Source organism: Lytechinus pictus, chromosome 7, assembly GCF_037042905.1.
Source record: "Lytechinus pictus isolate F3 Inbred chromosome 7, Lp3.0, whole genome shotgun sequence".
Lineage (NCBI taxonomy): Eukaryota > Metazoa > Echinodermata > Echinoidea > Temnopleuroida > Toxopneustidae > Lytechinus > Lytechinus pictus.
Genome location: NC_087251.1, coordinates 16,856,219 through 16,928,307, shown reverse-complemented (window position 1 = coordinate 16,928,307; position 72,089 = coordinate 16,856,219). Strand labels below are relative to the sequence as shown.

Sequence of the window (72,089 nt, the reverse complement as noted above, 5' to 3'; positions counted from 1 at the left end):
CTTTGAAAGCTCTCAATGTCATTTCATCTTTCACACAACTCAATTATTCATAAAGGGGACGACTACTTGCCCCATAAAAAAAGTTCCAAGACCAAGAAAAGGGAAGGGGAAAGTCGAAAGGAAACGAAAAGAGAAGGGTTGACATCATTGTAAAGGTCAACGTTTTCGCTTAATCGCAACTTTTATCCTCGAAATTTTGCCCAATACACCATGTTCTTCTACCCCTCAAATGTTTTTGCTCAATACTCCACTGCTACAACTGGAATAACTCGAATATCGTTTCGAATGTTGACCACACAGGTATTTCATTCTACCTGGGTCAAGTATACTCCAAAGAAAAGGGTCTTTTTTGTTTCCAAAACCGGAACTATGCAGTGCCCAATGTCCCTTGCTGTTTGCGTGGTATATGGACCATAATTTCCTGACCATAAAACACTATGCCCAGCACGATAAGTCCTTGTAGAAAGTGTATCCAGATAAATTTCACTGAATCAAAGCCACATATCGGTGATGCATCAAGTTCATACTGTGAGCCCATCTGTCTTTCTTCTGTTGGTTGTCCTCTGGACGATATGATTACTGTCTTAACTCATAATAGTTCAGCTCATTGACAGGTATCGAATACATTTTATATCTATGTCGTCAGGATGACACGTAGATACGATGTTTAATTTTCCTATTTCGTTTTTATTAGTCTTTTGTTTCACATTCATTCATCTATTTATATTTTCGTTTTTTGTTTTATCTTATTTCTTCATTTATTCATTTGTATTTGTATTTTTTTTTGGGGGGGGGTTCGATTAAATACACACATCGATTTTCTGAATGCTTAATATTACGTCATCCATTTTCTACTGAATATTTCACATTCCAAATACAACTTTTACTGATCAATCTAAATAACAAGATAAATTTTAGTTCCTCCCATCACTAACTGCAGCTGTTTTGTGTATTGCTGGTCACAGAAAATTGAATCTTTCAGTTTTTAGTTATCATGATTCATTAAAAATGCAAGTACATTACTCCGTGTATTATCTTTAGTGATAAATGCGCTGTGCACTGTGTGTTATCATCACGGTTATCCGGGAAGGTTATATCATAGCCATACACGCACTAAAATATGGGTAAGTTTGGAAAATTCGAAAGCGTTTCGAGTGTATAAAAGTCGTATAAAAAATGAGGTAAAACTAGTAATGCCATCATCATTTTTACGTCATGACGTGACATTTTCGATATGGTCGCTTTTTAGGAAGATTAAAGTTACCATATAATGCGACCTTAAACTTTACACCTATAATGTGATCTCTCATGGTGACCATCAACTCCAAGAAAGTACTGTGTTTGATTTAAAAACATTTAAAAAAAAATTGATGAATGTCGTATTGGATTATATCCAGAACGCTCACCACACTTTTCCTTGGAATAGTTTTGAGAGAAATAAAGCGGTGTGGGATGGGTAGATAAACCACTCTGCTTCCTGGGTAGCATAGTGGGTGAGCTTCGAGTATTGTCACCCCGTTTGGTCTTCAAAACTCCTCACTTTTCAACCAATTGCATGTGACATTGAATTCCCATCGCATTGTAGTCTAGCTCTGGGCGTAAGTGATTATTTTTTAACCTGAGTGTTACGTCCTGAGTAAACAACAACAACAACCTGAGTAAAGCCGTCCACTGGATTCAATCTTTCCAACATGATCGGTGGGCTTCGCACCGATCTACACCATATACATTGGAAGTGCTAACACACGATAAAAAATAATCTAACGCGTTCAGAACTAGACTAATCATGCTGCCGATAATATTGTCCAAAACGAAATAAAAAGGAGGGGGATGTAAAATAGGAAAATGTAACTGTCATTTACAATTACATCTATTTACATGTATAACACATCTTTTGGTAGTGATGTTTGTGTATGAGCGTCTATCTATATTATTTTCGCCGAGAAAAGCTCACTAGATTAAGTATGAAAATTCCAATAACTCGAGTCTGCATGGCCGATATGTTTCTTGCTTCCTTCTTTGCAACTGTAGGGCAGAATAAAGAAAAAACAACAACTAGTATAGACCTAGTCCACCAAGCATCATTCATAACTTTGAAATGACAATCATACTGTCTATATCATAATCATGATAATCCTGAGATCAAAATGAAAAGACGTAAACCGCGGGCAGCGCATGTACTCTTAAAAATATTATTGAATGTTGCGTTATAAGGGAACATAATGATGTTGTGCAAACTTGCAGAAATGTAGGATATACATAATGGAACATCACAATAAGGTGGCCCCCCCCCCCCCACCCCCACATCTTCCGGCGAGGACAACTTTTGCCCTTTTTGATCATCTTGATAGAGCGCTGCGCGCGGCGTAGAAAAAGCAACCTATACTGAGTTCTTGTTTGAATCTCCTTGGACGTTGCCAAAGGATTTTTCACAAGATGTAAAATGGTATGTCTAGGCTTTTATCTCCATCGGTCACCTTTAGAAGATCATTCCACACCTGCTCACCGTCTCTCCAGACCAATTGATAGGACTTTAATTGACATCGCGTGATGAAGACTTGTGTCATTATCAACCGGTCGCCTTACAAATGGACTAACCGTGTTTGGGACATTCCCTAGCCGGTCACTATGGATTTAAACCCTAAATATTGGCATAACGAAGTGACTAGACACATTTTGAAGAGTTGAACAGAACTCATCATCACACTTCAATTCAAGTGGAAGCTGGAAACATTTCGGTACTATTCGGTCAATGTTCCGAAAGGAACTCATCACCTCTGAAAGTTCAATTGTTTGTATGAAAGGGGCTAGATTTGGGGATCTTACTTTTGTATGCGAGGGAGCGTGGCAACAGAGTTGGAGAAACTAATAATTTTCAATAGTAAAACCAGGGAATCTCAAACCGGTAAAACTGAGCATCACGACGGACTTTAAAGCCAAACTTACATTGAAATTCATGTTTTCAATCTTTTCTAATATTCGCAGTCTTGAAGGGTTAATATTTATGATTGACAAACTCGTCCCCATGCATTTTATAGATTTCCAACTTTAGAGAAATCTCCAAATTTAGATAGACTATCATACGCTGCTATTTATTACTATACACATTTTATTCCCATCCGGGGACGTGCCCCTACCCCTCGCTTCCTCCTCGGGCTCACAACCCCTGTACATGGGCTCTCGATTTGCATACAACCAATAAAGCAAAGAATGTGAAACCGTTCTTCTTTAAAATTAAAGTCCAGTGATTGAGGTCATACGTTACGCCTAGATAGTTTATTTCCTTCCTTAAGTATAGATCATCATCTGGTTGGGTATATTTGGGGTGTCCTTTCACCTATCCCAGCAATAATTAAATAATGAAGTGACACTTTCAGCTTCGTTCTTAGAGGACCATCTTCCTTATCTCAAGAGACATGACGAATAAAGCCGTTTTTTCCCTGGCCTGGCATCTTTTTTTTTGAAAATGGGGTCGATGGGACGCAGAGCATCAGGTCAATGTTATATTGAATCCACATGATCTTTATCCTCCTCAACCTTGTCCACATAATAATGACGATGTCGACTGGAGGGGGGGGGGTGGGGCATGCTCTGGGAAGTGCAAAAGTGGGAATAAATCAGAGTTGTGGTACATAACATTTCCGATGTCTTGGCAAATTTCTTTATAACAATGGATACGGTGCTCTAGTTTATACAAATCGAAATTATTATCGTAATCAAAACAAAGCCTATACGAGCTGCAATATGTATTTTAGAATCAATATGTCATTGAATGGCTAGTAATCAAGACCCTAGCCAAAGCAAAAGAGACAGCTGCAGACGGGAGAACGAGACCCGGATGATTCCGCGTGGGGCGAAGAGAGATCGTGGTGATCACTGCACTGTGATGAACATGATGAAGCCGTGTATAAGATCAAGGTCAAGACCAGATTGTCTTTGAGGTCTATGTCACGCACCATGAATTGATGTGAGAACTAAAGCAAGGTAGTCTGCTGGTGAAGTGTATGTGTATCAGGTTCTATAAACGAAACAATCTAGGACACAAAAGATTGGAAGAAATTTCGAAGAAAACGGTTGGCGTTTTGTTGCTTCAATCCAGTTCTTCAGATGTTCTGTATATAGAATTCTTTAGAAAGATCCCCAGGATAGAAAAATGCACAAAAAAAGTTATGAACCATTTTTTTCCATTACGCTATTTAGCATAATAGAAAAATTATCTCGAGTGTTATAAGGCCGATGTTGTATCGAGATTGTTTTGATCGGGATCATGAAGGCAAAACTTCCATGCCGGGATATGATCAGAAGGGAATACTTAATTTCCCCTGCTTGGATCAACAATTTTCTGTGATTCTTTTGGTTTAGACAAGCAGTCAGCTCCTGCATGCATCATTCAAGCAAACTCCCAGATAATTGTGATTACAATGGGGTGTGCTGATTCTTGGTACATGTTTTAATTTCTCCTTTTAATTTCTATCTTTTAGTCCCTTAAAAAAAATTCTTCAAAATTTTAGCTGTTTATCATTTTTACATCCATTGAATATGATGATGCAAGTTATTTTGATGATAATGGGAATGTCGCTTATATCCTGATCTATTTAGAGATTGTTTGTCCGCTAGCACAAAATATTAAGTTGAAGGTCGAGCTACTTGGTACTTAGACAGTTGCAATAGGTCAACATACCAACCCCTTTTCTCCTTCCTCTCGCTGGCTTCCCTTCTTTCTCTCTTTCAATTTCTTCCTCTTTATTTCTTCTCATTTAGATTTTGAATACCAAAATACCGATGAGAAATTAATTTTGTACACGAAATAAAACTTGCAGTGCCCAATCAATCATCTCATTTGATTAGGGGCGCCATTAATGTCACAAATTTGTCTGAGCGATTCAGCAGGTGTCTGCTATTATTTGACCCTCAACCTGATCATGACCTGGAGGTCAAGTCAAATCTTAAGGAGCTGTTGAAGTCAATTATAGATTCTACCACTAACGATCAAAGGCGGAAGTTAAAGTGCGATGACCAGAGGAATTCGAGACACTGTTTTGGTCATAAAATGCTAAATGTTTCACTATTTGCTGCAGTGACTGAAATGGGTGAGCAAGGAAATGGGAGTAAGGAGAGAGAGAGAGGGGGGGGGGTGGGCTAGAAAAAAGTGAAGAGAGGGGAGAACGAGGGAAAGAGCGAGAGAGCGAGGGGGATGAGGAGAGGGCAAAGAGACAGAAAGTGTGAGTGGCAGTTGGAGAAAGAATCAGAGGAAGAGAGAGGGGTGAAGAAAATGCAAAATATACACAAAGGGGGGTGTGGAATTTGGAGCTAAAAGAAAAGATAATTACGGTGGAATCGGGTAAAAAAAGTAGAGAGGAAATATTTATTGGAAATGATAAAAGAGAGAGAGGGGGAGAGTAAGAATGGAAGGGGTGTGTGTGGGCGTGTTTGAGAGAGAGTGGAGAGAGGAGAGGAGGAATGGTATCACCATGGAGCTATTAACTCTATGGTATCACTGAAAAGGGGGATTCAAAGAAAATGTGGCATAGAGGGGTAAATATTCAGCCCCTTATCCGACTATAGTGTATATTTTTCGAGATCCCAATCGATGTAAAAGTAAATTAATAAACATAAATATTTAGAATGTTTTTTTTTAACCGAAGCAGTGATTCTGAAGTAATTGATTTCCCTGTTTTAGAAATAAAATTAAAATAATTCGTTATAACACCTCCCTGTTGTAATGATTTTCTTATACCGTTTTAACCTACGTGGTTTACAGGCATTATTTTGAATGAATTTACTAACTTGCTGTTCAACCTGAACTGCATAAGGTTATGCCGAATACCTTTTCCCCCTCTCTCTCTATCCCGTTTTAAAGACAATTGAAATTGATATCAATCAGTTATAAATCAAGACCATCTTAAAAAATATTGACCGGCATTTGGATCAATAACGTCAACGGAATCCTATGTATATGATTTTAGTAGTCCTTATATAACTATCATGATTTTACATTTTGTAGCTCAGAATTCAAACATTTATTTTTCAATGGAAAGCGGGTTGATACAAACAAATCTTTGGATAATGAAAACTTTCTGACAGAAGTTTGGGCAGAAAATCGCTTAGATTGAAATTATCTTTTTCTTGAATGAGAATGATCATATAGAATTGAGGATGTTTATCCAATAAGTAGTCTTGGTGAATATCAATACAAGATGAATGTAATAATCAGTCACGCACAAGGAATTAATTTCCGCGGATTATCGCCTGCGCACTATTACTCCAATTAAAGGACTCGTGTCGAAAGAAGCAAGAACAAGCCCGTTTATATTCACAAAGCATCGCTAATCATGATGGTCGTTAACTATAGGGACACTTTATAGTCATAATGTGTAAAATATGATTATAAATATTTTTACCTGAAGGTCCTCTATGCAGAAATGAGTAGACCCGTCGAAGGGTGGGGTTGCTATTATTATGGTATAAATAAAACAACACTGCTTAGTTTAAATCACTTTTGATAAACATTACTTAATATGAAACTCTGTATAGCATTACCTTTAAATGATTAGATTTTAATCATGAAAATGCAAATTGGTAATCTTAAACAGGCTTTAAATTATTTTTATTGTTGAAATTGCCCGGAAACTCACAGGCAAGTGTCATGTGATGTTATTATTACAGTGGTGGCTGTAAAAGATTATTGACAAGAATGCTGGCGTACAGGAGCCGAAAGCGTCGGCTATTGGTCAATGCATGGTTCAAGTTTTGGTTGATAAAAAACACACAAACCTAGTTGATTGGCTTAGAAACACCCTAGTCCACTTTCGTGACACCCTCATGATTGATTAATGAATAAAGGCCATATGAGCCCCCTGGGAAGATTCCGCCATGTTATCACCCATCTTCATCCGCCTAACTCATCCTCTTCATGTACGGGGAAACACTGGGCAAGGGAAACACGCTAATCAGCTGTGTCAGGCAGTACTGGGCCGTTAAACATGCAATCAATTCAACAATTAACGAGCTCGGAGGAAACTCAATTTAAATGTTTTCTTCTGCTAAATTCGACACAAATCAAGCGGTCAAATTGTTTGCTTGATAGATTGGTTCCTGTTGAGGTAGAATATCAGTGCGAGTCGCAGTAATCATCACCATAACAACAAGCCTTGAACTACATCTTGATAAGATACATTATTTTGCATCAGAGTGACTTGGCAAGAAGGATTTGAGAAGCTTCTTTATTTCTTGAAAAATATTGCACAACAATTTGGTAACTGACACTCGACAATACTGAAAGAATAAAAAATCTTGAATTTGTTTTCAATCACATTATAGCTTTACACAAGCACGCCGAATGATACGAGATTTTCATATAAATCAATTATTATAAATGCATTTATTTAAATGAATCAACGGCGGTCTAATTGCCATTTTAACCAATTATAACTTTGTCCAATTTGCAGCAAGGCAATTTCGTCTAGCATCGCTGAACAGTTATAAACCAAAATTTCTTTTCACAAAGTGCAAAATAACAAGTGGAAATAGGATCATCTGGGCATAAGACCAAATAGCAATCAAACCAAGAGATGGTTGGACCACATGGCAATTAGACCATCTGCGAGAAGACCAAGTGGATACAAACTTTCGACAACGCCCGAGTTCTTGGACATGGGGTAAGGAGTCACAAGGGGGCGCAAGTGCATTTCAGAACGAAGCTTTATAGCGGCCAACGGGCCAAGGTTATGGGGGGTATTACTATTTCTGTTTTCATATCTACAAAGGTTACATGTGGTGATCTATATCTTTTTTAGATACTTGTTCTGCATGTATCCACGTTAAATCTCCAGTACGAACTGTAACCACTTCTAAATAACCTATTTGGAACTACTGTTTTACCAAATTAAAACGATTTGGTTATTTTTTCTAAATAATAAGGTCTATTCTAGTTCGATATCTAGATCTATTCCTTTTTACCATACAATTATGTCATAATTATCTTCGCCTTATAGTCAAAGACATGATTTATTAACAAAAAAAATATTCTATATCATTAAATAGGTTCTAAACACAAATATGTTGATAGTTGAAATTAATGAGATTCTGGTTTAAAAAATGCAGATTCTTCAAAAAGTATGGGTAATGACGTGTCACGTGATCACCTAGGTACAGCTAGCACTGGGTTCTGGTTCTGGTATGTACCTATGAAATTCGCTAGTTTTCACCCCTCTGCAATTTTGTTTCCAGTAAATAATTTACCCGTACCGGGGAAAATTTCATATTCCTATCTGTATCCTCTTGGATAAAAACACAGCAGTTTTTTTTAATGATCATATAAGTTGAGATCTATCACTTCAACTTGTCCAACATCATCGTAATGGGCACATTACGAGATAAGTTGGAGAAATTCAATTCATTGATATTATATCTTTACTTAGGGTGTAGCCGGTCAGGTGAATGGTTTGGGAGAAGGGCAAATCGATGACGGGTGTATTAGTCCGACCACCACTTCATTTATCGAGGGAGATAACTACCGCAACCACAGTGAATCGTCAGTGCAATATATAAACTAGTGGATATCAACACCCCACATCATTAATGAATGATAATTTTCTCTCATTATTTTGCATTACATTCTCGCCGCATCCATTATTCGCCACACCTTGATAATCATAAAGTAAATATATATCTTGCTAACTAAAAGATTTGACGTTTCTAAGCAGCAAAGGAAAAACAATTTCACAATATCTCACCAGTCAGTATTTGACATGGTTAGCTTGGTGTAGTGCAGACTGACGTGTCTGTAATATTCAATCTTTATATTAATTATTTTATTAATCAGCCTTCATAGATCATTATTTTCCTCCCTGATTTTCACACTGCATGCAGGTGATCAGATGAGTTTTCTGTATCCTTTTAATCTTGGCAAAGGTTCAGAGCAGAACTACTGCGGAAGCTTAGAACACTCCACCCACTTTACTCGGATTTCATCCTACATAATATTACACGACACAGAAAAATAAAATATTTGTGTATCATGTATATGTATATCTTAAGTAACTATTTAAATATTATCCGAGGGCCCTTGTTACTTTACCTATACGTTCTTCCCAAAGAAATAAAGATATTTCTGAATGATATTAAACTTACCATATCCGGAGCTCAAGTTAAGGTGAGGAAACCAATGCCTATACATGTATATCTAACTATTATGACGAGATTACATGTTGATAACCGATTTTTTCATAATTATTTACTTCAAATATCTCCAGTCAATATCTTTATATATAGAGCAATATTACATGTTGTTTGCAGCATGATACACGGGCATATAGTTAAACAACAAAGTTGAATTGTAAGACTTTTCTGTATAAAAAGATTTAGCAAATTCAAACAGGTTGAAAAACATTTTCAAAAAAAAAATGTATCGACCAAGATGTAAACTGTATATATTGTTTGAACGAATCGTGTGCGTGGTGTGGGGAACGAGAGAGGAAGGGGGGTGAGGGGTAAATGCAAAATGTATTGACATGTATGGGACAAACATTGCCCCTCCCCTTTCATGAAAGCGATTATTTGGCACCTATTTGATATATTGGCAGATGCTTTTAAAACAGTGTTTTTTTAATCCTAGTTTTAAAAAATAGATCCAAGTACACGAGGGAGAGCAACGACCGGGTGAAGAAAATAAATATTTTTTCAAACGGTTGAAAGTTTGCATTTAGGGCACTGCATGTCTGCTGTACATGTTTGTATTGCTACGTAACTTTTTTTTTGCATTTTGAAATGGGGCAACTGTCCCTGTCCTACAACTTCCCCGCTTTCAACGCCCCTTAAGGTCAAACTCTTCAGTTGAAGATAATCATCTTCCTGAGAATTATGATAGGAAAGTATCTTTCAAACCATTTCACTTTAATTCAAAATGATAAATTGTGAATAATTATATTAATTAGGAATGAATATAGCTGGAAATACGACTTGACACTTGTGGCTTGACCTCTTCTTGTAAAGGGGTCATAATATCGGCTGAGAATCGGATCAAGCAATCTAACCTGCCATTGAAAGCGTGTAGGTGGGAAACGCATATCCATTCAATTTATGTGTCTAATTATTCATTTGATTTAATTAAATTTCAGGTTAATTTGGGCGCTATACCTTGTATATCTGCCAGTATTAATGTGAAAACCGTTTGGCCTTTTTAGCTTCGACTTGTACGTCCTAAGGGCGTGGCTGAATAAAAATATTATGTGACATGCAATTTATTTGGCATGATGGGGGCATGATATTATAAAATACATGAAAATGCTAACCTTATTTAAATGTAACGAGGTTTCACAAATCAATTTGGAGTTACAATCTGCCGTTAGAAATTGGGCATAAGAGTTCAATTTTAGAAAAAAAAGTGATGTAATACAGAGTGTAATCATACCAGGTACAAGAATAAAGTGGCTTGCTCTGTTCTATATCCCTGCAAAATAATTTGACAGTCGCTTTGTGAAGAGATTCTGTGAGCATACAGGTTTATCTAGATAAGATCACGGGGAAGCGATAATAATCTGCATAACTAAACAGTGCCTGCAGGAACCACTTAGGTGAGTAATAATTATAGTTATTCTGAAAGACTGTTTATAAATAGATCAGGATCTGGATTATTTTTACTTCGAATATTTGCCTGAATGGTTGAATCATTGATTATTCTTATCATTTTTTTTTTTGGGGGGGGGTGGCTTTCCTATTTCCCAATGAATTTACCCCCCTACCCAATGCTTCTATTCACTCGGTGAAAGAGAACTGACTGCAGGTATTCACGATCTCCTGAGCTCTGAATGGTGGCATACTTTGCAATGACGTCCTAAATATTTTTTGGTTAAACTCTAAAAAAAAACATTCTGTGTCAAATTGACCCGGGAACTGGGTATGTTGGCGCTCTACTCCATTTTAGATGGTCCGAAATAATATCCGATAAGACAAAGAAAAAAGTATCAGATTTGACCCGAAAATCGGGTGTGGCAACAACGGATAATATTTTTATATTTCTTCAAACTGATATTATTGTTTGTACGAATGAAAAGCCTGGTGATGGAAATGTTTCTCCTCGTCCAATGCTTTTGATAATTTCATTGCCGTTTCAGTAAAATCTTAATGTAAATACACTTAATGTAATACGCCCGTAATTATATATGTTTAAATTGAATGGTGTAAAATAATCTGAATTCTCAATATATCTGGGCGGTAGATTTTTTTTAAACAGGTTTTTTTATTTTTTATTCCTTGTGCCTCCTTCAATCATGAGTAGTCCACTTCATTAATTTGTATAGCCTCCATTTGACTTTCTCATCTGCTATATCGACTGCTTTACCATGTTGAATGTGTTCACTTTTGTGTATTGTTCTGAGTGCACTTTTGTATATATGAATGAAGTGAAATGAATTTTCAATAAATTGAAATTCAAATGTTGTTATTATTCAAGGCTACCGTAGTTTGAACCATTCACTATTCGTTTTGTATAGCTTGTGTTAAAAGAAAAATATTGTCTCTTTATCAAAGTGTATAATCATATTAGTTTGCGCATAAGCACTCAACCGGGTTAGCTCAATAGTTAAAATCCAAACCACTCATTTTTTCCTGACACCTTGCAGACATCTTTAATTGGATCAGGATTTGAATTATTAATGTTAATCATCTTTCTGAGAAAGAACAATATGTGGTAGATGATAATTACCAGGAGTCAAACCATAGATTGCCTTACACACACACTGTGACCACCTTGCATCGATGAGATATAGCTTAAAGGGTTGCATGGCAAGAAGGAGGTAAGACCGTTGGACCGATCAAAACTGAGTAAATGTCACGCGGTTTAAAAGACGGAAGATGGTTTCCTCTCACCCCTCCTGGACCAACCCCCCTCCTGGGATGTACCCCTTTCCTCCCCCGTCACAATCTCCCGCTCAATAACCAAGAGAAGAACATGTGGGTATTATTGCACCCACTAGACTCCCATTATACTTTAATAGATCGCACTCTGCCATTTTTAGCTTCTCCAGTGATCCCCTTTATCACACTGCTTCCTATAACACATTCTTCAATCATTTCTTTTCTTTTCTTGCACTCAGGGCAACCTGGACACAAGCAGACTTTACAACTATAATAACTATATCATATCACACCTGCACGAGATCATTATAGTCATTAAAATATCTGGTCTAAAGATTTGTAACAGTGTGGGGCAGGGCACACCCAAGGGGTCGTCAACAACTTTCTGATTTTTTTTTCTCCAATGCTAATCAAAACTACAAGGTGTAGTTAAACGAGAAAATCGGGCAAAGGATAAAAAAGAAGGAACAAGAAACCGTATGGAAAGGCTTGAAACTACATTGTACAATATATACTACCCCGGGTCTTTTTCTTGAGAAAACAAATCTGAATGGAGGCCTACATTTAGGTCACCTCGCCCCCCTCCCTTCAAAATACCCTGGCGCCCCTAGTGTAAACACATACTATAAACGTCCCAGGCAGGGGCGAATCCAGGATTTTCCAAAAGGGGAGGCACATTTTCCCTAGAAAATGGCTGTATTCCATCTTGCATGATATCAATTTGATTTGATTTTGAAATTAGACCGTCATGAAAAATGACCAATCTCAGAACAAAAGAAGTGAATTAATAAAATACATGAACAGTAACTGAATTAATGGAAAAACAATAGATAAATGAATGAATGAATAAATAGATAGATAGATATTATAAATTGATTAATAGATGAATAAATAAATAAATATATAAATAAATAAAATGAATAAATGAATAAATAAATAATATCGAATAACTAAATTCTAGCATTTGTGAAGCTTGACTTGTTTCGTTTTGTGTCATAGTGACCGGTATCAGTAATCAGTAATTATGTCAGAAGGTCACCCATTCTTTTGAATTTCGTTATATGAAATGATAATTAAAAATGAAAATGAAAAATATTTGCTCGCTTGCGTTGCTGTTTAGCAAATAAAAAAATGCATCGTATTCCAAACGAAGCCCCCAATGTTAGTGCTTTATTACCTCACTGAGCTTTTAACATGTTTAAGGGCTGGTCTTAAAGGACAAGTCCACCCCAACAAAAAGTTGATTTGAAGTAAAAGATAAAAATCCAACAAACTTAACATTGAAAATTTCATCAAAATCGGATGTAAAATAAGAAAGTTATGACATTTCAAAGTTTTGCTTTATTTTATAAAACAGTCATATGCACATCCTGATCGGTATGCAAATGAGGAGACTGATGACGTCATCCACTCACTATTTCTTTTGTATTTTAATGTATGAAATATGAAATATTCAAATTTTCTCCTGATTGTCATGTGAAACAATGATTTATTCCCCCCTGAACATGTGGAATAAGCACTGTTCAATACTATATGGTTCAGTCAAGTCAGTCCTTATTGTCAAATCTGTAAAAAATGAGATATCATATTATTCAAACAAGAAAAAACAAAAGAAATGGTGAGTGAGGGACATCATCGACTGTCTCATTTGCATGTCACCGAGTTGTGCATATCAATGTTTTGTGAAAAATAAACTAAACTTTAAAATGTCATAATTTTCTTATTTTACATCCGATTTTGATGAAATTTTCAGTGTTATGCTAGTTTGATTTTTCTTTAATTATTCAAATCAACATTTTTCTGGGGAGGACTTGACCTTTAGATAAAATAATGTTTCCCTGCACGCAATGTACCGCCCGATGACATTTTCAAAGTAGCATTCCTCGGTTATAAGGCTCCCACACTCTAAAAAATATTGGATAAAAATGCCCCATAGGGGCCGCGGAAGCGGGGGGGGGGGGGGGGGGCTGGAAGGGGGCTTCAGCCCCCCCCCCCCACACACTTTTTTTTCCAAAACCGTATGCAAAAACGTAAAAATTACCATAATTTTGATTGTGATTTTTTGCATGGTCAGCCCCCCCCCCCCCCCCACTTTGAAAACCGTTCCGCGGCCCCTACTCCATGAGGGAAATTATGTGTCCAACCAACATGGGGCATTTCTTTTGCAAAGGGCATTTTTATTAATCCACTGTGATGAAAATGTTGCCCATTCTAAAGTAATTGTTGTCTATTTTTTAACTTTACTGGACAATATGCTTCCCGCATTGGATAAAATACTGCCCCAAGTTTGTTGGACACATAATTACCCTCGTGCTGGTTAAAATGTTACCCAATATTATTTACAGTGCATAGCGATACCCGTAACAGAAAGGGAAATATTATAAATCCATAAAGGTTTTATCAGTACTCCCTCCAGACATGGACTTAGTTCGGCCTTCCGCCATCGTTCCTTTCGATCAGGACGGGTTTTCTCTCTTTAATCTATCGCCCTCTTTTATGTGAGCGATTGATGGCATACAGATTTCAATAATATAATATTGGAGAAGAAAAGCGACTTGATTATTACCTGTGGCGAGGCATTCTTGATTGTTTAGTTTATATTATTGATTATATCTATCATTGAGCGAATTTTTAATCCCCAAATCCAAAGCATTGGTCGCTTATTGCCAAATAAGTATATTGTATTAAAAGGAATGTGTTTAACTTATCAGTCATATATATTGCCTTTCTTTATAATGTATATATTTTTCAAGTCTCGTCTTTAAAGTGGATTTTGGTCTGTTTTCAATTCTCCATGAACAATCAATGCTATTTCCCAACCATAAAGTTATAGCATTGTTGAAAGTAGATAAGTTTTGCTCAATTTTTTGGTTTGAGCAAATTGATCATACCGTGTCATAAACCTTATACATTTCCTGTGATATGAGTATATTAGCAATCTACACGATCTACGTGATCCACAGTATAATATTGTCTATTTTGTTTTAAAAAAATAAAGAAGTGCGAGGCCTCAACATCATAAAATAAATTATATTATAAAAGGATTTTAGATTATCGATCATTTTTGTGTCGTATTATCCACATTGCTATAAATATCTGTGATTTCTTTCAAAGATAAACTTGATCAAAGTCATTCCGAGGAAGCAGCATCTTGGAAGTGTCAAAACATTGGTTACCAATTTGACATGATTCAACGAAATAGCGGTTAGAGCGCTTGTTAAATCTGGAAATTGTTGAATTTATGCTTGATCACAAAATTATATCATTTAAAGATCTCAATTTAGAATCCCGGGGGAAAGTATCAGTAAGAAATGAGGCGACAGAAGGAAGATTATGTTTCCTATTTGGGGAATGAGGGAACGTTTTTTTTTTTAATAAAGATGTTAGCATCCTTCATACGGTTTATACAACATCATTAAGAAATGAAGACAACATTATATCTAAAACTTATCTCTACATTTATAATTGTAAAATTAGATTAAAGTTAGGGGACTTTTTTTAGGCATTATTGTAACAGACGACATACAGACAGTTACGAATAAACTTCCTCTTGGAATGTCCTGTGTAGTGTGCATGTACATAATAATCTCACATGATGTTATTGGCATCGTAATCAGGTAAAGTGCTCATATAATTTATGTCTACTGTACTGTGATTATGGCAATGACACTATGTAGCATATATCTCATAACATTACTATAGAAGCATTATTCCCCCCTTGCTCGGGTAGTAATAATCGAAATGAAATTTCGTTCTCATTCATCACTTCTCATTTCTGAAGTCTCATTAGTTGTGCCTTTCTTTCATCTTTTCTGTTCTTACATCTTAATCTATATACCATGGTTCTTCAGGTTGAGATGATCACTAAAGGCTTATATTTTGTTCGAAATTGAATGAACGCTTTGGATTGGTTTAACATCATGTTGCGTAGGCCCATGTAATTTTGACATTGAAAGTTGCGCTTGAATGCAACTCTTTTTACAACGGGCCCCATGTCATAATACAGGCGCGGATCCAAGGGGGGGGGGGCCGAGCCGGCCCCAGCCCCCCTATTTTTTGGCAACAAAAAAAAGTCTTTTTACCTCGAGAGAAACGCTGAAAAACAGAAAGAAAAGTACGAAGGAGGTATTATACCCATGTCTGTTAGTTCACATGTAGGTAAACCACTCTACTGCAACTGCGCGCATCAAGACATTCTCCTGCACATCTCCTGCACCGGCCCATTAACGGCCGATTAGCTCTGCATAGGAGGATTACCATATGGGCACAAGTTGGCCGTAAAACAATATTTCAAAAATGCTTAAAATGTCCGGTTTTCAGGCCTTAATATCAACAGATTTCGTGTTCTCATCAATATTAGATTGATAAATAAGGTGACATTCTCATGAATTCCTAATAATAAAATTGTCCTTTTTTTCAGAATGGAATATCGATATCGAAAAGTTTCATCTTGCGCTTAGGAAGAGGAATAGGAAAATTGTTACGTTTATGTGATGACAAAATGTCCTTACAATTTCCCCGGGTGCTTGGTCTAAATAATAATTTTTAAAAATCGGCTCGCGCTTCGCGCTCGCATAATTTGTGAAGTACGATCCATATCCACTTCACAATTTTCCTACGATGCTTGAAATAGTGCTTAAATTGACCTCTTCAGATCGCCATCAATTTTTTCAGCTCGCGCTTGCGCGTTATTGAATGTCATAATAAAAGAAATGTATCTAGAATGCCCAGATTCTAGGTCTAAATCTCAAAACCACGCAGTTTGTTCTTTATTCAAAACGTGCTTGAATTATTCAGTTTTATATCAGAATATATTAAAAATTTCTGCTCGCAGTAATTATTTAGTGACATACACATCTTGTTCACGATCACAATCATTGCTCAGAATGTTCAATTTTCAGGAAATTTTCTTTTAAAAACTAGCTCGCGCTCGTACTATTCAATTAGGGCTTATATGATATTAGGGTTTATATGACATCAATTAGGGCTTATATGATATTATTCATGAGAATAAAGCTAAGAACTAAGAAGTGACTGTAAGGACTACCCCTTCAAAGAAACAAATGAAAGATCAACTTTGAGCGGCCGATCGGGGAAAATATGGGTAATTTTTTTTCGGCCCCCCCCCTATTGGCGAAAGCTGGATCCGCCCCTGTAATTGTCGCACAATATTAGGGAGCATAACCTTGATTATATGAACTAGCGGGGTACCTCAAGGCGGTGTCGTCGGACCGATTCTTTTCTCGGTCTTCTTCAACGACGTTCCTCTTGACAAGAAAGAGTGAGGAAGCATAATTTTTTTTATTGGCAAAATCTTTATTATTTAGTAAGCACATCGGCCCACACCAAAGATTTTCAGGTTTATTTAAACAAGATGGTCTGATCGATGCCATCAAGACAAGTAATGACAAAATGTAAAGCGCTCTACATCGGCAAGGAAAATCCTATAGGAAAGCGTCACACTCATACCAACTACTTGTGGTCAGAATAACGAAAAGTGCTTCCTTAAAACTGTATAAGACAATGCTACTGATCAACTTTAAGACCATCTTCATATCACATCCATTGTTCTCCTGTGAAACAGTTATAAAAAGATGCAAAGGAAATTGACAGAAAGCAAAGAGTTGCTCGTGCAGAGATCGACAGTGATCAAGGACCATCAAAGAGAGAGAGAAAAAAAGGAGACAAAGAAAGGAGGGGACTAGTCCACTACTTCATGCATGGACGAGTTAACATCCCACAGGACAATTTCAACCTGCAAATAGTTCTACAAGCGGGCGCTATTATAGATTAAAAAAGAATTCTGCTGATTAGATTTAGAAGCAGATTCAATATTGCAATAGCTTTCAAAGAAAGTGGGAGAAAGTGTAATAATCCTGATTCCTGACAACACAATGTAGAATGAGAATCAGATTAATAACGTTCTATGTAATATTCAGAAGCTTGAATTGGAAAAGATTTGAGTAGAAACATGACAAAACCTATTTCGTTTTATTTTAGTGATCTCTTCTCACCTGCAGGATCATGTAGGGAATTGAGGGCGTCCTTGAAAAAGCTCAGTTCCTCCACAAGTCGCTATAACCACTCCTCATTCGAAAAGATCGGCGATACTGTGCAGCAGGGACTATATCATGAACTTCATGAATGGGGTGCAGTGTCATTATCATGACTCAGTCCTACAATTTGAAGCGTTTTTTAGCGAGTTTTCGCAGTTGGAATAACAAGAAGGCCATCAGCCATGTTTAGTAAATACCTATTGAACGAATCCACAACACTCGGAGAACTTGACGTAGAGCTGGAATGAGCATGTGTATACGCAGAGAAGATGGCACTGCATGTCCGATTTGTCTCTCTTGCCATCACGAATCATTCTGGTTTTCCTCTGTCTTTTTTTTAAATCATTATTATTATATTGAATGATACCCAGCAGTATCTGGTATTCTGCTGAAGTATATGATACATAGATGATTTCAAGAGCTAGTATGATTGGTAGAGTGACGACTTATGCTGGAATGTGCTTGATTCCATGTTAATCAGAAAACAAAGGCGATTGGTATAGGCCTATGTTGTGGAAATCCGGATAAGGGTTGATACTACGTTATATCAACCTCGATCTGAAAGAAATATAGCACTGTGGTTCTATCTGGCTAAGGAGATCTTTCACTTCAGAATATATACTTCATGGTGAAATGCCTGAAAACAAAAGGACGAGCTTTCGCTTTGCCCATTGTGAAGTTCAGGTCTATTCATCTTCGCGTGAAGATACAATGCAACCACTATAGGCACAGTCACTGAGTTGAAGTCCCATTGTGTTCCAAGTTCTGGTATACATTACAGTAGGCCCCGACATAGGCCTACTGTATTCTGCATTCAGAAGAGAGAGTGTTTTTTATTCATTTTTTACCAGGCCTAACAAAAAATAAATTGACATAGATAATAAGTCAATAAGTGTACATAGAAGAATAAACAAAAAATTGTTCGTATAGATTATTGATAAACGCTGTATTGATATATAGGAATACCGGATATAGGACCATGCGTAAATGTTTCAATTACATCGACGAGCTGTTGCGTCTGAATAGCCATGTATTGTCGTAGGCCTTTATCCGTATACATTGTATGACTTTATAGTATCCATACCGATCCATACGCTGTATTATCGTATCCAGACGTCGTATGAATATATCGTATCCGGGTATCGTATATCCATACGACGTATGAATTTATCGTATCCATGCGCTGAATATACGATAGGTGGTGCGGGGTAACGTCAGCTCTATAGGAGACAGAGCTGTCTTTCCCTTCACTGAAAAGAAAAGAAACAACAAATGAAATAAAGTATTTGTAAAGAAAGTGATAAAATCATGAAATATTCTGATTCTCATAAACATGTAACACACAAAGTAAGTTGCCCCATATCGAATTAGGGTATTTTTTTTAAGTAGAACAAGATTTTGAAAAAAATTGCTTGGTCAGTGATCATACACATTTATTAGTGAGTATACCTGCAATGTACCTTAAAGTCAAACTTATAAAAGTCAAAGCACATGGCACATTAAATTTTATGGCTTATTCAAAGTGATCCTTGGAGAATCAACGGCTTTATTCAAAATTGAGATCACTCGGTATTAAGCAGATAGGAACACTCCAACCAAGATAGTTTGCTTACAATAATATTATGTACGTAAAAAAGTTGCTCCATTTAAATTTAGGGGGAATATTTGTTTTGGGGGGAATGGCATACTTGAATACAGGTGCGGTGCTACGGGGTTATGATTCTTTAATCCTGTTCAGTCCGGGAGACAAAAACAGCCCACCCCTTCGACATTTTTATATAATGAATTCATAACGCAAAAGGATTGTGCCGCGTCGTTTCATGACTTTTTTCCCCTTCAAGTCTCGCGCAACTTTTAAGACCAAATTCGCGATGCGGGAGTACGCAGTTCCGAAGTTACGTAACATTTTGTAAGTGCATGTCAGACCCAAAATTGCTCAAAAATTAATTAAAAACAAATTTAAATAAGTTTAGTACAATTGACAATTGAATTGTGGAGATTACGTCATGGGTGACGTGTGTGTCAATTTTCGTCGGGATCGCGTGATCGTCTCCTTCCCTATTATTGGCCGTCTCCCTCCCTATAATACTCTGGAACAGCCCCTGTATTTAATTATAAGAAGATTAGATTTTCAAAAGGGAATTATTAATTTTGTGAAGAGAGTGAGCGAAGCAAACCTCAGTGCAAGTGCTTGTATAAGAATGTCTTCTTGGGGTGCAGTCACATTGCAGGAGCCAAACCCTGATCAATCAAAACTTTTGCGCTATTTTGAATATCGCAATAAGTGTTAAATGGACCATTATACAGTAAGTGTGGCTGCGTCATTAGGTTGTTGATAGTATACCTGTGTGGATAATCCGAATGACCTCTATTTAATTATAAGAAGATTAGATTATCAAAAGGGAATTATTAATTTTGTGAAGAGAGTGAGCGAAGCAAACCTCAGTGCAAGTGCTTGTATAAGAATGTCTTCTTGGGGTGCAGTCACATTGCAGGAGCCAAACCCTGATCAATCAAAAGTTTTGCGCTATTTTGAATATCGCAATAAGTTTATATGGACCATTATACAGTAAATGTGGCTGCGTCATTAGGTTGTTGATAGTATACCTGTGTGGATAATCAGAATGACCTCTAAACCGCCATGAACTTGATGAAACCGCCTATGGCTTCGAGTGGGGTCTATCCACACAATGATCTGCAGGTGATGCTGAAACGTATCCTTATTCATATTTGAAAGGGTTGGTCCGAATTCATTTATCACCCAATTAATGTCTCGTACATTGTAAGTCGAAACATCCTTGCTTCGAGGTCTTGTAAAATGGATACAAGGTCCCCTACACCGACACTAAATTATGTAGAGATGCCCGCGGTTGTTTCCTGAAAGAAGTTTGCAAAACAGTTGGGTAAAAGTACATAGGGGGTAATAATTGCTACTTGTCCTTTAAGGGCATCTGGAATATTAGAAGGCCTAATTAGATTAAATGACTCAACGATGTAGAATAAGCTAAATTGTTGCAATTGACATGTTTGAGACTGGGCTATTATGCAAAGATCTATATACATGAAAATCTGTCCGCATATGAAGGAAATTATAATTTTAGAATGTGAAAATTAGAAATATTCCTCATTGATAGATTCTGAAAATAAATTTGATTTCAAAGAAGAAAATAATAAAAAGAAACAAGGACTACAATTTTACAAATTACTATGCAGGGTACCCCACCCCTTAATTTTCGATTGTGTTTATACCCACATGACTTCGATAACTTATAGAGTAAAGGAATTGTCAAGCGTTCCATTGGCGGGATCGACATCAAACGGAACCAGCCCCCCCCCCTCCCTTCTTCACTCTTTCTATTTTGCCCTCTCCATTTATATCCTTTTCGTATTTTTGCCCCTTCTCTCTTTTTATCTCCCACATCCACTTCCTTCACTTGCGTACCTGGAACATCTCCATAGGGGCAACCGTACCGGAGCTCCCCCCAATTTTTTGTTCCTTTTCTTCTTCTTGCACTCGTTTGGGTGGTGAAGTCTTCCACCCCTATACCTCGATGGGCTTGCTAGTGTTCCCTTCCAATCTCTCATTAATCAGAAGGGATATGCAGTGCCAACATTCATTTCGTACGCAGCTTCCATAACGATTCTCCTGTTTACCTTCAAGAAATCCGTTGTTCCAGTTTTTTCAATGTTATCAAGAATGAAAGATCATTATCACGCCAAACCCAATGACCAGGTAAAATATGTTTCGACATCCCCATCTTGGAGAAGTGTATTGTAGGCCTATACTAACTGCATGATGTTGCCATAGCAACAGCATTGTTTGTGGACACGGTGAACGTGAATGCAACGTTGCGTTTGTATGAGCTTCTAATGAAAGTGACTATAGCTGATAGAATGGACGTCTGTTGAAGGGCGAATTGAGGTGCCAATGTCAAGGGGTGGTGCTTCGGCCGAGGTTAACTGATCTTTGATGTTCGCCGATAATCACTTCCGATGAACACTCATCAACGATGCACAGTATGTACTTCGAGACGATATAGCAGCAACTTGATAAGTAGCTCTTCCGCTCATGCTCATGCAGAAGCAGTGTCCCAATTGAACAATGTCCCAGGGGCAGCTAGAGAATAGCCATTAGGCCTATTTGACTTTAAATTGATTGAAAAAGAGAGTATAGAAAAAGCGAATATGACAAGAAGAGGGCAATTCGTAGAACTTTGTTTCACCCCCTTATATACTATAGAATAATTCGATATAAAGTGTCAATTGTCTTTTTCTTGTATAGAAAAAAAAATAAGCGACTTAGCACTATTGGTGAGAATTTGTTCATCGAATTTTTACGTTTTCTTTCTCAAATTCTCTCCTCTTCCCGGTTCCTTCCTCTTTTTTCACTCCTTTTATCTTCCTTTGGGGTGCAATTATTTATATGGAAGAGCGTATATGATATGATATGGCTAAATACTGGATACATTTGGGGGCGGTTAACAATATGATGGGACTGAAAGCCTGGGCGCCCCGCACACACACACCCACACTTTTTCAGGGGATCTTGGTCGGGTACATCCTTCACTCCCTTCACAACACCCCCATCCTACCCCATCCTCCCCCCCCCCCTCTCTCTCTCTCTCTTTCTCTCTGTTCTATACTTCCAAGTTATTAGATGTCACCAACCTTCAATCTTTATTTTCACTTGATTGAAGACGGTGCGTAGGAGTAATAGTTGAATCAAACCGACTGTCTCCTCATAATAGTAATATCTTTTTCATTTTCATTGAGGCAAGGTGTTGATTATTATACCATCTGTATACCTAGACACAGATAGACTGCAGGACTGGCATGGTTATGACGAAGGCTCTTGATTTGTGAAATATGGAGGCGTATTTTCGAAACTCATTAACTTCTTTTAAAGAAATTCAATGTAGAATGGTGCAATCCAATGTTCAAGGACTTATTTTGTTATTAGTTTTTTTTTCGCAATTATTGCTTCAATGATCAGGGGAAACCCGGGGGGGGGGGAACGCAAACCCAAATATCTTTGGGGAAATCTACAGATTGTTTATTTCTTAAAGTTCAAAATTACTGTTAGATAAAAAGAAAGAGGAAATACATGCCATCTGAAATTTGATGTTTATGGGTATATTTTACAATCAATATGCTCAAATTACCAAAATATTCACATTTTGGAACTAAAATAAAAGTGTTTATTATATCACCAAAAAAAAGTACGTTAGTCTATACTTTTATCTATATAGAATATTCATAATGAAGGGACTGTTGAATACATTTTAACATCTTTTTATTTAGCTACACTGAACGGCAATAATTGGCAGTCTAGCATAATAATGAAAATGATGAAACGTGCACTGAGACACGTTATGATTTTTCAGTTAATATGCCATGCTTATACAGATACAAGTGAAAAGAAAGTTTATTTAACAAAAAATAGTGACTTCAATCCTGTACCGAATCTTTACTGTGCCGAACTCTGCGACAATCGACAAGTTTTTTTTTAAACGTGATTGTAGAATGAGTATTGAATGGGCAATATCCATTTTATCGGTCAAGAAGCATTCTCTGAGAGATTATCAAGTAATAACATCAGGTACTTGGTCTTACACGGTGAATTTTCTCAATGAAAAGGAAATCGAATTGTCAAACTACGCATACTTAGCATGCTTATATGGGAAATTGTGGGGTTTTATTAAAAGAAAAAAGGGGGGTTGTAAGGTTGCCTCGCCCTTCAACTGCATTTGTCCTACAAACACAAAATACCAGTACTACTACTAGTATCTTTAGACAAAGCATGCAAAAGGTCAATTTACATAGGGCCTATATTTTGTTGATTTGTCATGCCATTTCATGAAAAGCTTAATCATACTTATTCAAATTCTGTTGTTTTGATTGAATGTCCACTCACAGATGTCAAACGTATAAATATTTTGTTATTTGACCCAGTGACCCCAATACGTATTTGCATTTTATTAGTTGTTAAGAGGTATTATGGAAAGGGAAGATTATAGGTTGATAAAACTTGCTGCCACGCTAATATTTCAGAATTGTTTTATTTTGTTTGGGTAATATAGCTTTTTGTTTTGTTTTAGAACTTTACTTTTTTTTTTTCTTTTTTTTTTTAATAATTCTGTTTTTATTATACAAATTGAAATAAATCACAAAATTTACAAATGATATACTTTGACCTCTTTTCATCACCTTTAAGTTTTACGGCGGATAAGGATGAGAGAATGACCTATATTCGGTGACACCAATCTTCAAGGAAAATGCAATAAATGAATCAATTTTAGTGTCAGAAGTTGTTCAACTATGACAAGTGAAATATCGAGATTTGATGAACGAGTTTTTGAATAATGGTCCAGTGATCCTCTGTTCTGCAAGGATAAGCTGATGACTTAAACATCCATCTATTCATCTAGCATGTCTAGTAGGCGACATTGAACTACCAGTATAATGAATTAGTTTTAATTTCTTTTTTATGCATACTCGTTTTATTATTTTGTATAGACAATTATTTTTTGGCAGGCTCATCAGACTAAATGTTTTAGAGGCGGGCGCAAAGTATTTTCAAGAAGACAAATCCCTTCCAGTGAAAAATTGAAAGTCATTTGTTATTTTGATGGGGGTACATTTCCAATAACTATATAAAATAATCGGACCCCCTCGATCCCTTAACCCTTATTAAACTGGGAGGGGGGGTCAATTTTACCCCCTCGACAAATTTCGTCACTACGTCGTCGCACAAAATTTTTTGACCGCGCCGCTCGCTGACTTTTTACTTTTAAAGGTAAATGAAACCTTTGGAACAAGTTGGCTTGTGTCGAAACAGAAAAAGCAAAGAATAAGAACAAAGAAAGTTTGAGAAAAATCGGACAAATAATGAGAAAGTTATGAGCATTTGAATATTGCAATCACCAATGCTATGGAGATCCCCTTGGCAATGCGACAAGGATGTGTGATGTCACATGTGAACAACTTTCCCTTTGATCGACTATAAAATACCCCAAAAATGTATCTTTTTGCTCTTATGGTGATACAAACTCTTTATCCATAATATATTCTTTAAAAATCTGTATTACATGCTCTCCTATAGAAAGAACACATGATGTACTGATACTATAGATGTGATAAAAGAGGCAGTTTGGGTGAATATACACTTAAGTAATGGGGAGAGTTGTTCACAATAGTGACATCACACATCTTTGTCGCATTGCCAATATAGGAAGATCTCCATAGCATTAGTGATCACAATATTCAAATGCTCATAACTTTCTCATTTGTCAGATTTTTATCAAACTTTTGTTGATCCGTTTCTTTGTTTTTCTGTTTTCACACAAGCTATCTTGTTCCAAAGGTTTCATTCTCTTTTAAGTCTTGCACATCTTTTGAGACCAAATTTGCGACGCCCGGGTACGCGGTTCCGAAATTACGCAGCATTTTGTTAAGTGCATGTCAGACCCGAAATTGCTCAAAAACGTGATTCCGTGTACAAAGTCAATGCAAATTGTGTTTTTCAACCAAAATTCATAAATGTATGATTATTTTTACTTTTGTTGGTTTAAATAGATTTATTTTATGCTATTTATGATCGCAATCGCGTTCCCGACAAAGTTCATTGGAAAAAACAAAGGTTTGAAAAAACAAAGAAATATATAAGAATTTAAAAAAACAATAAAATACATAGGAAATTAATTATATTTTTGCATTGTTTGTAGATATTTGCTAGAAATGTTTTTATTTACTTATTTGTCGTTTTATTTTAACAGGGTAGCCCTTTCAGTTACAAGAACTGCTCGACCAAGGGGCCCTGTATCAACAGAAATTAAAAACATAACAAAACAATATCACATAAAAATAGTCAACAAAATGAACATAATAATCAATGAGAAAGAAAAAATGTAATACACAAAATTTTATAATTGATACTCCCAAAAATTAGCATTCTACTAGCTATATAAATTGAGTTAAAGGCAAAAACATACACAAAAAACAAAATTTAGGGCCAATTTCATACGCTTATTTGCATAATTAATTAATTAAAAAATATAAACAATTAATATTTTGAAAATTTTACCATACGGTCTTGTAGTTTACATCCGGTTCTATACGCACGTGCAAATTTTCGCGGCGATCGCGCGATCAGCGGCCGAGATCTGAGGGGAGGGGTCAAATTGACCCTCCCAGTATACTGGTCTGAAATAGCCCAGTTAAGATAGGGTTAATGCAGAGCCATAATGTCACACCTGCAAAACCGACTCCAGACCGATCAAAGCTATTACGTTATTACCAATAACATACCATCGGTCGGTTTGCAGTCTGTTTCGTTGGTGCGACTGAAGCACACAGCCTTTCATTCCAACTTTAAAATATATCTAGTTTACGGCATTGCGAGATATTTTGGTTCCATGACATTCGCTCCGGCGACGACTGCTCCGATTTAAATTCCACACACTAATCGAATGACCAAACTCAACCCAGGATTCAACACTATACCCTACCTTAAACCATGGATCCTATACTAGAAGGATCCATGCTTAATCCTAACCCTATAAACCTAACACAAAACCCCCATGAACCTTAGATGAAGCCCGGAGCAATTGTCGCAGGAGAAAATGTCGTGTCACCGATATTATATCTTCTCATGTCGACTTAATGTTGACATGGCAAGACAGTTTGCCTTGCCAATGTGACGTATACAAAGTAACTTGTCTTGTCGACAAAATGAGATTATACCTTGCTAAATCGACTTATTAAAGCCCGGCGCACACTATGCGATTCGTTGCGATCCGAATTTCAAAGAAATTTTGATATGTACATTGGCGTAACCACTGGGGGCATGGGGGCACGTGCCCCCCCCCCCCAAAAAAAAAAAAAAACAGAGGAAAAGGAGAAAAAAGGGAGAAAGAATGAGAAACGTATAGTGGGGAAGAAGAAATTTCATTATATTATGTTTTTCGTAGCTTTATGAAACATAATTTGCTTAGGGCCTATATGTGTTCATCATTCCTGGTTCTCGCATTGTCTGTTTAATGAGATATTATAATCCTGCTGTACTAAAACATCCCGTTTTCAAGTCAATATACACCAAATATATTTCCTCGCACTTCGAGTTATCGTTATTTTTGGTAGTGACATATGCTTCTTTTACATAGATATCTAAAGTGATTGCCCCCTTTATAAAACATATCCAGTCTGGGCTTACGTTCGCATTAGTGAATTGGTGAGATATGTCTGCTCTTCATGAATTCCTAAAAACAATTCCTAAAATGTCCACTTTTCCGGTCTGAATATAAAAAATTTATCAAAAATCAGCCCGGACCATCCCTTTAAAATGTCCTGTTTGGGGTCAATATAGGCCTATACAAAAATTGAAGCTCGCGCTTCGCGCTCGCATTGCTTGTTTGGGGAGACAGGTACGTGCCATGATTACAAAAATTTGCTTATGTCAGTCCTTTTTTACGTCTGAATATAAAAAATTTCAGCTCGCGCTTCGCGCTTGCATTATTTTATCAGTGAGATACAAATCCATTAAATGGCACAGTCCTTAAAATGTCTCTACAAGGTTAGTATACCTGGCAATTTCGCGCGCTTCGCGCGCCCACTAAGCGACCCAAAATTTTAGCTGGTGCCCCCCAATGCCGTGACCCACGGTACGCCACTGCATGGATATGTACACTCAAACCAAAGACTCCGACCAATGATAGCGAAATCGAAATTCAGTCTATAGTTTGAGCCTCCCTGTAGGCCTATAGGAATAAAGGCAAATTATCCAAATCGTAATGACATCATCATCGGCTGTGACTTGAAACCGATTTGGACTTTAATCCGACCACAGGGCTTGCCCAAACCATAATTATGATGTTCTTATTCCTAACAGTTATGCCGAACTTCAAATGAAATAATTTTAATTCTTGGAATTTTCACATTTAATGCAAAATGCGATTTACTAAAAAAAAAATCGCGTCGCATCAGATAACATAGTGTACGCTGGGATTAATATAAAAGTAAAATCTCAAAATGGCGAAATAATAGGCATTCGTTATGTTGCCAAGTCGACTTATGAAACGTTGAATGTCGACATGTCGAGAGATGAGTCAACCACATCGTATGGAATATTAGAGGAGCAGCGGCGTAACAGGGGTCGGTGGCCAGGGGGGCAAGAGCCAAAAATGTCCAGGTCATATCATGGTATGAACAGGCATAAGGTGTAATGAGGCGACGATTTTGAGAGGGCCAGACATTGCGGATCAGGCAGAATTTATCTTTAAAAAAAAGTTGCGAGCGAGCAAAAAATTTTGACATTTTTAATACAAAAATCCAATTTTTTGACAGATTTTGACATGATATCCAGAGAATAATATATTTCACTCTTCTCTCTTTCCATTCCTTTTTTGTGGTCTGTACGCCACTGTCAACAGGATTCTTTGCGGCAGTAGCGTGAAGAGTAAAAATAAGCGAGCGAGAAAAAAAATCACCTTTTCATGAGAATCTAACTTCGAGATATTTTTTAACATTATATTCAGTAAATAAATCATATCCTACACTTTTCCTTTGCTTTTCTTTCCTCCTTTTTTTTTCTTGGTTGTAGAACTTCTGGGGACCATGGCCCAACCATTCCATACTCATGTACGGCAGTGCTATGCGGTTGGGGTCCGGGGCAGAGCCCCCGGAAATTTTTTATATCAAAGCCATTTAAACCTCGCAGATTGCCGCCATTTTCAATCAAATCGCGGGTATATACAGAATATAGCTTTTACACAACACATTTATTCAACCCAGTTGAAACAAAATATGGGCAAAACGTAGCAATGTGGAAAATTTGTAAAAAGTCGCCAGCGAGCGAAGCGAGCTGGAAAAAAAATTGCCTATTGAAATTAAATTCTAATTATGCGTTAGGGGAGACCGGGGCTAGTTTGCACTTGTAAGGGTAAGTTCGCCACCCTCGTTTTTTTCATAATCTATACCGGTGACGTCAACGACGCATTTGCGCTATGTCGTGTGACCGACGCTGCGCGCACCAGCCACATTTTTTTCGCCATTCAAGAAGATTTGAAATTCTATCTCGAAATTCATCATTTTCGTCAAAGTGAGTGAAAAATTGGTCCTTATTTAATATTGTATATGCTACTATATGCCTAGATAATTTCATGCTATCAATGCCAGTTTCCGATAAGCAAATATGTGCCCTTTTTATCCCCGAATGTAATTTGCCTATCCCTGCCTCCCCTGTTTACACAGAGTCACTTGAGCATGATTTGCACCCGTGAGGCTAGTCCGCCGTCTATCAACGGGGCATGATCGCCGGGGAGGTGAACATGCCCCGTGGAGGAGGCGAATTTACCCCGGTCTCTACTGGAAATAGAAAATAAGATATGCTGTGCGCTTTTATTTATTTATTTCAAATCTTTATCCAGAGTAGCCTGTTCAGTTCAATATACTTAAATATATTAAATTACACAAATATGTACAATTAAAATGGATAAAAAATCACTGGTCTTCCACAGGCACAGGGCTCTGCATTATTATCTACATACATATAAAAATGCATAACATGCAGAAATCATTTCATTATAAGAATAAACATCAAAACAAAGCAAAAGAAGACATCAATTATCATTATAAGAATCAAAATGAGATAGCAACCGGAAATGTTAAGGAGAGAGAGAAAGAGACCTAAAGATGCGACGTTTATGTATATATTAAGAAGTAATATTTTGCACACTTTTTGTTTTCAGGATGGTACGCACATAATTTATGCCAGAAAAACAGAACGGGCGAGAATTCCGCCTGACGTCGTGAAGTAGAAAGTGTTACCTCTTACTTCAAGACTGGTCTTAAAATTCAAGTGCAATGTGGGTTAAAGCTTAGCCTTACGAAGGTTTGGTCAGCAGTATCTTTTTATTTATTTATTTTGTATTTTCAATTTTAATTTTGATTTATTTTCAATTTATGAAATTTTCAATTGAATTATTTTCGTTCTATGTAAGAACAACGAGTTTTCTGGTTTGTTGTTAATAAAGCAGTTACAGAATTGAATAAAATTGTATAGTTTATTTCTTTGGCAAACTTGCCCCGTCATAGGCGCAATTATACCCGGGGGGTAGGTGAACCTGCCCCAACACGGGGCAGGTTCACCTACTTCGAAAATTTTCATTCAACATTGAATTCCTAAAAAAAGTGATAGCTGATAGGATTGAAGTGATGCTGTAATTTAGCAAAGAGTCATAGCTATCAAATGAAGACATTTGGGCACTATGTTGACTTGTAATTTGGACTGTATACGGCGACTTTAGTAAAAAGGGGGCGAACTAGCCCCGGTCTCCCCTATAGAGCCATTTGAAGGTTACAGATGAGAGCCCCTACTCGATCCATGGGGTCTGGGGCAAATCCCCGGTACCTTATTTGCATAAAATTTAGCAAGCTTATAGTTCAATGTTGTATGCAGTCCATCTTTCTTCCCGCTCTTTATTTTCAATCCTCGGCAGCCCGGTCGAGTTATTAAGTTTTTTTTTCTCTTTGTTTTCCAATTTAGCTTTTGACTATTCCATTCTACCTTCATTCCCCGCTATTAATTGTTTGCCATGCATTTTGTCATCTTTTAATTTATTTCCCATCATGCTATTGCATTACATAGGCCTATTTCGGAATGATTTGTTCTTTCTCAAATGTTCTTCTTTCGTTCCTTTTCCCGCTTTCCTTCCTTTTGGGCCTTTTCCTCCTTTCCTTTTCCCCTTTCCTTCCCCTTTCCCTTTCTTTCTCCCTCCCTTTTCTTTTTTTTCCCGGTTTTTTTAATTTCCCGGTGAAATCCGCCAGGGGGGCAGCTTAATTGCCCGATGCCCCCCCCCCCCCCCGCCTGTTACGCCACTGTAGAGGAGAACTTTTTTGTGTGCTATATAGGCCTATTAGAGTTGGCGCTGTTGAAGAAAATGTGGCGCAGAAAAAGTGGACGAAAACCAAAATGATAAGAGAACACTAGAAGTGAAAATACAATCTGGGCATTACCAAATAGCCGTGTTACGATCTGCGTGTAGAAAAAATGTGGTTTTTTTCAGAAGCAACATGGCATAGGGCATTCTAGTAAATCCACTTGTGTGAGAAAATAACTATTTTCATCACGGCTGAGTTATGAAGCAATAATTATAGATGGAAATGGGAGCCGCATAAAAACGTCAAGTAAGGCGAAGTCTCTTTCTTTTTTCTTTTTTTTAATTTTTCCTTACAGAGGGGGGGGGGGGGCTCGCCGCCACAAAATTAGGGGCGTGATCCCCTATGCGGCCCCTAGGCTCTACGCTAGATCTGGGCATGTCATGATCATCCCTTTTCATCAATATTTTCGTCCGACAAATTGTCAGATGTACGCCACACGAATCTAAAAAGTACCTAGACCATATCATCAAACAACTAAATAACAAATTGAATGACCTTTGAATTTTAGTGTACAATCGGTGAAATTTAAATCTCGATTTAATTTGTTCAGAGAACTTGCTCAAAAACCTGCTAATCCGATGCTAAAATAGCTAGGCCTATATCAAAATCATGAAAATCCTTTATTCATCCAACACACTAGCTCTTTAATTGTGGCCTTCATGTATAAACATATTAAAGCATGATTATTTCATATTTTAATAAGCCTTTAATAGTAATTTTTTTAGACGGAGCACGGCTGGCTGTTAGAGGCCGCACAGAGGCCGGCCGAACCGAGCTAGGGTTAGGCTCGGCGAGACCGATCGAGCGGATTTTTGACCAATCAAAACGTGATCTCAAACAATAACGATTTGAACTGTCGACACGTTTGTTTACATTTTATTGATTCGTGCGGATCGAAGTTTCGTACAGAGCAGAGCCAGAGCAAAGGTGTGGAAACATTTGATTAGCACTTGGTAAGTTAATGTGTTGTAGGCCTAGTTTATTTTCAAATAAGTAGAGTCTATTGCCTATTGGTAATGTTCCGACAATTTGATTAGAATTTAGAGATTGGGTAGATCTCGAATGAATATTTTGTAAGTCGGACCGGACCTGGCGTTATCATCGCACCGCGCTGGTACGTTGCTAACCCAGGGCCAGGCCCAGGGAGCTCGGGCACGCGAAGCGGGCCGGAGCCCAGGGGAGCGTTTCATCAATATTTTCATCCGACAAGTTGTCAGATCTGACATCTTTCCATGATTTTGATTGGCAGAGAGGCACTGTTCCTATGGTAACTGTCGGATAAAATGGGACTTGTCGGATAAAACGTCCGACAAGTCCTTTCATGAAACGCTCCCCTGGAGTCGTCCGTGTAATACGAGACAGACCACTCACACAACATGCGAGGTTAGTATACTGGAGACAGACATATTCTCCAAGATGGGGTAGATTGGGGTCGCAATAGCACTCAAAATAAGGGGGAAAATAAATTATGCACTTATGGTAACTCGATTATATGGATGAAGGTCTATCGTGAGACAGAAATCCTGACATCGAGGCACAAACTGGACCCTCAAAAAAAGGAAAAGTTCTGTCTCGTTCGTTCTCCTTCTGTCAAAATTGAAAACAAAATGGCCGATCGATACCGAGAACGAATGTGACAGAGGTAAAACTTTTCCTTTTTTGAGGGTCCAGTTTGCGAGCTCCCTGGGTTAATACGTTGCCTGCCCTCGCTTTGAAGGTCAGTAAAACAACCGGTGGTACGATGGGGGTCGGGTGTCCGGACACTTGACTTTATATTTTTGAAGCCTTCTTTTTTGTCTTTGGATCGGATTACACTATATGAATTCAATAGTTGTAATCATCTTCTATTTTGTTCTCGCTTCGGTCTAATGTTATGTTGGTTGTTCCGCTGAACTCCGTTGGCTCCACTCACCAAATACAGAGACCGAAGTTCTAGCTCAATCTGTACAGGGGACTCGATGGCCATATGTATTAAGTTTGGATAAAACAGGGAAGTGAAGTTGCGCGACAGCCTAAGTAAGTCACTGTTTTTTCCCCTTTTAAGTTTATTTTTCCCCGTTTTCGTGCATTTCAGGCCAAAACGGAATAATAATCTTTATTTTGGTACAGGTCTTTTTATATATTTTTATGAAAATCGATGAGCCCCGTCGGGGGAATTTTGCATTGTTAACCCCCTAATGGTGGCTGCACGATAGCGAGCCGTCTGTGTACGAGGAGAAATTAGAAGGAAAAAAATGTTACAAAACTCCTCGAAACAGACGGCTGCCAGCTGTCTAAGAGAAATGTTGACAAGTATATCCACTGAAATATAAAGAAGAGGATACTATAGTATAGCTATACATGGTGTAGTTCACATTCTGATACTGATCATTTGTTTGTTTGATTTTTTTTCTTGTGACAGACACTAATTTTCTAAAAATCAACAGAGATGGCATCAAGAGCAAGGGGACCTAATGAGGAAGGAGGATTCGTCAAATGGGACTGGAACAAAAACAAATACATTTGGGTCTCAAAAGATGACATCAAAAAGGTTGGTATTATATTTCTTGATCAAACTATCAATTCAGAAGCCAATTCTGTGAAATGAACATTTTGAACAAAGGCCAAATTCCACCAATTTTTTTTTATGGGTCAAACAATTCTTGATTTCAAAGCATTACATGTATGATGTATGTCAGCAAGTTTGAATTGCAATCTTACTCTTACCTTTGTCCCCGAAATCCAACTAAACACAATATTGGAAAGCACCAAATGAAAGCCATTCTTTTTAGTAGCACTGAAATGTTTTGTATATCACTTCACCCTTAATTTTGATTTATGATTGTATTGGTAGTGTCAATGAATGGGATGGGAAGCTCCTTTATCTATTAAATATTATATTGTCTCAGTATGTATGGTTATGGTATGATGATTGTTTGTCAATATGGTATGATGATTATTTGTCTTACACATATAGTGAGACCACCACATATCAACCACCTCTTTTGAAACTGACCACCTTACGCGCATTTAAATTATTGCGTATTACAAACGATACGCGCGGGAGAGTAGGCGCAGTGTCCATAGGAACGGTAAAATTTGATTTTACAAGAGAAAAAGAAGGGGGGAAAGGTAAAAATTTAGTAGAATTTATCAAAATTGTTTTGACTAGACCCGAACCCGCCCCGTTTCCGATAGGAAGGGCTTTAGAACAAATATCCGTCGTCAATCGTCGAATCATGTGCCGGAGCTCGCAGTGGAAGTAGTGAGACGATCATTTAGCATGTTGACATCATAGAACTGATTTGGAAGATTCGCCACCGCGACAAGAATCGGCCGTAAACTTAGTGTATCACGGGTGGTCGGTTTCAAAAGAAGGGTGCAAATGAGCAAATGTAAAACCGTCGTATTCGTTGTTCGCCAATATATACGCGAATTGAATCAGAGTCACTGATCAAAACATGGGAATCTGATCTGCTTAATTTTCTGCACAAATGAGACGAAAACTAGGTTAAACTGATAAATATTTTTGCAGATACGATGCTTAGAAAATTAGGTGGTCGATAAGGGGTAGTTCCAACCATACTGAATATTATTTTATGTCATTATCTACTCATTCTTACAATTATCCTAGATTAAATCACTTATTGAATGATCAACTGTCTTATTTTGATGCTTGGCATAACTACAAGTCTCAGTCAGGCCTCATGAATTTTATGTTTTATTCCAGCCTTCCAAGCCAGGCCAATCCAAGTATGCATGGAAAGATGGCAATAAAGTGTAAGTGATAAAATTCAAATTAAATATCACTCTATTCAATCTTTACAAATTGGGGGGGGGGGGGGAAGGTGGCTATCATGGAGCATCTCAGGTATCAGCAGCGATTGTTACTGACAATTTTATAATCCAATGAGATACAAGGATGTCATTCATTATATCACTTTGTGAAACATCCCACTCCAGGTGTGGTGTAACGTGTACATCAAGCTTGAACAATAGAAGTTATAAACCAAGCATTAATATTTAAGCTTTAGGAGAATATACATGGAGGCTCTGATGATATATCTATGCCCAAATGATGAAAATGTGCTGGATATACCTTTACTATAGGTACTACCAGTCTTAAAAATGGCAATGAGCCATCATTTCAGTCTCTCTAGAGTTCTTGGGATTTTCTTACATCTCTGGAGTAATAAAGATACTTTACATAATGCAATGTTATCTTCATTCAAATATTATCCACGAATTGATGATAACAATGTCTGTGCTGTAAGTGAAAAAGGGACTCCACTCGGGGATAACAGTCATGAAGTGTACAAATGAGAAAGAAGTGCATTTTAGATAATTATAATGAAGCATATTATTTCTATAATTAATGCTAATATGACATCACAGACCTACTTTTGCTTAAATAGCAAATATAGAGTCCTCCCTTAAGGTTCTAGAAAGGCTTATTGGAGGGTTTGAAAAGCATCTTGTTGATTTTAAGTTTAACCGTCAAAATTTTGCTAGATAAGCCAATCAGATGAGATGATTTCAGTGGCTTTTAACAGTTGTAACTAGATATCACTGACAAATCACTTCATGAAAAAGTGCCCAGGTACACCCGCCCATGCCTGTGGTATGAAATGTGGTATTACTGGAGGAAGTTTAAGGTGATGTTCACTGTCTGTTGATTTACAGTGCTGCCAGACGACCTTCGTACAAGGTTCCTGTGAAGAAGGCTTGCAGACAACCTTTACAGGTAGCCAACAAGCACGGCAAGGTGAGATTAATTGGACTACAACCCGCAAGGTTAACATCGTCGCCATTGATGTCTGGCACTACTTGATTTCCTGTACATTTACAGGGCTTTCACACCGCCCTGATCAAGGAAATACCTTTCATTTATGAGAATTCTCTTGAGACCCCAAAATACAAAGGAGCTATGTTTGCTCATTCATAACTCCCAAGCCAAATAAAATGTGTAGTTTGTGTTATTGCAATAAGGTTTCTACAGATTTTAATATTATAGCAAAGTATGCACATCTTTCTTGCCTTGAGATTAGATGAAAAGTTTGCATAATTTTTCTTCATCTCAGATAATTTTTGAAAACTTGAAAAATACAGGTTTAATTTCCAGGTTCATATATGTCTTTGGAAACTGGATGAGAGTCAGAACCACCATTCACCCACATACTCTGCTTTATTATTACCATATCTGGTATATTCTTATCGTTGGATAATACTCTGTATCATGAAGATGTGAAAGCATCTTCAGAGGTTATTGCCTCAAAACATAGCTTAATCTTGAACATCAAATTTCTTCATATTTCCAGCCTGTGTCTATCAGTAAGATAAAAATAACTCTAAAATTTGCCGACCACAGGTGTACTGCAAATAAGAGTACTGCCATACAAAGAATTGTTAGTCATGTGATGTCATTCAAAATGTGGGATTTGATTAAAGGAAGAGTAAACTGACAATTTTTTAATAATCATGGCCTTGTTATTCAGAAATTAGTTTAATTTGAACTCTAGTATTTATTGTACTTTTCATCAATTTCACTTTTGATTTCTTATATTGTGTAATTTGACATACCTTTCTTTCTTGAAATTTAAAATATGATTTTGGAGTCTTCTTTTTTGATGGATGTACATGTATTAGAATGAATGACCTATCATGACAGGGTTTGCCAGGTATGCTAACTACTAACCTCAATAATTTTTGTCCAATCAGATCAAGACCCCATCACCCAGAAAGCCTTCAGTAAGACGTGTCCATCATAAAGCTGATTTCATACTCCCAGGATGCGATGACAGCTACGACGAGGTGGACGATAAGGAGAATTGCTCACGTAATGATAAATACAATGCGAGAGTGGATAGAGCTCCACCTCCAGAGGTGAGTCTCAAACCTTTAAAATGATTTCCATTTTAAGTTTCATTTCATATTATAATAATAGTTTGATATTTTTCATTAAAGATAATGAAAAAAATGTTTGTAAAATCTCTATATTCAGTATTTCCATCAACAAAATTGTTCTTTATTTAGATTTTTATTTTATGTAGGTCACAAAATAAAAAAAAATGCTGCAATAATTATTTGAAATATTGTGTTTTTGACTATTCAATTTATTTTCACAATATAACAATGAAGTAACACTTACCAACAGGATGAAGTCACTTTACTCCTAAAATACAAAAAAAGAATCACACCCTTTAGATGGTAGCTGTACAGTCTCCTACACTGCATTTATTCTTGTGACCTTCAAAGGGAAATGTAACTCATCAAATTTTATAGTGCTGTGACACTAAAGAATGTGCTGCTAGAGCAGTGTCATGAAGTTCTTTGAATCTGTTGCCCCTTGGACTTAGTTGATCCTTGTACAAAGTCTTTGGGAATTACAGAACTCAGTAAATAACAGGTCAAGTTGAAAATAATTTTCCAGTGAATGATTGTCTGATTTTTTTTCAGCTACATTCTGGTCATACCACCATCCTATCCGTCATGTCCAATCGTTTGATCCATCTCAATGCTGCCTTAACCTTTTGGCATCAAGGACCTAATGACTACATCTCCTATGTGATGAGAACGGAAGATGATGCTGCCACAGTAGATACACTACCTGTCCTAGTCCATTGGTGAGGATATTTATTAAGATGTCGTGCATGATAAAGCATTGCTGTCTGATTGATTATGAGTGAATTATACATGAAGTAATGAATTGTAGTTTTGGCCATCAAACACAAGATGGTGTTCTGCAATCAGCTGATCACCCAAGTTAATATCGATACTTGGTGGCAAAACGTTTTTAACAGTTGTAACTTATAGAAACACTTTAAGAAAAGACACTAAATGTACTGGCTTGTTTCAAGGAATTTATTTACATTTGATTGATTTTAACTGCAACTAACTCAAATCTTATTTCAATTAGTGTTTAAGCTGGTGTTGAGGTACATACAATGCCAGGTTTGTTCCTTACATATTAACAAAATCAAAAGTAAAGCTGTTTCACTCTAACATTTAAGGGGTGCATTAAACGTGTAGGTTCTCAACAAAATTGAAAAGGACAGAATAGCCACATACATAAATTGTGAACAAAATTTATTAGTGAAGTTGAAACTTATAGTTGAAAATAAAGAATGTAATTATTATTATGATCTTTCAGAGGTTACTTAGAATAGTGAAATGGGGTTGGGTATTCATGATTTACCATTTATTTCCCCTCTTTTTTTTCTCTCTCTCTTCCTCTATAGCTTAAAGAACAAGACACCAGTTAGCAAACAGCTATCACTAGGAGCATGTTTTGATTTACTCCCTACTCTCAAGAAACTTCTAAGCAGCAAGTATGAAGAGTAAGTAATCTTATGGAGTATAAAAGATACAAGGGAACCGTTTCATTAAGCTCTTTGTAAAGTCATTGTGAAAGTGCCAAAATAACCTGATTTTTTTTTTGCATTATTTAATTGAAAAGTACCTGCATGTGTGGCCAGAAAAATGAGATTTTATGATTTCAAGTTTGGTTTGCTTAAACTATGTTGAAACTTGATAGATGTTGGTTTACGATGTTTTCTCTGTATTTCTTTGCTATAGTTACGTGAAGACGAGTCTGGATACACTGCGTACCATGTTAAGATTCTGGTGGACTGATTTGATAGCTCACAGAAACCAAAGCTTCTCTGGTAATTTGCAAGAAAGCAGGTAAGGCAGATCTGAAAATTTTGACTTTTTGGGGCCCAATTCCTCAAAGTGGTTTTTAAATCATGGTTTAAAACCCTTTGAACAATAAATTATTAGGGTCTGTGACCCATACCCTGAATTATTTGTACGTATTAATCAATACAAATCTTGACTGAAATTATTGACTATATATCCCTACACATGCTAGAAAGATGACGTCATTTTTAAAAGATCACCTGACATGCAGAACCCATGCTTTTTAAGTCACATAGTCTGAAGTATCGGCCTATCAGGTATATGAGCATTCACTGGTAGTCCTACTGGGTTCAAAGGGTTAAGTGTAAAGGCTTATGCAGATTTCATGAATTATAATTTTGACTAATTTAGAAAGTGCATTGAGAAAGGTCCAATAATAAGTGAGGGCTTTTGTCGTGGTGTTGAATTTATACTTCTTGCTGCATGTATGGTTTGAAAACGGTAATATTTATTTCAAGTTATTTGAATTGTGGGCCCATTTGAATAAATATTGATCTCACCAACCATGACAAAAATCATGGATTTCTGCTCTGACAAAAGAGCACATTCATTTATTTGAATTTTTCAATGAACATGCTCAATCAGTTTACAAATTTCCAGTAACCATGGTTTCATAATTATAATGTCAAAACTTCCTTTGAGAATTCTGACCATTATATATTGTACCCCTAAATATTACTTGGTTATATTGGACCCAAGATAACATTTTAAAAAGTTATGGTGAGAGCATCTCTTATTTCATCAAGTTGCCAATTATTTTCTCTTTCTACAAATGCATTCCTGAAAAGATTGTCCAAAATAAATCGAATCATGGTCTATTCAGGTTTTTCTAGAAAAAACCCCTCAAATATGAATTGTTACATCACACTTTCACAAACTTTAAGTTTATGTTAAGGCTCATGTGTTGCATTCATTATTGGTAGGACCATTGGTTAGAGAAAGCATCAGTTACTTTGAAATATACTTGAGAAGTAATAAAACTCTCACATAAAACAAACGATTATGTTCCATTTTCCAAGAATGGTTTATCTAGACAAACTAGTCATGCAAAAGCCAGTCATTATTAACACAATATTTCATTCAAATGAGTGAAAATTCTTGTACATGATATGTATTGTGATGTTATTATGTATTCATAAGATGGATTTTCTCTTTGCTCACTATATTGCAATGATGTATTAAATAATACATTTCACTTCATATTTGATTTCTAGGAGTGTGGCTGGTATCTACATGAGTGCGATCGCTATGACTGACATCATCACCAAACTATGCAAGCGGCAAGATAGTATAGCAAAGAAAGCAGAGGTAAATTTGTTTCTTTCTCACATACGTTCAAATTAATTGAATTGAGTCATTTTGCCAGTACAATCAAGATAGACAGGACTTTCCATGTAGGTTGTGAAAGTGTAATCGCCAAAAACCCATTGAGAAGGGAAAAAATACGATACATAATCTTTTTATAACAAGGATGGGGAGAGAATGATGATGATGAGAATTACATCAGTCAGCATATTAAAGCAATTTTGAACAGCGCCATCTCAAGACCTATTTCCTACCTCAATATGGGGCCTGCATTCTTATCCAGCATGCAATATTTTGATATAGTCTTATAATGTATACTCCGTACAATTATCACTTATTTCCTTTAGTGGAGGTGCTGTGGCTGAGTGGTCTAACGTGCCTGGTAAACACACAAAGGTTAAGGGTTCAATTCCCAGCCACATCTTTGGGAAAGGCATATACCACGCAGATCTATCATGCTTGAAATAAATGAAAATGTTTTAGCATTATTTGTAGCAACATGTCCAGTTTTTTTTTTTTTTTTGTAATAATTTCCTACAACATTCCCTACCACAATATTTGCCAAGAAATAATAGGTTTTCTGTACGTTTCTCTGTCTTCTCGCTCTCTCTCTCATTTCTTTTCTCTTTTATTATCTACAATTTTTTATGCACGTCCTGTATATTTGTTTGTTTGTAAGCTGCTCTTTGTTGTTTCCCCACTCCCAACTCCCTTTCTTATTGCTATCATATGACCGCTCTTATCTTCTCTCTCCCACAGGTTGTTGGAACTCTCCTAGCTCAGCTCTAGAGGTCATTATCCAATGTATATACAAGATTGCTGTGAAGTATGTACACTAAATCATGTAAGATGGAGATACATGTATATTTCTACCCTTTTTTCTACATTTTGTATCGGTAAATGTAGCATGTAACATTTAGTTTAAGTCCATGTTTGTTCCCATTTCATTTTTAATTACAAGAAATAACATTATAAGCATGTTTGCATTTGTTTCATATTGTTGGTCACAAGTAATAACATTATTGATTGTATGGGTATGTTAATTATTTATGACCACATGCCTATAACATGAAGCTTAGTAATTGATAGTAAGGCTGATTTTTTAAAAATTGATCATAGATAATAATCGATGCCATCAATTATAGAAATCAGCCCCATTGTCAATGGCCATGCTCTGTGTAACGGGCCCATGAGAACTTTTCTTAAAAGTTGTCATTATCTAAGAGTTACTGTAGTAAATATTGAGGCACCTGTGCTTTTTGGGCAATCAAATAACGGATATTTGTCAGATCTGACAAATTGTCAAATTATGGACATTGATGAAATGCCCCCTTGATTTCCTTCATTTAAATCAATAATCTTAATCAAAACTGCTCTCCTGTAGTTTTGTTTTCTTCTTAAGTAAATTACTGTATCTTATTTAGAAATGTTTGGGTTGATTTTTCTGTAAATACCATTAAAATTTTATATACTTATTGATATACATGTACCAGCATGAAAAATTTTTGAGCTACGCTTGATTGTAAATAAATCCTTGAATCCTTCTGTACATGTTGGTGAGTGTCAGAGATCAGTCTAAAGATTGTCAGCCTAAGAAAAGTTAAAGAGTACATGTACATGTAAGCCCATGAAATGGTATACTGCTTTATTTTAAGAATTCCGTCCAACTTTAGATTAGATAATATCCAAAGCAGTTGATGTCCAAGCAAGTGTTTAAAAGTGCCTTTTTATACAGTACTACTAATAACATGGAAATGTATGTGTATTTGTTACACATTTGAGTTTCTTTTTAGCATTGTAAAAACAAAACTATAGGGTCCCATAGCACAAAGGTTAGTGATTAATCGTACGCTTGATTTTCATGAGTAAATGAACAATGTAGTCAATGCAATCATGAAAAAAAAAGTTCTACCATGATTGCTAAGCTTTGTGTTACATGCCCCGGGTGTATGTATTTTTATATCAGAGACATCTGAAAGTATATTGTGTTTTTCAGTGAAACTTCTGTACACTTGACAATTAGATATCTCTAATCTATATGTAGCAAGCAAGGCTTTTTTGTATTTAAAGATGATCAATTTGTAGATATCAACCAGCTACATGTATGTTGCATAGCCCGTCTGTATACATTCCATCATTTGCCTTATCCACATTTGCATCTTGTGTTTCTTTTAATTTTCATGTGAAATAATAATAATTATGCACAATTCTTACATCTCTATCAGCTTCCAAAAGAATTGGATATTATTACCTTGCATAAGCGTTAGCCCAAGCAGCCTTTTACAGCATGCAGTCATTTTAAGAAAATTACTTTTCTACAAAAAGAGTGTACAAGAATAATTTCCATGGTTGTACACATATTTTTTTATGGGGGGTATGTGTATGTACATGTATGGTTTTTAATAACAGATCACAAAGGAGTGTGGGGATGATTTAATGTAAATTGAACTTTTCGGCCTGTACTCTGAAGTCAGGTTTAACTAAGATCACAGTCTAACTCTGTGCTAAAATTATGGGGAGCAAAAAATTTCATTTTATATTGTATATCTCTTATGTTCAGTATTTTGTTTCATATTACTTTCATAACAAAGAAAAATTCTTCAGTTATCATTCCCAGACAATTATCAACAATTTGGGTGTCATACGATTTAAAAAATAAACCCGGAGTTCAGAATACTGGATCCGTCACACACTTTTAGTGGAATTTTGTTAAAATCTGCATTTAAGAATATACATCTTGGGCAAAACAATGGAGGGGGTAATTTCCACTCTCCAGTCCCTCCTTTGTTGTGTATGGCAGTGATAATATCAAAATGGTATGTGACACTATTTAGAACCTGAATGTTTGGGCTCTTCAAGTCCTACCACTGTCTGCTTTGCAATGACAAAATGAAATAAACGTCAAAGATGACATTTCCCATAAAAGAGCAAAATGTATGTCATTTATGCTGACGTTTATTTTGCTCTCAGTTTTTTGATTGGCACACAATGTAAATTAAAGGCAATACATCAATATTGTATTTTAAAATGGTTGATATTCTTCTATTATGCTATAGTTTTGAGCCCAATGTCATTTACAGTTAACTATATTATTAACTACCATGATTGTCTATTATCATGGTAATTACCATAATTGCAAAATATTATTTTCTGTATGAATTAGAAACTTGTAGTTGAGCTCTCGAACCCTAAACCATCTACAAAGCTCATTTAATAGTTATTATTTTCACCTTCTTTTGGAGTCGAGACTGTGGACAATGACAAAGTTTTCACCTTTCACATTGGTATTGCATTTTATTAGTGAGTGTGATTTTTATATTGAGATATATATGCATTCCATCGCATGATCAATTGTGTGCTGATCTACATTGGAAAATAAACACACAGTAAATAATACAATTATTACATGTGTAAGAATGTTTTACAAGTGTCTTTATTTCAGTTGCCAGTACACAAACATGTTTTCTTCAAATATATACATATCAAACATACATATACAGAAATGTACTTTCATTTACAATTTGTAAATTTACTTGATATCCAAACATATATACATGCTTACCAATATTATTTACAGCATTCTTTTGTTCTTTTTTGTCTATTTTTCCAATTCTCTACCTGCACAATCAATGTTTCTTTCTCTTGGCCACAAAAGTCATTCTGATATCATGAACAGAAGCTACAAAGTGTATGCACCTAGGGTATCAAAGGAAAAAAATACATACATGTAGCATATGAGTCATGTTATTCCAAGTAGAGCTTTGAATCTAAGACTACACTACCAGTCACAATTCTTTGACTACCGTTTCACCAGAGAACAATAGATTCAATGGACCGAATCTATTGCTCTCTGGTGAAACAGGTAGTCATAGAATTGTGACTAGTAGTGTATAGCTTAAACTTTGATTAAATTGTTTCAATTTTAACAATATATATATCACAAATACCTACCTGATTGAAAAAGAAATTATTTGGTTGTAGACAAAATGTTTAATCCAAAATAACTCAACATGATTTGGGAGATGAATACATGTAGGTCACAGAACTTCAAGGCATATACAGGTACATGTAGGATTGATGTGTACATTGAAGAGTGCAATATGGTCATGCAGTGTACAAGTATAAATTTCAATAAGTAACTACAATTTCAGGAATGCCATCTAATTAACTAAATTTGGCAAAACAGTCTCTTTTCTCTTATTCCCTTAAAAAATGGGGGGGGGGCTGTCATTCCATCAAAGCATTTTGTTTTTTATATGAAACTTATGAAGACATTCTTATGCAAATTGATTTTGTTCTTTCTCAATTTGTAAAAGCTCCAAGATTACCAATATGCAAATTGATTTTGGTAGTTAATGTACATGTAACTTCAAAACTGCAAATTGCTGATGACATTACACATTCAAGAAACATCAATAATTTTATTAAGTATGCATAGGTATGATCTCTTTATTAAGGTGTTTTTTCTGTTTCCTTACACTGATAGAAATGAGGTAGAAGCCACATAATGTGCAAGTAGAGCACATATAAATATGGATGTGGGATTGCACACAGAAAAGGTTACACATGACATATTTTTCTATTTTTTATTTAAAGCATGATTCTATGTTTGGGTATTGTACAAACAGTGGATCTGTTATTTGTAACAGTGAAAAACAAAAATACTCAAATTACAGTACAAATTCTTGTAAGGTGTGAGATCTAAAATGTACATGTATTTTGATACAGTCAGACCGCAGGTCCCTATGCTAATGAGCAAAAAGGCCAGATTCATCCAAATCATCTCGTGGCTGAATCCTCCTTGCAAAATCTCGTGATTTGTGAGAATTTCTTTCTCTAAGAATTTACCTGTTTTAACATCAAGTTAAATGAAATATTATTGCACCATCAGATAGAGTAAATGTTATTCTTTCATATTGGTCATTTATTTTGTATACAATATTTTGATAAATAAGTAAATTTCTTGCCTGAAAATGTGCCTCAAAACTGAATTTTCTTCCTCTGTTTTCTTTTGCAAATTGTGCAAAACTTTTTTATTTTGAGCCTCAATGATATATATATCACCATAAAGCTGAACTTCTGTACTTTCTCACAATGCCACTCTTGATATGCGGCACCTTTTAATCGGGTCAAGATCACACTTTTCCCACCAAGGTACAAGACGAGATTTCTGAAATTTTGTACTTGCATGAAATCCAGAGTTCTGATTGGCTGAATAAGGTTCACAGAACAACAGGCGCGGGTAATTTGAGGAGATTACCACATGGGAAGTGTGACCTTTCCATGAACCCAGGCACTGGAACCGTTGGAATTTGCCAGTGTGTGGTCTCTTTGACCAATCAGAGCGCAGTATTCTTGTTTTCAAGTTGCTTTATGTACTTGGCCAATGAAAAGTGTGATCTTGATCCGATTAAACCAAGTCTTATTTTGAAACCTATACCATTTTAAAGCATACATATTCAGCTTTATCATGATTTAAAAATCGCTGGGTTCAAACAAAAATAAAGTGTGAAAATAGCAGCTTTTGTCAGGTGAAAATAATTATTTTGTAGCATATTTTAGATCAAAATTTTAACCTATATTACAAAACCTTTGAATAAATTCAAACACATGACCTAAAAGAATGGTTCTTCTTCTTTACAATGATACCAAAATCATTAAATTTGATGCACAATTAGGGCAGCAATGACCAAATGAAAAGAGGTGTTTTGGTCCGCATCAAGCTCACTAAATATGCAAAACATCTCAAGTCATGAATATCACTTGGATGAAAGAAGCCACTTTCTTGGGACCTGCCGACTGACTGGATAGGTGAAGATTAAGTGACTTTTCTACCAATTAAGCCAAATGCTACCCTGTACATCACTGTCCAGAAAGTGAACATCAAGAATTTGATTCAAATCTTATGAAGGACATAAACAAGCAAATTTTGGACACGGTATGATGATTCACATAATGTAGGCCTGCAATGTATATGAGAATTATTATTATTATTATTATTATTTTATTCGGCACTTCATCAAAAACAAAACAGCATGTACAATGCAAAATTGAGAAAAAATACAAAAATACAAATAATTTTTAGACCCTTTCTCACCCAACCAGGTAGCCTGGGTAGGGAATAGGTCAACTTAATGGCCATGGCCCACAGGCCTTCCCTCCCACACCTGATTGGGTGAAAAAAAGATCATTACATAATAGAGTTACAAAATAGAATAACATAATAGTACAAGACAGGTAGGTTGCACAAAAAAAAAGGGAACCAACTTATGTTTGACTTAACCAAAGAAAACAGGAGGAACAAATATTCGGTTAAATATAATTGAGCCAACAGTGGAAATAAATAACTTTACAACGAATGAGATAAAAGATATAAAGAAATAATAAATTGGACACAGTTTAGAAAATTAAAAAGAAACTTGATAATGTGTTGTGGATCTTTAGACATATTCTAATTTATATTTTAATCTAACTGGAACTTAAGGATATCCCTCTTGAGGACACACAGAACATGATTAATGTTTCCTGAGACTATTTCAACTCTGCTTTCAGAGGGCAGGGCTTCCCATACTATGGGATATCTGTGAATTGCAGTCTGATGGAGTCTCTCTGTTCTTGCCTTTAGGTGTACAAATCTAACATCTACGTCAGAACGTCTTACACGTATTACAATATTATCCCTTGCGACTTCGCAAACGATCAAACCATACAACAATTTAACAAAAAAGGACACCATTAAGAAAATCCTCTGAGATTTTAGCGTATGCCATTTTAATAATCGCAAACGTTGGTCATATGGCATCTCTTGACGTCGCTGTCTGAGAATCATTCGTGTTGCCCTTCTCTGAATGTGCTCAAGCATATCAATATGATTCTGAGTATAGACCATCCAAGCTGGCACTCCGTAATCAAGGATGGGCAACACAAGTGACTTGTATAATGTCAGAAGCGCTCGTGAAGAGAGGCCAGCCGACATACGGGTTAGGAGCCCGAGCATACGGTTACACCTTGAAACAACATGATTAACATGGTCATCCCAATTCAACTGGGAATTGAGAAATACCCCTAAGTACTTGATACAACTGACCTGTTCAATTACCTCATCATCTATCATGTAACTAGTGTTACCAACATTCTTTTTACGAGGAGCAATTCTCATAGCTTTGGTTTTACTGGCATTCAACTGCATCTTGTTAAGACTACACCATGATACAACCCTATCTAGATCCTCCTGAAGGAATCTGGTCTCAACTGGGTCTCTAATCAATCTATATATCAATGTGTCATCTGCAAAAAGCAGGCAATGTGATTGGACAACTCTTACTAGATCATTGATAAACATATTAAACAATCTCGGACCCAGGACACTTCCTTGGGGTATACCAGAAGAAACAATTGCAGGATCTGAGCAAGAACCACGGTATTGCACAACCTGGTAACGATTAGATACAAACGACTTTATCCAATTCCACAGACTACCTTGTATACACATTAGAATCAATTCACATTAGAATCAATGTTTCTGAGATTCTTTCCAATGATGAATTACAATCATTCAAATAAAGATTTTATGTATCTGCTCCAAAAGTCTATAAAATTATGATATATTTTGTTTGTAAATGATGGACAGTAAAAAAGCTGGAACTAAGGTCCTTTAGACCACTGGAATACCTTTGGGTTAGCAGGGATATTTTTGCATATTATGTTTTATATTTGAAAAAGGAATTATTTATAAAATGTTTTGAAAAAGAACTTAGATATAGGGACACCATCCTGAAATGCAGTATTGTTAGAATTGATCTACCACACTTTCAGTTTTCACTTGTATTAACAAAGAAAATATCCAACATCTATGAAAACCAAAACTCAAGGCTAGTGATTAGATATTTTATAGCATGTGTAGATTATCCACTGAATACCAAGTACATGTAAGAAAAGTAGAATTAATCCAAAGTTAACACAGAAATTAAAATCTTAGCCCTGCTAAACCCTGCAAAATTTCATTAACACTACTACATGTATGCAAAACACTTATTAATGTCATTGTGACCAATTTGAAAATGACAACTTAATGGGAGAGCAACTCTCACTTAATGCTACAAACTTCTAATGCATGATGTTATTATCCTCTGAAAGAATTTCACCAAACCTTAATTGCTGATTAATTTTTTTTTACAGTTTTAATCCCAATGAACTCATCATGAGGACTTCCCCAGTAGACAAAACAAAAAAAAGGTTAGCAAAATCAATCCAAACTCAAAATATTACATGCATAAACATAGATTCTCAATTCTCCAGTTTTTCATACAACCCATTACCACATTGAGGGAATGGCAATGGTACAACCATTCCAATAAACCAGTATTTTCCAAAGACTTCAGTCCATTTAGCGTACATTCCTGCCTGGCGTTTCAGTCTAAACTTCTCTCCATAGAGGGCCTCATGTGTTGTCAACCCTGTTATTACCAAGAAAATCTGCCATACAAAGAACCCAGCAGCTACAAAGCCACCGACCAATTGGATGTAGAGTAGCAGAGTAAATGCAAGCTCCATTACATCAGTATGGCCAGAAAACCAGCCTACCACAGCCCTGGGTAGAAGGAGAAAGTAGGTCCAGGCACCAGGGAACTCCACCGAATGGGCTAAACTCAGGTACAAGGCCGTCAGGAACAAAGAGTAGAAAGCCGTCACCATCGAGTACCAGCAAAACCAGATGAAATACTTCTGATTATGATACCCAATGCACTTTCCAAGCACATAGCAGTGATGATCATGTTTCAGAATTGCAGATTTACACAAACTACAATAATGGGCACGGATTGGCAGTGAAGTCTTAGTCCCTCCTCTTAACTCATAATTGCTTGGTATTGACGTGTTTGTAAATACAGCCAGTAGAAAATTTGCAAAGGTAGATCCCAAGGCAAATGTGGTAAACATCAGGTGCTTCCATGCAATGAAACCAAGTTTTTCCACTACTTCAGGGATGGTAAAAAAAGTAACGGTAGTCGATGATACAAAGAGTAACAACAGAATGAATACAACTCCAACATAGTTAAATATCTTAGCAATTTTTAACTGCAATGTGCTTCTTTCACACTTTTTATCAAGTACTGGGTTATTCTTATGACGACTGCTCCGAATGTTTGACAGCCGTTTCTTCTGTTGAATCTGCATGAATCAGTCTGGAGTGATGATAGCGTTATAAATCACAGAGCATGTTGTTTGCTGTACATACAACATGTAGCCGGTCTGTACTCTCTCCTATCCACATCCAAATCCTTTAGGCATAAGTTTACCACACAGGCCAAGTCAGCGTTTCTTTTGCGTCGAGCGATTTACGTACCATGAATGCACGAATCTCTAGTAAAGTAGTAGATCTATCTATAGATCTATTACACCAAATGACACACGTGGGACCGAAGTAAATAATGCCAACAACATCGTTGTAAAATATTTGAATATTTCACGTAAAGTTCCATCTGTGAAATATCAGTAACCGTCAGCAACATTCACAATTACCAAATGGCATGGAATATGACAAGAATACGGCAGTTTGTTGACTTTTCTTTCCCCTCTTTGGCTTTGGCTTCGATCAATAACAGACGCTAAATTCGTAGTCTAGCGCTATAGCGCGAACAGGCGTAGGTCTAGATCTAAGTTACCATGGACGCGACGTCAGACCTAGGTCCATGATCTAACTCAGTCTCAGGCAGGCTACTCGAGCTCAGTGCGCGCTTGTAGTGAAACCTGGGTATTCGGTTCCAAAACTTAAATCGTTTTCCAAAGAAAATAAAGGACAAATTGATATTCATTAGATTCCACATCGAGTCAATAATTGTGTTTTTACCTAAAATTGAAGGTCATCTCGTCCGCGGAAAATTTGACAAGCAAAAAAAGTCCTCACTTTCAAAAGGGGGGGGGGGGGGACACTTTCAAGAGTAAAAACTGTATATTTACAAACTTTAGTTCTGGCATACATGATCATAGAACTTAATTTTCTGCGTGTTTGAATATGCCAAGTGCATTGCATTTCATACAATTTCATACCTTCCCAAAAATAATAAATGATCACAATTATAGAAGCTTTTCCAGATAAATACAAGCGGGTAAATGGGGTGAGGAAATCTCTCTTTGACCCATTGGAGGTGGATGGTCCTATTCCTTGATACGGTGCTTATCAATTCGTCTTCACGTGAGTGCTGTGGATTCAGTTCATATAGCATCGTTTCCATTTTGCTTTCCTGTCAAAAAAATAAACGAATAAATTCTTTACCTTAATGCAGATAGAAAGAATAAGAAAAATGAGAAAGAATGGGAAAGATGGGGGAGGTGAAGGAGCGATAAAATAAAATTTAGAAAAAGAAAAATATAGATGAAAAGAAAACAAGATAAAAAGAAAGAATCGGGGGATGGATAAGGGTGAAAAGGAATAGGAAGTAAAAACTAGGGAGAATATATTATGAAGAACAAGAAGATTGAAATCAAGATGGGAATTCCCCCATAATAATGTGCTTAACGGAACATAACACTGAATGACCTACCTTTGAGAGAGTTTAATAGAGCGGTGTATAAATGTTTTTGTCTCGATGAAAGCTGATGTGATACAGCGCCCCCTGTAAAATGAAACATGTAAAACCATAATTTTGGCACAAATGTGGGTCTGGGGATTCAATGTAAATATTTTTTTGTTTACAAAAATAGGATTAGTTTATTTTTTTCTAACTATTCCTCGACTTCATTTCACATCAGTTTCATGTCATTGGTGTTAGGCCCACATTATGTAAAATATAATTCTATGTGTTCTGGGTATAGCGCTTACAGGTTGAAATAAATTGTGAACAAATAAATGAATAAATAAATCATGTAAACAATGAATTATGCAGATCAGTAGATGAATATTTCAATATCATTTAGGATGTAGGTATAAACAATAAAAACATTGATTGATACAAAGACAGATGAATGAAAAACTAATATTACTGTTTTTTAATTGATAAATTGATTGTTATTTGAACCTACCTGACGGCACGATAGAAAGAGCGCAGAGGACGGCAGCTTTCTGCGTTGCTCTAGCCTTGTATTTCTCCTCATTTTCTTCATGTTTGGTATCACGTAGCAAGCATAGGCGTGATATCACATGGAATGCTCTCTCGTTGTAGTATGATATAGGTAAATTACCTTTGAAAATAAATTTAAAAGTACAGAAAAATTTACCGAAATTAGATTTTTCCGAAGGCCAACTACAGAAATTTCGCGTCAGACAGACCAAAGAACTTCATATTGCGTAATGTCGGCTTGTGAGAAACACAAAGGGGGTCATATCAATTTTGCTCCCGAAATATTAATTCAGTTTTTCATCGTTTCGCCCCGAAATTAAATTCCCCTGCAAAGACGCACCTTTTCCCAGTATAGGTCTTCCCTCTGTTCCTATTTAATATATCTTACCATATTAATTTATCGGATGTTGTTTACCATTGATAATCCTTTTTAAGTACAGTCATTTCTTTCGTGTAAAGTTTATATATAAAAGCTATAATTTTATAATGTACTTACCATAAACTTTATAGGAATAGCCAGTAATTATCTTCTGGATTTCGTCTCTCTTTTCTTGAACAAAGGTATCCATGTCCTTGTTACATAGTTTGTCTTCAATCTAAAATGTTCAGAATATATAAAAGTGAACATGACGAAAATAATCGACTCAAAAGGAAATAATAATTATAATCATACTATTTGGGGATGCATGAATAATTCACCGGGACAATCCACAGGACTATAACACCAAATGCCTTTTCAATTGCTGCAATTAGTAGCTCGAAAGAATGGACCATGATATTAATGATATTTACATGATTCAGGAAGGATGAAATTTTCGTGCAAAAATCGTACAGGTAATTGAAAATTATCACATAAAGCATAGCTCTATGCATAAAGCAAGCGTCAAAATGAGCGGTGGCCAGGCGATATCGCAGTGGGTCAAGTAAAAATGGGGCTAAGTGATAATAGGCCTATAAATAAAAGATAAGAGAGGGTAATGGAGAGTAAATATGCCGATTTGAATAAAAAAAAAACTACACGCAACTGAACACTTATCGTGTCATTTCAAAATCGGTGTTGAACGTTTGGTGTTATAGGGTTGGCGCAATAATAGCGTCGCATAACACCGAATTCGAAATTATGATCTTATAGGGATAATAAATGTCATTGGTGCAATGGTATAAACTATAGATACATCTTTCTTGTATTAAAACCCACATCCTCTACTACAAAATAAGAAGTACCGCTGCAGTACCCCAAATGCAAAGTGTAAAGGCCAAAATGCATTGCCCGTTAGCATGAATAGTTTGATCCGTAACAGTTTTTTTGCTTGGATAATTTGCTATGACCCCCCCCCCCCCCGTTCTCTATCACGTGCTTGCATCCCCTGTAATTGAAGGAGAAGATGAAAACCCATATCTTATTAGAGTTTACCATTCGAAAGATTGGCGAGAAAATTGTTCTTGTTTGGATATACTTGGCAATAGCAATAGTACAGTAGTTTTTTTGCGATTCCCCTTCAATCATTGAAATACGGTTAGTTTAGCCATCAACCTTTCCACACGCTAGCCATAGCAATGTCAAGTTGATGTAACAACTAAGTGACAGTAAGCCAAGAGACTTACCAAAGAGGTGCTGCGAAGATGGTACTGCCACAGTTGTTGCATGTTCTTTGTCACATCTACAAACGCACCTATCAATCTCTCAACGAGCTCTGCCGATAATCTGCTTTTATCAGAATCGTGTTGTATTTCTCCTGTTTCTTCATCATAGCTTCCTTCTCCGTCGTCATCATGATCGTAATTTTCATCAGCATCATCATCGTCATCATCATCACCTGCCGATTGTTCATCATCTGACCAATGCTTCTTTCTCTTCATGTAGGTACTAGGTAGGAGAGTCATTGCGAATCCACGTTTACGAGGTTCTTCCCGGGATGTGTGTATTCTAGAAGAAACAATATTTTGATCTTTAAGATCTGATCGTTCATTATTACATGACGCAAGATGGTTAATGGCTATATTTTCTGCTTGGCATTTTGGAGGAAGGTCTAGTCGCTGACTATGCCACTCCGATTCATAGTTGTCCTCACAAGAAGCTGTCCTTCGAGGAACCAATTCCGTATAGCTTTTTGAATGCCCGATATCCGCAGGGTTTGAATCACCTACTCTATCAGCTGTGGATATCATCTGGTTGTGGTCTTCGGATTGATCTACCGTCTTGTCTCTATAAAGGTTGGCATATGCCAAAGCAGCTACAGCTCCTGCTTGCACCTCAGGGATTGTCAAGCTCACCGGTGCCGTTCCTGAATGTGGTCTGACTCCGTTGTCCCACTGGTCATCGGATGACACCTCACTTATGGTCGAGGGACTTTGCTGGGATACTTGCCAAGCATCCCCTTGTGTTGAATTGATGGGCGTGGTCGTGCCCGGAGAACGCGTCATCATGGAGTAGTTGTTCTGAACACAGCTTGTAGCGCTATACGTAGCTTCCATCTTCCACGTCATATTCGAAGTTGGTACGATCCCATCCATAGGTCCATAGCTCGCCATATCGTCATGACCATGATGACCACCAGAGTATGGATACTGGTTTGGGAACGGTTCGTTACAATGGTCGCACTGGGACATTGTCTCGTGTTTCAGGCTATAGCATCCCTCACTATGTAAACCGATTCCATACTTGGACATGGCATCGATATCCAGGTCTTTATAGTTGGACTGGACGTAGTCCGGGTGTCCAGGCATATGCGAGTTGAATGTTGGGGACCATGACAGACTCCGTGGACTTCCCGCTACAATGGGTATCGAACCCATGTCTCTTCTGTTTGTGTAGCACATATGTTGCAAAGGCTCATTTTCTACCTTCGGCCGGCGGCCTAACTTGATACCTATGGGATGAAATGAAACACACACACACACAATGCATTATTAATGATAAAGATGTTCCAATGAATATAAACATGAATATATCAGCAGTGTGGTGTTGGGAATGGTGCAGTAGTAAAAGTAGTATTATAAATAGTAGATAATAATACAATTTCTTCTACTGCTACAACCACTACCACCTGCTTCTACTACTGAAATCACCGTCGCCACTATCACCACACTAATAATATATTCACATTTATATTAATTGGAGAATCTTACTAGTGGTGGTACTTTAGTTGTTGGTGTATAGGACTAGTAGTAGTAGTAGTAGTAGTAGTAGTAGTAGCAGTAGTAGTAGTAGTAGTAGTAGTAGTAGTAGTAGTAGTAGTAGTAGTAGTAGTAGTAGTAGTAGTAGTAGTAGTAGTAGCAGTAGTAGCAGTAGTAGTAGTAGTAGTAGTAGTAGTAGTAGTAGTAGTAGTAGTAGTAGTAGTAGTAGCAGCAGTAGAAGTAGTAGTAGTAGTGGTAGTAGTAGTAGTAGCAGTAGTAGTAGTAGAAGTAGTAGTAGTAGTAGTAGTAGTAGTAGTAGTAGTAGTAGTAGTAGTAGCAGTAGCAGTAGTAGTATAGTAGTAGTAATAGTAGTAGTTGTAGAGGTGGTGGTGGTGGTGGTAGTAGTAGTAGCAGTAGTAGCAGTAGTATCATTAGTTGTAGAGGTGGTGGTGGTGGTGGTGGTGGTGGTGGTGGTAGTAGTAGTAGTAGTAGTAGTAGTAGTAGTAGTAGTAGTAGTAGCAGTAGCAGTAGCAGGAGTAGTAGTAGTAGTAGTAGTAGTAGTAGTAGTAGTAGTAGTAGTAGTAGTAGTAGTAGTAGTAGTAGTAGTAGTAGTAGTAGCAGTAGTAGCAGTAGCAGTAGTAGTATCGTAGTAGTAATAGTAGTAGTTGTAGAGGTGGTGGTGGTGGTAGTAGTAGTAGTAGTAGTAGCAGTAGTAGCAGTAGTAGTAACAGTAGTAGTAGTAGTAGTAGTAGTAGTAGTAGTAGTAGCTGTAGAAGTTGTGGTGGTGGCGGTGGTGGTAGTAGTAGTAGTAATAGTAGTAGTTGTAGTAGTAGTAGTAGTAGTAGTTGTTGTTGTAGTTGTAGTAGTAGTAGTAGTAGTAGTAGTAGTAGTAGTTGTAGTAGTAGTAGTAGTAGTAGTAGTAGTAGTTGTAGTAGTAGTAGTAGTAGTAGTAGTAGTAGTAGAAGTAGTAGAAGTAGTAGCAGCAGTAGGAGGCCTATACTGGCCTATTATTATAGATTAGTAGTTGTGATGGTTGTATATGATTATAATTCTGAACATGACAGTATAGATCAATGTTTGGTGTCATATTTCAACAAAGAAATAACCCGTTAAGTTAACTCATGAGAACGTTCCGGTATGTTTAGGATAGAGGATGATTTCTTTTTAACCGAGATTTGTAACCCCCAACTCGAGGTTCAAGGTTTATTCGTTCCAACATTTCACATTTTCAAACATCAATAACTCAATACAAACAATAATAACAGTAATAATGATATAGGTATATTTACCCGATGATGATATATGATACAAATGTTCATAAATAAGCATAAGAAATATGTTGTAAAGTATGAAATGTATACATATAATTAAAACAATATAAAAAAGGTACTAGAAAGCATTCTTGTAATTGGTTCTAAAATAATAACAAAGAAAGAAAATGGGAGATGTGGATATAAGGGAGCAAAAAGTGAAAACAAATCTTGTTGGTTGAAGGCTCCTATGAATATGCAGTGAGAGTCTCACAAATTATCAATATGACAAGAAAGGGTAGTAAATAAAAAAGTAAACAAATAAGGGGGAGACACTTATTCATAAATAATTAGTCTCGCGTAACTTGTTCGTCGGTTCCTTTATGATTGTGGATACGTTACTGAGGCGGTTCGGCTTTGACAAAACCCGACAGATGCGAGTACTATAGATTATTGATATAATTATTGTCATTATTATTACATTTATCATTGCCTTTTACAAAATATGGCTGAACAATATTATTTTACATGCTTCCAACATTACTTTCCAATTTCGTCGTTCTATTTTCTTTTGATATGAAACATTGTCTTGATGGATATTTTTTGTGATTTTTTTTCCCTATTGCTGCCGGAAATCATTATTAGGGCTCAATCAATATTTCAGCCCTAGAAATTTAACGCGATTTTCATGGTTTGGCTTAAAATCAGAACAAATGGTCTCCGCAAGACAGTCTGATGATAAATGCGTGACGTTCTTGATTAACGTTTTGTATACAACATGTACAATAGAGGATAATAGCCGGCATTTGTGTGTAGACAATGGTCTTTAATAGTTCATTAGCATGATTAGTACGCATACAAATCAACGGGCTCCTCAGTGGAAGTTCAAGGCGGTAAAATGCGTGTCTAATTAGCCATATCAAATTTTTTTATCTGAAATGTTATAATACGTCTTTGATTGAGGAGAGTACCTTCAATAGAGCAAGCGATGGATAATTTCATCAATTATTCAGATTCTTAGATTATTTACCGCATTTACCACGTCCTGCATTATCTGAAGAAAATATAACAAATGAATTAAACTGTTTCTTTTGATCGCTCCCTTGCACAAAGAAGATAAAAAACGAAAGGCATTTCGGGTAATTAACTCCTCTCCACATTATTTGTTGTCAAAACTCATTGTAACTTTGTAAGCCATAACATCAAAAGACAATTGTAATTTTGATTCAATATCCAATCTCTAGTTATCTATCTGTTTCCTCGTCATTTCTCCTATCCAACCCTTTTCTACACTGCAATAAGTTGTGCATTTATTTCTGGAAAGTTGGCAAACCATTGAAATAATTTATTGGTCAAGTTTAGCCAATAGTTGGGCGAAATAGTCTACATTGATATACCGTCGATGTTTTGATATTGGTTACAAATTTTTACATCGAATGTTCAAGGAATACTACCGTTGGTCAAACTCGGTTACTTTTGATTAAAATTGTATTGTAGTGTATAAGAGTGATGAGGTATTGAATATGGAAAGATTGGTGGGATTGGGTCAGTGGCGGATCCAGGAGGGGGTACATCCAGCCCGTCCGTCCCCCCTCCCCCCATGAGAGTCATAAAAAAGTGATGTGAAAAATGTTGTGCATACGCTAGTAAATACCTTCTCTTTTTTTTCCTTGTCAAAATCTTTTCTGAACAAAAATGTCACCCCCTTTCTTGCAAAAATTCCTGGATCTGCCCCTACAAATAAATTATATGATAATTACAATAAATTAACACTTATGTCATGTATGTTATCAATTTGTATAATGATGATGAAATTGGTACTAACTTCACTTATCCCTTCGATTTCTAAAATAATTATTTATATATGTAGTAATTTTTGCTGATAAAACAATTGTTAAACATAAATACAGTTTTCATTTCAGTAGAATGAATATTCATGATTTTATTTGTATTTACCTTCTTTTGACATTCCAAGACCAATACATTTTTGAAATCGGCAAAATCGACAAGAATTCCGCGTTTCCATGGTGATTTCGCAGCTTCGTTCCTTCGCACATGCGTAGTTCGCCCCTTCTCGGATGCTCCTTCTGTAAAAACACTGAAAAGGCACCAATGTATTTGTATATTATTTACCAAAATTTTCCAGATAATTTGAAGGGTTAACAGGTCTAGCTTTATGTCTAAATTTGGAGGGTTGTTCTAACAAGGGAATTAACTTTCAATGCTGCATTATTATAGAGTCAATGTAACCCATTTTTATGGATGTAATACCATGTGAACACGGCGATTCCTATGGCCGGCAGGGATATCATTATAAAAGAAATTATGTCATCTGTCAGTCAATTGAATTAACCAAATATAGGCCTGTGTATGAATCTATATAAGCAGCAAATAATATATAGATATAGAAAATATTCCCTTTGTTGATAGCGGCATTTGGAAAAATGATCAAGGGGAGAGGTTTAGACGAAATAGGAGAAATTTTGATTTAAAACAAGAATGCGAAAGGGAATCTCCATTTTGGAATCAAGTGTTCCTTATTAGCCAGTGATACCACATTTATGGTAAAAAAAAAAAAATATTCCTTTTATCAAATAAACCATATAAATGACTTCGAATGCGTTTTTTTTTTTGGGGGGGGGTATGTTTTGTTCTGTTTTTTGCAGTATCTGGTTCGGACTCTCTGCAAGGTCAGTGAAGTCTACAGTTGTGCTAAAATGTTAGTGAACCCCTTCACAAAATGCACTCATTTATGTTGAGTGTTAGATGTAGACAACAACGCTACACTATTCAGCGAGCTCAGAGAAACAAACCTTTAATGTAATATTTTATCGCCTGATTTCACAATTAAATATATAAAACATGGCAGAACTTGAACACTTTGAATATTTTCATTTTCCTGTGGGGTTCACTAACCTTTTGGCACCACTGTATATTCTAACCAAGCAGTGGAAATTGTAAAAAAAATGAATTTTTAATTAAAAAGGGAATAAGAATGATAATTCCTATATAAAGTATATTTCAAATGATTATTCGGTATTTTCCTTAATAAGTACTGAATGAGGAAGGTGAAACCTGTTTTTTTTTTCTCCAAAATTGGACTCAAATTCTTGTTCAGTCAGGAATATTATTATTATTTACAACTTTATTTTTTCAATTTTCATTCAATGAGCTGACAAACCACTTTTGAATTTTTTTAGATATATATTAATTCATGTATAGTGTCAAAACACAACCAAACATCTTCTAACTCAAGTTGAATTGTACCATGTTGTTGTCATTCCATCATCATTTTAGCATCTCACATACACGACTCTGAGCGAGCCACGCTCATTCCAAATTCTTCACGTTCTGTATTTGTATTCATAATTAAAATTGCCCCCTTCATCCACACACAATACCGATGTTTCTTATTTAATTATATAAACACGTCTTTTGAGTATGACTAGCTCACTTTCAGTTTGTTCATATGCATGCAGCAGTGTCGTCAATGCTTCGTATACTCAAATCATAAATCATATGACGGAAGTTTTACTATGAAGTGAAAAAATGTGATTCAATCTCTTTCTCCCCCTCTAGCTCTCATACACTCATCTTCTCTCCAATTTTTCATCTTTCTTTCTGTCTCTGTCTCCCTCTCTCTCTATATACAGTTTATATATCTCTCTCCAACACAGCACCCCGTCACCGTCCTAGCCTGCTAGCAGATAAAAGAATTGCCGAAGATTTTGCAGGCCTTTATAAGAGTCATGTCAATTAACGGTGTGAGATAAAGTTTCTGCATTTTATTTTTCTTTAACAACAATAATAATTACATTACATTAATCGCGCAATAAAAACTGAAGCATAAAGACAAAGAGATATAAATCTTATGAAGAATTGTTGTTTAAACCTTGCTTAACACTGACTTGGAATTTAAACCAGATCGGTAGTCATTCTTACCGATAGCCGATAGCTTTTGACAGACAAAATAAATGCGACAGATCAATATAAAATGATATGTGTACCTCGAAATGTCGAAATTAGAAATTAACGTTTGACTGCGGGTCAGCCTATTTAAACCCTCTTAAACTGTTCTCAATTTTATTCTATTCTAATTTATATTGAAAAAAAAAATCATCATTACTTGATCATTAATCGCGGTATCATCTTAGGGTGTGTCTCATTTCAGTTTTAAGAAATGGGGAATCCATAGGTGCCCCTGGCAACAACAAAAAATGTGAAAAGAGGGGGAAGGGGGAAAAGGGGAAAGAGGGTGGAAATATTAGAAAAAGAGCGAAAATAGGGTCAAAAGGGTCAAATACTGCTTCAAAGGGCACTCCTAAGAGATAATGGTGGGATGATTTAAATTTATATCAGGGTGTGGGGTCCATCCCCTGGATTTGAGTCGGTAAAAAGGGAAAGGGATAATAGTGGAAGAAGGAAAGCAGAAGGGGAAATAAATAGTAAAAGACGAATAAAAAGAAGAGAAGAAAACAAAATGTCGTTTAACGTTATAGCGACATAAGATATCCGTTAAATAGTTTTACCCATTTCCGATTTTATAAAGCTTATTTTCCTTCTTATTCAATAGATTTATTCATTCATTTATTCATTCGCTATTTTTTCATGTATTCAATCAATTATTTTATCAATTAATCCATTTACTTGATTTTTTAAAAATATCTTATTTATTCATTTACTTTGTTTGTTGACTGACTGATGACCAGCAACCAAACAACCATTATAAAACATTAGTACATCCATTAAAAACAGGATCGTTTTGCAATGGGGGGGGGGCTCAGTTTGAAAACAATGAATAAAATTACAATACTCTAAAACGGGGGGATTCACTCGCCTTTCTCTCTCTTTGATAGTGAGGTCAATTAAGATATATTCAATATGGAGTTAATATAGAATGAACTAGACACAAGTAAAAGCCACTCTTAATACTCTAGTGGATTGTATTCACTCGATTTTTTTTTAGACAGTAAGCAATAACAGACAACAAGAATAATAATGACAACAACAATTAAAATGATGATAATAATAATAATATGGGCAATTTCATAGGTTGGTGGACATGAGCTCAATGTGTCTTTGTACTGTATAGCCCATCTGAACTGTTCATTTTAATTGTGTTTGCCTTACTTATACTTTTTGCTGGTTCTTTTATAATCGATGTTGAGGGCTTGAGGCAAGAAATGGCATGCATTTGTTTTACATTTTTTTTATTTACACAGCCCAAGCCAGATCTCGTACAGTTTAGTGAATACATTACCAATATACTGACCAACTGACCAATAAGTAAAAGAGAGGAGGAAACTTATTCAGAATATTACCTTTAAACATAAACTGGTGTCTAAAATCCTACTCATATTATTACAGAAACAGAAACATGAATCTTACACACATTATTGAATTTTCAGTGACATTTACATGTGTTGTTGACCATACATGGACAAAATGTAACGCGAGTAACCACTTTATCTGCACCCCTAGTAAAAACCATGTGTTCTTTATTTTTTGAATTATATACAAAGTTTGTCTCCCTAATATACTTCTTTGAAATGGATATAATCAACTTTCATAAAAAGCCTTGTATGAGGACACTTTTCACTTATGTCGACTTTTCATTAATGCATGTCCAAATCATGTAACATGAGTAACCGACACATTTCAAAGATTTGCCAGGAGCATAATAAAATTTCCCAAGTTTTTTTTTATACAAAGGATAGTCAGACTGCGTACTTTCTTGTGATAAAGAGATGTTTAGTTCCTATCAATAATAATGGAGTTACAGCTCCAAGTATGAATCAAGGTGTCTCCAAATGTAACGTGGGTAACCGTGGAATAGCCCATATGCGCCATCTAAAAGTGAGCTATTAAAAAAAACCAAGATACTTTTACATTTTCCCTGTACTTTACCCTATATAGAACTATCAGGAACTATGATATGTCAATCTGTTCGATTTTAATGGAGGAGCAATGATGCTAAAACTTATTCATTAAATATTTACAGGTTTGTATTAAAGTTATGCAGTGAGCAATTTGAAATGCATCGAGGGGATAATTGCTTGTGTTTATCGTTCATTAAAATTACATGATATTTCGTTTGTTCTAATGCGTGCGATCAACGGTGGGTTCCTTTCTTCGAACGCCTGTCCATTATGCCTCACAACCTTGATAATCTAATCAACAAATAATTTCAGAATAGAGAAAAGATGATGTCGCAAGAGGAGGAAAACTTTAACAGTCATGATGTAATTTAGATACCAAATTTTAGTCAAAGATGTAGCTACTAGAGATGTGGCTACCGAAAAATGAATATTCAATAGATCTAATTAATCTGAGTGCAATAATAAAGGATAATGAGAACTGATATACAGGCAAGGTTAATATATTTAAAAAGAACAATGATTATATAAAAATGATAAAGAAGTATTGGATGATTAGCTAACGTACATAATTCAAGAATAGCAGCAAAATAAACGCCGTATGATGGGTAGTATATTAAAAAAAGAATGATTATGTAGAAATTATAAAGAAATACAGGATGATAGGTTTACGTTCATAATTACCGGTAAAGAAAAGCACGCAGCCAACTAAACGCCGTGTGATAGGGGAATGTTGACAGGAGCGAGAGAAAGATAAGGCAAGTGACATTTTGATATTCAATGGGGATTTAAAAATCAATAATGATTATGAAACATGCGCAAAGAATAATAAAGATGAAAATGATATATATGATAGAAACAATTTATAGGATAGGCCCTATATTTTGCAGTAAATGATTACCTTGCATCCTTCGCAAGTGAATACTCCGAAATGAAGACCAGACGACATCGCACCACATACCTGACAGGGGATCTTACGGCTGCTCGGCGGCTGGATAGATCCTAACTCATCTGCAACCAAGCAAACGTCATGATATCAAAACATAAAACTATATGCTTTCTCGTGATACATAAGTATTCAGAAATATATAAAACTGAATTTACCCTGATGCAGATCCAGGGAGAGGTGGTGTAACCGATGGCAAACAAAATCCACCCTCTTTTGGGGGCTCAAAATTGCGTTTTTACTTTTTCTTACAATGAGCCCCCATCTTGCTTGTCAGAAAATTCAGTGCACTTTCTGTGTCATTCTTTCAAGAAATTTTGGATCCGCTCCTTTTGTTTTAAAATCATGAAAAAATGCTTCCATGGTCATCATTTTCAAAGACATTATCTTAGAACTTAATTAAAATTAGCAATGTCATGCAATGATTATGACACATATTTTAATAGACTTGTAATATCTATTTAATTGTTCCGTCAAAAACGATACAATTTCATTCTTTTTTGCTGTCTCTGTAATCGTGTCTGTAATAACTGATTGAAAAATATTGATTACTTTCTTTCTATAATCATAAACACAAAGGCTGTATTGCACAAATTGTTCCATAATGAAAGTGAAATGAATAACACCTTTTTTTATCGAAGTCTACTTATATAAAAGGGAGGATGAATTACTTGTTTAGAACAGTGCTTCAAAACAGATCTGTTGCAAATATAAAAAATGTCACTTATTTAAAAAAAACCGATTAACTATCAAACTTTACAAAAATAATCTATTTCTATGCCATTATCATATTTACTGTCTATAAGTTGTGTCATGATTTTTTTCTTCAAAGATATCGTGATAGTAATATTGTTCCTATTTCAATTTTTGACCTAAAGTTTAGTTGAGACAAGACATAATTATTGCCAAAGAACTTAGAAAATTCAATTATTCCAGAACAGGATACGCTAATGTATGTTTGCGTTTCTCATCATGCAACGCAGTGATAAATGGTGTTTTCACTCTACGGTGTTACACGTTTACTTTAAAGCTTTGCTTTGGAAACAGCACCCTTTAACAACATTGTCGCTCTTACAAATTCTATTATTGATTCTCACTCAAGAACAAGTGTAATTTTACCGGCGATAATGCCACGATATGAAATAAAAAAGTTGCAGGTTTCAGTAGAGAAGCCTAGCACATTATTATCAAGCTTGTAAGCACAATCATGAAGAGCATTGGAATACATCTTCCTTAATTAGATTATACTCACAAGAAAGAAAAAAATGGCACGGTTGATTAAACAGACAAAAAGGTGTTTATTTTATGAAAACGATAACTGTGTACACCGTACATGTCTACTTTGTCTGAGCACGCACAAGTTGAATATGTGTTTGATATTTTGCTAACATATTCCTCGGCTAAAGCATTATAAAATATAAGTAAGAGGGCAAGTTGGAGGGTAATAGTCACGGAAATGAAACTGAGTATTTTCCACCAACTCCAATTAAGGAACCATTAACCACGGTTATATAGTTGTATTTCGAGAAGATAGGGTGTATTAAGTTACGGGAGAGCCTTTTAGTAATTAAGTCATCTTTTGTTTTATGTTCACTTAACTTTTTTTTTTAAGTCATGTCGATGGGAAGAAATGGCAGATTTGTATATATTTTTTTTCCTAAATTATATTTTTATAAAAAATGTTCCTTGAAAGTAAAGAGGTTGAGTGCTGAAAGTGACATTAAATTGGGTGGCGGGGCTGCTTTTTAGTCGATAAGAGACAAAGTAAACTGTGTTTATTAATGTGAAATTAAAGAAAAAAGTAGAGGTAGTAGTAGTAATAGGAGTAGTAGTAGTAGTAGTAGTAGTAGTAGTAGTAGTAGTAGTAGTAGTAGTAGTATAGTAGTAGTAGTAGTAGTAGTAGTAGTAGTAGTAGTAGTAGTAGTAGTAGTAGTAGTAGTAGTAGTAGTAATAGTAGTAGTAGTAGTAGAAATAGTAGTAGTAGAAATAGTAGTAGTAGTAGTAGTTATAGTAGTATTAGAAATAGTAGTGGGAAGGGGAGGAAATTATATATTAGTTCTATGCAGTGATAATTATGATTATGATAATAACAATACCAATACTCATACCAATGCTAATACTACTAATAATAATAATCATGATAATAACGATATTAATAATAATAATAATAATAATAATATACAAAAATACTAATAATGATAATAATGATAATGATGATGATGATAATAATAACAACAATGATAATAACAAGTGTTGTAGACAGTTTATATTAGTGTGAATATACAAGATAACTCAATGCTGGTAGTTTACGATTGACTAAATATAAAATATGAAAGTAGCATATTTCAAAACTTCATAATCACTCTTATTATGTAACAAGAAATATATTATTGTATTATCAGTTACTTCTGATATGAGATATTGAGGCATGGTTCGAACTTTTTGCTGAATATTTATATATATTTCTTGATATGAAGTCACCAAGGAGTTGAAGTTGACTATGGCAAAAGTTAATCAATTTACTGATTTAGGTCAGAACGATTGAGGGAAGAAGCTAAAGTATTTCGTGTTTTCTTTGATTTCACTTCTTCTCATTTTGAGTAACGATTTTTCTGTCTTCATTCATATATTTTCGGTTTTGTTTCTTTTATAGTTTGAGTCCAAAGAATTAAGGATATGATTTCACCCACTTCTATTCTTTGCAAGCACGCAAGTTGAAACTTGGTTCCGCTCTTACCAACTATTTCATCTTTGAATTCTACTGCCACGTTTAACGTCTTGTTTCATTCATTTTAAGTCATTGAAAACATGCAATCCCTGAAGAATGAAAAAAATAATAATCAAATAACATAGTGTCACTGAAAATTTACCTAAATTCGATTTCCTATATGTCATTGTTGTATACGTATGAAAATTCTTTGAATAGAACTCACAAAAAATTAAACCAACGCTGTTATTACTTACATAAAAATGATGAATGGACGTATTTACGAGCTAATTGGAAAAATGGGAAAGCCCCGTTTTTTAATTTTCATGAATTCTGTCGATTCGCAACCTTTTATTTCAATTAATATCATGCCCAGTATCGAGTAGATGATGTAAGATTTCGGCGACCTACTTTTTATCTTATTTTCTACAAATACGAAACGGGCATGTACGTAAACCTTTATATGCCAACTGACCGCTTTATTGTATAGATAAAATTAGAGGTGGTATATTTTTAATCTGTTTAATTCAACAAGTTACATATATATTGTTCAGATATATTTTAAAGTCAAAATTCTAATTTAACCAAACAAAAGGTGAGTTGGATTCTCTACAAAGTTTTAATCAAGTTCCTTTATAAAAAGTCAACCTGACCATCAGATGCCTACAACCTACTTCGAAACTTACTGAGTTATTTATATATTGAAAATTGATTGTAAAGTGTTAATAGATGCCTTATTGTGTGAATTCTGATCAATATCGTGATATGATGCGAAATTCTGATATCGGCTAAAGGTTATATATTGCAATTATTACTTTTCAGCCCACGTTCCTCCAAACTTTGATAAATATAATTTGGAATGCCCCAGATTATAGAGGATAACTCCTGCCTACAAGGCTGGCGCGTATTCTAATTGCCAAATTTTTAGTTTCTGTCTAATCGCCCTTATGTTAAATTAACAGGTCTTTTTGTGATTTGAAAAATAAAAAAATCGCATTCTATCATTCGACTGGCCTCTAGGTTTAGGTAGAGAAAATTGGCATAAGCATTATGGATACCCCTGCATTGCAATCAAATTGATCAATATTGCAAGCTCTTATAGCCATGGGTTTCAGGGGGGGGGGGGTTCGATCGAACCAACAAACTTTTCAAAAGCAAGAAAAATATGGGAAGAAACAGTTTTTCGGGGATAATAATACCCAACAATTTTTACTAATTACCTGTTTATTCGGAGATGAAATGACCATCAGTTTTGACTAATGACTTTTTTGCTTGTCAATATTTTAGGAATGGAAGAGAGGGAATTGAACCCCCTAATGAATATAAATGCCTCAATCTTTTGACAGACTTAAATCTTGTGAAACATCCCAGATCTGTATTATAGATGAGTTTGCTAATTGGTTTTTAAGTTATTTAAGAGATTTACGAATGGTGTTATTGTCAGGAGTTTTTCAAGATTATATGGTTTGCAAAACTTAATTGCCAAGTTTGAGATCTTGCTAAACATTCTTATATAGTAGCTTGCATCATAATTGCATGTGGCATTTTAAGCCCATCCCCAATTCCCCTTTTCAATTTTGTGTAAACATAATGTTCCTAGCTATGTCTTAAAAACTGTAAAGATCTTAAATAACTAGATTAAATTCATGAGTTGAATAACCATTAATTCAATTAATAGTAATTTGTGACAGTACAAAATAATAATAATTAATAATAATATCATAATGACATCTTAATTATTAAAAATAAATCGGGTTGTGTGGGGCGTTTGAGGATTTCATCTGTTATGTTGGTTTGATTTCGGTTTTGCTATTCCAAATGTGGTTTGAATTTTGATAGATTGGATGGGATTGAATGAAAAAAGCGACTTGTAAGTAAGCAATCAATAATGACCAATGGCTTGAAATCCCTTCCGAAGGACCTTCAACTTTGGTTTTGATCCATGCAGAGTCATCGGATTACCAGACCACCGCAGGTCTAACCATGCAGTATTGGCCATCAAAATTCCATCATGTTCAGAGTCCAGACCTATGGAATTCTCTTCCAGAAAATATAAAACCATGTTGCACTTTATTAATTAAAGACCAACTGTTTATCATCAGACTATATTATAATGTAAAAATGTATGCGTGTATATACATTCAATTCTTGAAATACTGTATATCATTAAAATGAATCTTCAATCACGCTATTCCACTCATATCACCATCATCAGGGGCCGTGGAAACGTCTTGGAAGCGGGGGAGGACTGACCATGCAATACAATGATCAGATTGTATTTTAGTATTTTTTATTGAAAAGTAGGGGATCGAGCCCCCCCTCCCCTCCTCCGGGTCCGTGGTCCTCGTCATTATCACCACAGTCGTTATCATTGTCGTCATCATTATCACCATCCTCATCATTGCCATCTCTAGCATTTTTTTTCATCAACATTAATTTTGTAATTAAGTGTAATCCACTAGTTTCGTTTGGGACTGTCATGCCTTCAAGAACAATATTGCTTATAATTACACAAAGTTGGATGAATTGTGATTGATTTGCAGTTGAGTTGGATTTATCATTATTCACCATTATTTAGGTTTATCATTGGTTATCAAACGCAGAGTACCCTGTCTTGGTATCTAAATTGGGTACGTTCATATTGATGGCAGGGCTTTTCTAAACGAAATTTACAAGGATTTCAAGACATTTCATATTTTAAAGACTTTCACCTTTTTATATCAAATGTATAATTTGTAATATCTTGACATTCTTTTCAAAATGATACTTAATCTGTAGGTGCTCATAAACTTTCGACAATTTACAAAAGCATGTTTGCTTATTTATCTAATAATTAGCATTGGCGTATAAATGGGAGGGGGTGTTTAAGGGCACTTTGTCCCACACCCATCCAAACTATAAAAAAAAGAAAAGTTCCACCACTAAGAAAAAATGAGAAAAGGACATAAAAGAGAATGAAAAGGGTGAAATATCGCACTATTTCTGAATATCATTTGTAAATCTATCACAAAATTAGAGTTACATTAAAGAGGTTAAATTTCTCGCTGGCTGGCGACTTTTAAGACATTTTGCCCCATATACCACGCTCTGCCCTTTCGATATTGTTTGCTCATTGAACCACTGACCATCAGTTTCACGCGTTATTTACATCCAACTGCATTTTGATGTTTGTGCGGTGTTATGGTTATATAGACCACGAAAAATGTGTTGTTGGTGAGTTATACTGCATTCTATTTGTAAGTCTCTCTCTCTCTCTCTCTATACATATTTTTCACACATAATTCATGTGGGGGCAGACAAAACTTTGGTTCATCTTCATATACTTCCGAGTGATGATCAAGGGGGTTGAAGCGCCCCTTCCCCCATTGGCGGCGAAAAAAGGGAGGAAAGGATGAGATATAAAGAAGAGGACAGAAAGGAGAGGAAAATAGAAGAAGAAGAAAATAAGAGGAGGAAGAAAAGTGAGAAAACATAATGGTAGGAAAATAAGATAAACTTTCAGGTCACCATAAGAACATAAAAATTGTGCTCGCGCTTCACGCCCGCATTTCCTTTTAATTGCATATCTTGTTCAAGATTAAAATTGCCTTTAATCCTGTTTTCAAGTAAAAAAAATACAAAACATATTTCTGTTCGCGCTTCGAGCATTCATTATTTTGTTTAGTAAAATATGCATCATATTTTTTATTACAAATTAAAGGTATCAACCTCCAAAAGTTTCAGCTCGCAATTCTCGTTCGCATTGTTTATTTCAGTGACATAGTTCTACATGTCAAACAGTTCTTAAAACAACCTTTTCGGTCATAACATGGAAATCTTGAACTCGGGCTTTGCGCTCGTAGTATTATTATTTGGGGGGGGGGGGTGGGGGGTCTGATTAAAAAAATAATAATTTGCCAGTTCGCGCATCATGCTGCATTATTTGATTAGCGATATTCGTCTTCTATTCATGAATTCCTGCAAATAGTCTTTAAACTGTGTTTTTTATTCAGGTCAGTATATAAAAAAAATTCAGCTCGCACTTCGCGCTCGCCGAATCAATTTAGTCCTAATGAAGTACCTAGTCTTTTTATAAAACTTCAGTCTTTAAGACAACCCCCCCCCCCAAAAAAAAAAGCTCTTTGAGCAGCCAATCGGGGAAAATGTTGATGAGATATGTTTCCGCCCACTTCCTATATTAGACAATGCTGGATCTGCCCCTAATACCATAATACAACTAGGCAAAAGGAAACATTTATTTAGGTTGATTTACTAGGAACTCTTTCTTATAAAGTAATCCACGAATTCTATACGATTACAAACAAACCTTTTCCATCAGAAATATACTATCAAATCGATGAAACATTGGCACTTCAATTTAAATTATTTAATAAACGTTAAATCAAATAATTAACAGAGGTTTGTAAGCTACTATAGGTATATGATTAATCTGTATCTGTGATTTGAACATAATATAGTGGTTTCAGGTTTTAGATAATTTCCTATTTCTCCAGAATAGAAATTATTGCTATGCAATCATTCATTTTCTTATCCCTGGTTGGACAAGAGACCTTGATCAATAATAGTTTTTCACGGATCCAGAAGTCTGGAGGACTTATGTCGAGCATAAACAAAGTCCATTTATTAAAATTTAGGCAAAGGAAATAAATACACGAAATGTAAATAGAAAAGGATGTCGGAAAGTTTGCTCATTTCTAGCTTTCCAAATGAACAGAAACTATGATCTGAATCATGGACTCAATTAATGTTTTTCATTATGATATTGGCTTTATAGTGTGATATAATAATTGAATCTTGAAAGGATAAATATGGCATTTTTCTCAATCCAGTCCAATCTAATTTGGATATGTACATTATCGGGAGGGGAACTGTATAAACGTTCGCTTTTAATGATTAAACTACAGTCAAAATTACGAGAACTTTTACTAGAATTTCAGACATTTTAATACAATCTACAATCTGAATTATTAAATAATTATTTGTGAGAGTTCTGTAATTTTTTAGTGATTCATGTAGTTGAAATTATATTTTTGATTGCCTCTTTTCCTCATTATATTTTTTGATCTCGAAAACCAATTGTCTATATCTTAATTATTTCATATGTTTTTTTTACTATGTGATCCAAAGTTATGAATATTTCTTTCCTCAGTGCACTGGGTGTAATTTTTTAAACATTCGTGTACTGAGTAAGCTATAACATTCGAAGTTCAATTTCAATGTATTTTCTCTTTCAAAGTCAAGTTCAATATCATGTCTTATTTCCAACATAACATGTTACATGAAATATATTTTATCCCTTTTTAGACAAAAATATCGTAAATTTATCAACATACGTTATTCTCTTTATTTATCGTACAATATCTGCCTGACACAATGCCTTTGAATTTTTTTCATAAAATCTTTTGCTGCATTCGTAGCAAGCCTTTTCAGGCTTAAACTTGTCTATCATCAGTGATAATTATGCTGAATGGGGAGGGGGTATTCTAGAATCCAAGCAACATTAGGTATCTTAAAATTAGATAGACTTATAGCTGTTTATGATAGCTGTTTATGAAGAGATTCAAATTTGTGCATGTTTCTTTCCTATGAACCTATATAACGAGGTATAAATGAGTAAGATAATATGTCTGGCAGGTATTCCAGAACACATGCATTAAGTGAAAAACGTATTCATATCCTGATGGAATAGGTCCATACATTGGTTGACAGTGGTTTTGTGTTTCTCAAACTTTTCGATCAATACGAAAAATACTTCGTGTCTGTCAAAATAAGTTTCTCTGTAACAGACCTGCTTACGTTCTTATACTTATAAATTTTGTTCTCGACAATCCTTACGCATTCCGGAAGCTCGTCAGACATAGCAACAAGTACTGTGTATGAATGGTATTCTAAGTATTGCAGTTTATTTACTAACAGTATTAAGGAATGCATCTGTTACTATACTTACTTGTTACTAGGATGCCAAGATAAAATGTTCAGAAATTTGAATCTTTGATCTTAAACAGGTCTATTGTACTTCAATAATCAGAACAATGTATACGTAAACCGTATAGTCATTGATATATATAATTACAGTTAAGTGAGCTTTTGTAATAAAATGTGTAAAAAAAAAGAGATAAAACATGATCAGTAACAATGACCAAACCTAATTGCTATAAATTACACTTCATAAAACTGCATTTCTAAGTTATGCCTACTGCTACCAACATATGAATATCTCAGCAAAACGTTCTCGTGTGTCAAGTCACAAAAGTAGAGCAGAATCAGTAACAATGACCCAACCTAATTGCTATAAATTACACTTCTTTTGAGTCCTTAAATTACATGTATTTGTTTGAAGAAAATATGATGAAATTTTTTTTTTTAATGTATATCATGAAATCGGACTTTATATTAATCTTTATGATGTCAAAAAAAGCATTTTGAAATAAAGTGAATTGATATGTAATTATGCCTAAATATTATCATAAAATATCTTATTTTTATTAAAAGATGAAAACTAAAATAGAATTTTACCTTGTAAAGTGATCGACTGATACGGTAGGTCAAGCTGCAACTCTAAGTTATGCATACTGCTACCAACATATGAATATCTCAGCAAAACGTTCTCGTGTGTCAAGTCACAAAAGTAGAGCAGAATCCGTCACATGTACATAGAGTATTGTCTGTTAACCAAGTTCCCCTGCAAGTTCCTCGAAGATATTATTTTCTCGTTTTACTTTCATACAATTACCCTTCTTCCTTCCTTGTTTAAGTCAATCTTTTGCAAATGCTGCGCCAATGTATTACTTTTGTTCTACCAACGTTTTGTTGGTCGATTGATTCTTCGCAGTTCTCTTCCATACAGCTTCCATGAAATTATGACGTCTTCACCATGTTTACCAGTCTTCAAAACTTGATGCACCTGAACGCCGAGCTCGCCGCACGAGATGTAAGGCGCTCGCCGTGAGAAAGGCGCCGTTTTAAACCTGATCGTCGGTGACTGCTGGCGCGTCATTCGTTGGAAGAATGTCATCAATTATTCTAAAGTTCAATTATTCGCGCCCGTACCATGTCCTTGGTTGCAATCGATACATCAGCTATCATGAACGATGAAGGGTGAAGTCTATCAATAATCATCAAATCAGCTACTCTTTCAAACACAATTTACTGGTTTGGTTTTAATAACAACTTGTCTGCTATTGTTTCGCTCAGTTGCTGAACGTGTATAATATAAGGATAACAATGCCCAAAGGTTCAGAAACTATTGGCCACCATTTCGATCACGTGATGTATTTATGATTGACAGGTGTCTGCAAGACCTATA

The 72,089-nt window shown here is 35.8% G+C and overlaps 3 protein-coding genes across 4 annotated transcripts; 1 reads left to right on the top strand and 2 right to left on the bottom strand.

Moving 5' to 3' along the window:
• The first annotated feature begins 31,512 nt into the window (after positions 1-31,512).
• LOC129264859 (KATNB1-like protein 1) lies at positions 31,513-43,237 on the top strand. Of its 2 annotated transcripts, none has more exons than XM_054902815.2 (10): positions 31,513-31,801; positions 33,250-33,378; positions 34,558-34,607; positions 35,511-35,592; positions 36,546-36,710; positions 37,284-37,450; positions 38,066-38,164; positions 38,403-38,510; positions 39,740-39,833; positions 40,590-43,237. In XM_054902815.2, exons 2-10 carry the CDS (start codon positions 33,277-33,279, stop codon positions 40,617-40,619), a joined length of 897 nt encoding a protein of 298 aa, XP_054758790.2. In that variant the 5' UTR covers positions 31,513-31,801; positions 33,250-33,276; the 3' UTR covers positions 40,620-43,237. The 2 variants fall into 2 exon arrangements, with proteins under 2 accessions (XP_054758790.2, XP_063958163.1); XM_064102093.1 differs by having other exon boundaries at positions 31,710-31,775.
• Positions 43,238-47,445: 4,208 nt separating this feature from the next.
• On the bottom strand, positions 47,446-71,689 carry LOC129265451 (uncharacterized). Its single transcript, XM_064102092.1, has 8 exons — positions 71,300-71,689; positions 62,032-62,141; positions 57,211-57,352; positions 52,493-53,757; positions 51,384-51,483; positions 50,850-51,008; positions 50,372-50,443; positions 47,446-50,071 (listed from the first exon to the last, which is right to left on the bottom strand). Exons 1-8 carry the CDS (start codon positions 71,352-71,354, stop codon positions 50,043-50,045), a joined length of 1,932 nt encoding a protein of 643 aa, XP_063958162.1. The 5' UTR covers positions 71,355-71,689; the 3' UTR covers positions 47,446-50,042.
• On the bottom strand, positions 48,117-48,524 carry LOC129265449 (palmitoyltransferase ZDHHC22-like). Its single transcript, XM_054903442.2, has one exon. It carries the CDS (start codon positions 48,522-48,524, stop codon positions 48,117-48,119), a length of 408 nt encoding a protein of 135 aa, XP_054759417.2.
• Positions 71,690-72,089: the final 400 nt, after the last annotated feature.

What these genes read in the sequence shown, in the direction of transcription:
- LOC129264859 (XM_054902815.2), top strand. Translation starts at nt 33,277, where the DNA reads ATGGCATCAAGAGCAAGGGGACCTAATGAGGAAGGAGGATTCGTCAAA. An exon ending in TAGCCAACAAGCACGGCAAG is followed by an intron (nt 35,593 to 36,545) that starts GTGAGATTAATT and finishes TTGTCCAATCAG; the next exon opens with ATCAAGACCCCATCACCCAG. An exon ending in GTATAGCAAAGAAAGCAGAG is followed by an intron (nt 39,834 to 40,589) that starts GTAAATTTGTTT and finishes TCTCTCCCACAG; the next exon opens with GTTGTTGGAACTCTCCTAGC.
- LOC129265449 (XM_054903442.2), bottom strand. Translation starts at nt 48,524, where the DNA reads ATGGTGACGGCTTTCTACTCTTTGTTCCTGACGGCCTTGTACCTGAGT.
- LOC129265451 (XM_064102092.1), bottom strand. Translation starts at nt 71,354, where the DNA reads ATGCATAACTTAGAGTTGCAGCTTGACCTACCGTATCAGTCGATCACT. An exon ending in TCACTTGCGAAGGATGCAAG is followed by an intron (nt 57,353 to 62,031) that starts GTAATCATTTAC and finishes GTGCCTTTTCAG; the next exon opens with TGTTTTTACAGAAGGAGCAT. An exon ending in ATCTTCGCAGCACCTCTTTG is followed by an intron (nt 51,484 to 52,492) that starts GTAAGTCTCTTG and finishes TGAACATTTTAG; the next exon opens with ATTGAAGACAAACTATGTAA.